This window comes from Tenrec ecaudatus, chromosome 16 (genome assembly GCF_050624435.1).
Source record: "Tenrec ecaudatus isolate mTenEca1 chromosome 16, mTenEca1.hap1, whole genome shotgun sequence".
In the NCBI taxonomy this organism is placed as follows: Eukaryota; Metazoa; Chordata; class Mammalia; order Afrosoricida; family Tenrecidae; genus Tenrec; species Tenrec ecaudatus.
The window spans coordinates 57136625-57208713 of record NC_134545.1 but is presented as its reverse complement, the minus strand read 5'-3'; the positions used below and the strand labels follow the sequence as shown (position 1 = coordinate 57208713).

At 38.9% G+C, this 72089-nt stretch overlaps 1 pseudogene; it reads right to left on the bottom strand.

The window, feature by feature from the left end:
- Positions 1 to 30836: 30836 nt before the first annotated feature.
- Positions 30837 to 57731, bottom strand: LOC142428608 (small ribosomal subunit protein uS2 pseudogene; annotated as a pseudogene).
- Positions 57732 to 72089: the final 14358 nt, after the last annotated feature.

The following is a 72089-nucleotide window of genomic DNA, read 5'->3' as shown; positions in this document are numbered from 1 at the left end:
TGGGAAACCTGGCACTCCCCCATTTTAGGTCCCTGATCTTGTCCCTGCAGATTTCTTTTCATTCCCCAAACTCAGAGAACATTTAAAAGAACACAGTTTGAATCCCTCAACACTATAAAAATTGTCATTTTGATGTGATATAAATGGAAGAGCACAGAAATCTTTGGGGTAGAATTTGCAAAATGATACCACTTTCAAAAGTGTATAGACCTAAATGGAGAATGTAGTGAGAAAAAAATGTCTTCGTGTTTTGATATTCTTGTTTAATAATGGTCTCTATGATTGTATAGGGATTGTGCAGGGACTTACTCTTGCATAATAACTCAAACATATATAAAAGTATATGTTGGTAAGGTTTGAAATAGGTATATTTTTATTTGGTGTTCCAAAATTCAAATAAACTCACTACCATCAAGTCAGGTTTAACTCATTGTGATCTTATAGGACAGGGTAAAGATGAAACTCTAGGTTTCTGAGACTGAGCTTTTTATGGGAGTAGAAAGCCTCATTTTTCTCCCCCGTAGTAGCTGGTGGTTTCCAACTGCTGATGCAGTTAGCAGCCCAACCCCATAACAACTATCCTTCCAGGGATCCTTAGGTGCTGTCAAGTCAGACTCTTAGAACCCCTACGTACAGCATCAAGAAATATTAGTTGACCTATGGTATCCTCATAATTGTTGCTGTCCTTGAGCATATTGTCAAAGTCAGTGTGTTAACTCCTGTTACTGAGGGTTTGTTTGTTTGTTTTTGGCGATCCTCTACTTTTCCAGGTATGATATCCTTCTCCAGGAACTGGTCCCTTCTAATAGCATATCCAGAATATGTGAGAAGAAGTCTTACCATTCTTGATTTTAAGAAACATGATGTTTCTGTATGTAAAATCCAGGATAGATTAATCTCTAGAGATAGTCACTGGGTTGGTAATTGCCTAGGGGCATGGCAATGGAAAATGGAAGGAAATAGGGAGCTAACAATGAATAGGAGAAGAAAATGTTCTGAATTGATTCTGGTGATGATGGCACAAACCTTCTTAATATGATTGAATGACTAAGTTGTACAATATGGAAAGAATATGCCAATAAAACTTTTGTTTAAAGAGACATTCTGACTATACTTATTCTAACACAGATTTGTTGATTGTTCTGTCAGTCCATGTGGTTCTGATTACATAGTAGGTTACACATTGGGCTGATAACTGCAAGGTCAGGAGTTCAAAACTACTAGCTGCTCCAAGGGAGAAAGATGAGACTTTTCCCCATTGATGGTTTGTGAGAGGGGGGAATGGGGGGCAGCGGAAAGGAAGTGGTGTTAAACTCAGGGACAAGGGACAACAAGTGATCTAGGATCTGTGGCAAGGAGGGTGTAAGAGGCCTGGTAGGGCTTGATCTAGGACAATGTAACTGAGAGGAATTACTGAAACCCAAATGAAGGTTGAACATGATAGTGTGACAAGAGGAAAGTAAAAGGAAACAGAGGAAAGAACTAGGAGGCAAAGGGCATGTATAGAGGTCTAAATACAGCCATGTACATATGTAAATATATTTATATATGATGATGGGGAAATAGATCTATGTGCATATATTTATAGGTTTAGTATTAAGGTAGCAGATGGCCATTGGGCCTCTACTCAAGTAGTCTCTCAATTCAAGACCACTTTGTTCTACTAACTGGCATTCCATGATGCTCCTCTTCCCAACATGATTGCTGAAGACAAAGTGGGTGCATAAGCAAATGTGGTGAAGAAAGTTGATGGTGCCCAGGTATCAAAAGATATAACATCTGGGCTCTTAAAGGCTTGAAGATAAACAAGCAGCCATCTAGCTGAGAAGAAACAAAACCTACATGGAAGAAGCACACCAGCCTGTGCAATCACGAGGTATTGATGAGATCAGATATCAGGCATCAAAAAGTCATATCATTGTGAATGAGGTAGAGTGAGGAGTGGGAACCCAAAATCCATCTGTTGGCAACTGGACATCCCCTTACAGAAGGGTCACGGGGAGGAGACGAACCAGTCAGGGTGCAGTGTAGCAACAATGAAACATACAACTTTCCTCTAGTTCTTAAATGCTTCCCTCCCCAACTCCCCACTGTCATGATCCCAATTATACCTTACAAATCCAGCTACACAAGAGGATGTACACTGCTACAGATAAGACCTGGAAACACAGGGAATCCAGGACAGATATACCCTTCAGGACCAGGGGTGAGAGTGGAGATACTGGGAGGGTAGAGGGAAGGTGGGGCAGAAAGGAGGAATCGATTGCAAGAATCTACATATAATTTCCTCCCTGGGAGATGGACAACAGAAAAGTGGGTGAAGGGAGACGTCAGACAGTGTAAGATATGACAAAATATTAATAATTAATAAATTATCAAGGGTTCACAGGGGAAGGAGGCGGGGGGGGAATAAGGAGCTGATACCAAGGGCACAAGTAGAAGACAAATGTTTTGAGAATGATGATGGCAACAAATGTAAAAACATGCCTGACACAATGGATGGATGTATGAATTGTGATAAGAGTTATACGAGCCCCCAATAAAATGATTTTTAAAAAAAGAATTACCCCCTCAAAAACTCATGGGGCAGTTCTACCCTGTCCTATAGAGTTACTTTGAGTTATAATTGACTCAATGACAGTGAGGGTTTTTTTCAATTAAAAAAATCTGCAATCCATAGTATAGTCAATATTTTTCAACACCAACACAATACAATTGTATTGCTTCTTCTTTGGTGTTTCTTTTTCATTGCCTATATGCAACTTTGGCTCACATATGAGGTGACTGGAAATGCCATGGCTTGGGAAAATGCACTTAAGTCAGAAAAATGATCTTTTTACATTGATTTTTTTGTCTGCTATTTCTGTGGGCATGGACTTTTGAGCTAAGTAAAATGAATCTTTGGCAACTTCAATATTTTCCCCATTTATCATATTGTTGCTTACTGACTGAGTTATAAGGCTTTTTTCATTTATTGAGTTGTAAACACATCTGAAACCATCACTACTTCTTAACCCTCACTCCTAATCTCTACCATAGGCTTTATGCAATAATACATTAAAAACTCAGAGTATCACAAAGTATTAAATATTAGTTATTTCTCAGTTTATCAACACTCAACATCTGTAAGGTTTATCTTTAATTCCACTAGATGTAATCTTTCAAATGCTATCAGCGAACACTTTTGATCATAACACCAAAGTGACGTTTGTTCTCATTCTACTGGAAATGTCTATTGTATTTGTTATTGTTATAAAGCATTCACCATGGGATTAATATTCTGAATAACTAACATTTTGGAAGCAAAGCTCTGACCAATCACTGTGACTTTAAAAATGTCACAAAAATACCAAGAAAACTAGTATTACTAAGGAATACTAATCAAACCAGTAATAAATTCATTATTTAACAATGTTAGCATCTGTGATGTGTGCTAGAGCCTGGGGGCCAGTAAAACTAGTCTGCTAGGAACTGTGGACAACAGATTTGAAAATGCATTAAAAGAAATATTGATACAGTGAGACAAATTAAAAATTATATATATATAGATAAATGACAAAATAATTCTAAGTGGATTTCTACACCTTAGAGATTTAGGAAAGACTTCTAAGAATATTTGATATTCAAATAATTTTTTTAGTCATGGATAGAGATGCATCAGGTGAATGAAACGTCAGTAAATTTAATGAGTAGAAACATAACAAGCAAAGATATAAGTATATTGAACTACCATTGTGTTAGGCAGTGCCGAGCAAAAAATCTAGTGATGCTCATATATGTGTAAGAGAGAGCTTTATATCAAGAAGTAATTACATATTGAGCAAACATGCCATCCAAGTCCAGATCAAGTCCATAGGTCCACTAGTCCATAAATCCCTCTTCAGACTCATGCAGCCATATGCAAGGATGCAGAATGCAAGAAGATCACAGGCCCAACGATGAAACATACAACTTTCCTCTGGTTCCTAAATGCTTCCTCCTCACCCAGTATCATAATCCCAATTCTACCTTACAAATCTGGCTAGACAAGAGGATGTTCACTGATACAGATAGGAACTGGAAACACAGGGAATCCAGGGCAGGTGAGCCCTTCAGGACTAGTGGTGAGAGTGGCGATACTGGGAGGGTGGAGAGAGAGTGGGATAGAGAGGGGGAACTGATTACAAGGATCTACATATAACCTCCTCCCTGGGAGATGGACAGCAGAAAAGTGGGTGAAGGGAAACTTCGGACAGTGTAAGATATGACAAAATAATAATTTATAAATTATCAAGAGTTCATGAAGGAGGGTGAGCGGGGAGGGAGGGGAAAAATGAGGAGCTGATGCCAGGGGCTTGGGTGGAGAGCAGATGTTTTGAGAATGATGAGAGCAATGAATGTCCAAATATGCTTTATACAATTGTTGCATGTATGGATTGTGATAAGAGTTGTATGAGCCCCCAATAAAATGATTTAAAAGAAAAAAAAGAAGAATCACAACAATTAGAGAAAAAAAAGAAGATCACAGGCCAGTGGGTGCAAAGTCTTATGGATCCAATGGCAGTGCACACATTCTAGAGCTTGCATAGATGTCAGCGTGGGTCCACAACAGCAAGGTAAGGGCAAAAAAAGAGAGGAATTTCCCAGGATCCTCCTATGAGAAGGCTATGCCCTTCAGTCGGTACCATCGAATGTCACCTATGTGACAGACTAGACTCTGCCCATATCGTCTTATGGGTACCATGTTGGCACACGCAAAAAAACCTAACTATCACACGTATAGACAGATTAAGTGCATTTTAAAGATCAGGCTATGTGAAGGAATAAAACACGGCTATGACATTAAACGGTGTGGTTATGGGCATAATTTGATGTCCATGTAGACCAAGTAAAGACTTTAGAGTTCTATTCTATAAGTAGTAGAAGACTCTGAAGTCGGGCATGACTTAAGAAGTTTTGTCATTTGAAAAATATACTACTGATACTAGGAGAGTGATACAGAAGCAGTGGTGGCAGCAAGCCCAATTAGGCTACTATTATGGTTAGTTGCTCAGTCATGAGCTAGAATAACAGTTATTTACTACAGCGAGCAGGTCATAAGGGTAACAGTGTATCAAGATAAGAGTTAATAAGATTTGAAGAGAAGCTATGGGATTGATGGGATGGGAGGGGATGAGATGATTCATGAATCATCTCTCTAGGGAACTTGCATTGATGTTGATCTTATTCACAAAAATATGGAGTTCAGAGACAATGGTTAATCAGCATAAGTAGATAACTAATTTTATCATAAAATAGTCATATTTTTATAAACCATATTACGTATTTGAAGAAGTATCTGTAAAATTAAGATTTATTTACCTATTTTTGCTGCAAAATTTAAGAATGCAATAGAAATGGATTAGCTATATCGTAGAATATCGCCTTTCATATTTTTGAGAGAGAACTTTCAGTGGAAAACAATTTGCATTATCTTGAATTATTTTCAAAATGAGGAATCACCAAAACTAAAACACTGTCCCTAATGGTCATAACTTTACAGTCAGTCTATTGTCAAGGTCCACCTTGTACAAATACTGTAATATTCCAACTCCCCTCTGGACTCGCAATATTTCGGATTCATACCTCCATGCTTCTGGGTCAGTTTTGTCAAGTCAGCCTGTTCAGGTAGTGGTGGGACTCCACATGGATGTTGCTGCACTGCTTCTACATGATGCTTTTAACCGATGACACCAATGACGGAGGGTTTTTCAATGGAGCATTTCCTGCATTGGAAAGAACCTGGGCTTCTGCTCTTGGTTGTCATAAATTTAACACTTGACCCTGAAGAAATCATTTTAATTGCCTGAGTTTTGTATTTATCATCCGTAAAATAAGACCTCTGTTTTCTCAGAATCCTGATTCTCTGACAGTACGGGGTAAATTGAATTCTTGTTTGTTTTATTTCTATTCCTAGATAAGTGCTCTTTAAAATTTCTCAGCTAACAATAAGATTCTTAAGTTATAATGAGTAATTTGATTCAGAAAACTTTTTGAAAGGAATTGCTAAAATTTAATACTTTTAGAAATTCTGGTAAAAATAAGACTTTTCCATGTGAAGATGAAGATTCATTATAAGCCCAGGCAGCTGCATAAAGGGCAACTAGAAGCTAAGCAATAACAACCATGTCATTTTGATAGTGTCCAATTAGGCGAAAGCTGTAGAGCTCATCGGAGGCTAATTTGAAGCAGATGCTAGCATTAAGACACAGATGTGGGACATTTTTCAATGGCAATGGGACGTGTGTGGGATACAATAGTTGATGGCTTCATCATAATTTATCTTGCTATAGGGTTAACAATGGTAAAATGCACTGACATTCAGCTGTTTTTAAGCTGTTGGGTCACTCCCAAGAGCAGGCTGTCCTCCAGGAAGACATATCTTCAGGTTTGAAGTCACACATTTATATTTATTCGATCCTCATGCCCTTTTCGCAATCTGATATCTCACATCCCAGATGTGGAGTCATCATAAATTTCTGGACATAACACTCAAAGTCTTAACACATGAACCAGAAACAGGTGGGCAATTTGATGACCTAAGATTCGTCTTCAGAAGAATGGTGCTCTCTCTCTCGTTGCTGTTACCAAGAGTTTAAGTTGATCATTTCTGAGTCTCAAATGTTAATACTTCTTCTTAAAGCTGTGTTGAGTAAACCCAACTCTTCTTTCACGTTTGCTTTCTGCTTTTCGTTTTCTTCCGATTGCACAGCAAATGGGAACTTCACAGTGTCTTCTCTACCCATAGTGTACTTCTCCTTGTATTTCGAACTGTTGGGAGGATATTTCTACATCATTTCTATGTTTGTCCCTAACTCTCTGGGACAACAAAGCAGAATTTATGATTCACACAATTGTGAAGAGAGGGCAGGTTAGTGTCGGCAAAAGTAAAGTAAACATGAAGGTGTATATAAAATAATTGAAGAAAAATTTAAAAATAGGATATAATCTATTTAAATTTCCTTAAGGAGCTCTGATGACACACCGAGCTACTAACTGCAAGATCAGCAGATTAAACTAAGCAGCTGCTCCTCGGGAGAAAGACGAGGCTTTCTACTTTTGTAAAGATTTAAAGTCTCAGAAACCCAAAGGGGCAGTTTTACTTTACCTGATAGGGTTGCTGAGAGCCAGATTTTTTGTTTGTGGCAGCTGGTTTGGTTTTAAGTTTAATTTTTTTTAAGTCAAATCCTGGCAGAGAGGATTGGATAAGTTGGCAGAATAAGAAGTATTTTCTATATAAGTTACATTGCAGCATATTCCCCAAATTGATCAGATTCAACATAATTTGTAGGAAAGTTCAGAATTCAAAGTAGGCCGGTTATAATGAATAATGACTTGTATAGGTGCTCACTTGGTAAAGCGATTGCTTTACTGAACTGAAAGAAATCAGAATACATAGGAGATGCCCCCCTGAGTTAATGGAGGCCGTTGGAAATCAGGCAGAGGAATATGTACTTACTTGAACTAGTTGCCATGGAGGTGTCTCTGATTCATGGCGAGCTAAAGAGTGTTAGAGAACTAGGCTCTATAGGATTTTAATGCCTGTGTTTTCAAAACCAGAGCACCGGAATTTTCTTCCATAGCACCTCTAGGTAGACTCTTATGTCCGATCTTTGGGTTAGCTCCGAAGCATGCTAACTATTTGCATCACCCTGCATGGGTATATTGAAGATACAATAGAGAGGTTAAGGATACCATTTTCAGATTTAAGAGGCCATTTTCATTGCTTAAAAATCACACACAACTCCCCTCTAAGCCAGACTTTCCATATCTGTAAAATGGATACAGTATCAACCAGTGGCTGCAGGAGCTTGTGAGAATTAAGTGTGACAAGGCTCTGAAGTACGTGGCAGCGTCTGGTCCACAGTAAGCACTAATGCATGCTGCCAGTACTCTTATTGTCATCTGGCCGACAGAGGCTGATTGGATTGAACTGGGCAGAATGACCTTCTTTCTAAGCGCTTTCAAGGTTTTCCAAATTAAATGGGCTCTGATTCATTTCGTGATGTTTATTGCCTTTTCCTTAAACTTTAAGGTGTTCTTTCTCTATTGAGAGGACTCCAATTACAGGATCAAGGTGATTCCTAAAGCTGCTGAGGGTACTTCTCCTCCTTTGTTGTATGTGTCTGGCTACAGTGATCCATTATGTTCTTCCTCCTGGGAAGGCAATTGGCTATTTAGCCACAGCAACTCAAAGCCAGCTCCTATACAAGTTATTATTCACTATGCCCAGAATATTTTTTAACATTCTTTATTTCCAAAGGGAGGATGAATTTTGTATCTCAGCTGCTTATGTTCTTCCCCCGGGTAAATTATCCTACAATACCTTGTTAAGTCTCATCTCATGATATCTGTCAGTCTCCCCAAGCTTGCTACTCAGCAATTCAGTCATCTCTCCTGATTATTTCTCTCCTGTTTAGAATTATGTGCACGTTTGATTTATGTTGGATTTAAATCATGTGCTATTTCAAAGGGATAGTTTATGTGGAACCCATTTCTCCACCATTCCTTAGGCCTTGTCAGTAAATGATACTGACAATTCATCAAACGTTGTTTAAACGAAAGCAGGCTTTCCCATACAGGGCATGCTTTACAAATAAAGCATCTAAATAATTTTAAACAAAATCTACTCATTCATCCTTTATATATTGCTCATTAAGAGGCAGACAAGCCCTGATGACCTAGTTCCTCCCCCCAAATACTAACATTTTAGTGAGGGAGCAAATCTATAAACAAGTCATTATAATACAGTACGGCAATTACTACAAAAGAGACATGAAAAATTGCTGTGCAAATCCCAATAAAACCAAACCAATCTCATTGTCATCAAGCCATTTCTGACTCCTAGCGACCCCACGTGGTGACTATGTACAGGCACAGAAAGCACAGTCTGTCTCCTATGGAGCTGCTGGTGGTTTTGAACTGCCTACCCTGCTGATCGCTGCCCAAAGTGTAACCACAACACCACCCGGACTCCTCTGTGCAAATCCAGGATGGTAAAAATTAAGCTTTGTGTTAGACTTTGAATTTGTCTTTAATGGACAAAAGAGAAGAGGGGGCATGTTTTCACGGCAGGAACTCTGGTAGTATAGTCCTTATGTAGCGGGCTGGAACCTGAAGGCCAGCAGTCTGAAACCACCAGCTGCTCTGAGGAAGAAAGCCAAGGCTCTCTCCACCAATGAACAATTGCAGTCTTGGAAACCCACCAGGGCAGTTTTACCCTGCCCTGTAGGGTTCCTCTGAGTTGGAATTGACTCTGACCGTGCTTGGTTCAGATATCTAATATTATATATTTTCAGGAACCCTGGTTTTGCAACGGTTAAGCCCTCAGCTACCAACCTAGAAGGTTAGTGGCTTAAACATACCCAGCCATTTCATGGATGAAAGATAAGGGAATTTGCTTTCATGGAGAAAAGGGACACCTACAGACCAGTTCTGCTCTTACATAGGGTTGCTCTGAGTTGGAAACAACTTGACAGTATCCAGCAACAATTTAATATTGGCAATATAAAATCACTTCTGAATACTTCCCAATACATATCCAAAGTAGTTCTTTTAAGCTGTGTGCATGTACAGAGGAATTGAGGTTGAGTGAATTTTCTTTCCTTGGCATACTAAAACTTTTACACAGGCTTGTTTCAGGATGTTTGATTATAGAAGTTGACAAGTTATACAACCAAAACTAGTCCCTTGTAAAAAAAGTTTTAATGAGATATACTCACATATCAAACAATCCAATTGTTGTCATTGTTGTTAGACGCCATCAAAAAGGGTTCTGACCCATAGCGAACCTATCAACAACAGAACGAAGTACTGCCCAGTTCTGAGCCAGCTTAGCAATTGTTTCTGTGCTTGAGTCCTGTGATGCCACCATGTGTGAATCCATCCTCTTGAAGGCCTTCCTCTTTATCTGCTGCTCCTCTTCCAAGCACAGTGTCCTTCTCTAGGACTGGTCTCTCCTGACAACATGTCTAAAGTGTGTAAGATGAAGTCTCGCCATCCTTCCCTCTGAGGAGCACCCCAGCCGTACCTTCTCCAAGACAGATTTGTTTATCCTTCTTGCAGTCTGTGGTACTTTCAGCAACCCCACAATTCAAATGCATTGGCTCTTCTTTGGTCTTCCTTATTCCATGTCCAAATTTCACAGGCAAATGGGGCAGTAGAAAATGCCATTACATGGAGCAGAAGCACCTTAGTCCTCAAAGTAACCTCCATGCTTTTCAATACTCTAAAGCGGTCTGGTGCTGCAAATTAGCCAAATATTATGGATCATTTGATCTGTTTGTTGCTTCCATGACCATTAATTGCAGATCTAAAACATTATGAAATCCTTGACAACTTCAATATTTTCTCTGATTATCATGATGTTACCTATTGAGGCTTGTGGTCTTCTGCACGTTGGATTGTAATCTGCACTAAAGACTGCAATCTTCAATTTTCATTAGCTCAATGAAATAGTTCAATCACATTAAGAGTCAAGTAATCATCACCACAATCAACTTTAGAACAGTTTCTTCTTTTTGTAACTTGTTGTTAACTCCCTGTTCCTGCTGAGCTTCCCCTTTCATGACCCAAAGAAATTATTAATCTAGTTACTGTTTCTATAGATTTACCTATCTTGGATTATCTATGCATAATAACATAGAAACAATGACAGAAACAAAACAAAAAAAAGATTGAACAACATTAGCCAAGTAAAGCAGGGAAAAATGATAGTGTAACCTCATTTGAGGGGAGCAAACAAGAGAATTGTATGTAAATGCATATATTGGATAGTGTAAAATGCAGCAATAATAAATATATAAACAAAAACAAAAGAGTCCCTGCGGGATTGGGTATGGGGGCAAAATCAGTGGGAGGGAGGGGAGAAAGGGGAGCTGATATTAAGGAGTTCAAGAAGAAAGAAAATGTTTCGAAACTGACTGTGATAGCAATTGTATAATACTGCTTGATGTGATTGAACTATACTGTGTTATGATAGCTGTAAGAGCTCCCAATAAAATGATAGAAAAAAGAGAACAGAAAATATTTAAAAAAAACTAGAACAAATTTTAAAATTGTTCAAGAGGGAGATCAAATGATAGCTGTTACATTTTAGCCTAACTACATCTACTAAAATCCAGTTTACAATGTTTTCTGTTGGATATTAAGGCTATTTACGTCCATGGCTTATGGCCAAAGGGAATTCACTGGAGACATAGTCCACTTAGAGACTCTGATCATGGATTTTGGGCTTCTGTTATATGTAGAACATGGTATTCTGAAAAGTTGGTGTTCGGCATTTAAGCTCTAATACTGTTCCATCCTCCAGATTTGGATTAATTGCTTACAATTCTTGGATCATACAAGCTGGTGTGCTTCTTCTCTGTAGACTTTGCTGGTACTTCACTTAGATGGCTGGTTGCTTGTTTTCAGACAAACTTTTAAGACCAATGAAGCTATTCTCTCTGAGAAGCAGAAATCTTCTGATTTCCTCACCACACTTAGCTTCAGCACCTACCTCTCAGTATTCTCTTCAAGAGGACAAGTACGCAGGGTGTATCATAAGAACAAATTTTTCTTAGATTAGGGTTACTGTTTAATGCCAATTCAAAATCCATTCATATAACTATAATTTATATAAATATATCCCTGTTGCATTTTAGAAACAGCATTTTCATTTCATAGGAATACATTATAAATCATTCCCATAAGGAATAGGGTTGATCAGTTTATTTAGTCAATGACATAGAATTTAAAACTCTTTTGAGAAAATGTACAGGGTAATTTTATTTATCACAATGCATGAACTGTTATCTTGTTCAGATTCAGAAATGAAGAGACTGGACACTAGTTAAATAATTAATGAGTGTTGGAGATTGGGAAAACTTTCATAAACACTCATTTACAAAGACAGAACTGTTAGGTAGTTTAGCTTAGGGACTGGGGCGTCCATTGCGCATGCTCAGAGGTTCAAGCTACTGGCCCATGAAAGAGTGGTACAATGTGCATGCTCAAAGGCTCAGGTTTCCAGCTAGGAAGGGGAGGTACACCTGGGTAGGCGCTGCACTTGGATTGACCCACCTAGTCCAGGTGAATTCAATTCAGCCAATGGGGTCGACCAAGGTCGTCCACCATGCTCCCGTGGAATAATTGAAAAAGGCAAGAGACCGAGCTGACTGCGTGACTTTCCAAGCAGCTTCCAGGCAGGTTGCACGGGGTGAGGAGCCTTGCAGGTGCCTGTGTAAACCTGAAACTTCTTCTAACTCTCAGAACACTCACTTGGATCACAAACCAGGTTTCAGCATGAAATCTTTCTTGTGGGCAGCCAAGGACTGAGGTATATCTCTCCTTCGAGAGATCTAACAGAACCATGCCTGATAGGCTAATATATTCCCCAACCTTGAGATAGTAGTTATCTGCCTCTGTCACTAGGGCATTTCAACAAGTGCAAGGGGGGGATCACTTTAGTTTCTTAAATCTGCTACAGATAAATTTAAAGTCATGTTGGCTTAGTGGGGTTTCAAAATTTGGATCCTTCTGGTGTGGCCTCTGAAGGATGTTGTCCACCTCAAAAAGACAGAGTCTAAAGTCCCACTTGTCTATAGCATACATGCTAGTTAGAAACTAGGTGAAATGTGACTGATTAGGAACATAATACAGGAAGAATTCTGTCCTTGAAATCTTTATGAGTAATGTTAAATGTTTTCCCCAATGGCAGGTTGCGCCTCCGCGTTTACTGTTCAGAAGTGTTATCACCTTCTACAACACAGATGTGCCTTCCTCTTCCAATTTGAATCCAAAATGATGATCACTCATTACTTTTGTAGGAGTGTGTTGATTTGGGATCACCATAGAACATTTTTATATAGCTGAAACCTTTTCCAACATTTATTATTCTGCTTTTCTGAATTATGCTATCCTGATGGGTATAAGTGGTATCTCATCCTTGTTTGATTTATTGATGGCAGTGATCTTAACCATTTCTTCTTGTGGCCATTAGTCATTCGAGTCCATCCCTAGTGAATTCTCTGGTCATGTATTTTACCAACCTTTGAATTGAATTCTTTATTTTTTTTTCTTTATTGAAGTCTTATGGAATTCTATAAATTTAGTGATTAGTCCCTGGTCCATTGAGTCTTTGCAATATATATATATATATATATATATATATATATATATATATATATATATATATATATATATATATATATATATATATATATTTACCTATCCTTAGGTTCTTATTTTATTCATTGAGGAAATCTTTTGAGCTGCCTAAGTGTCATATTTTTAGTAGGACCCTGTCATTGATTTTTTTCTTCTACTGTGTATGTTTCTTTTAATTTGTTTGGTAGTATGGGTATTCCCTTGCAATAAGAACCTTAAGTTTGTACCAATATTATCCCTTCTGATCTTTATTGTTCTAGGGTTTGTATTTAGGTCTCTAATCCACCTGTTCTTTCTATTGTTGATTTCCATTTGTGATCTGAGAAAATAGGTCATAGGATCTCAATGTTTCTGAATTTGTTAAGGCTTGTTTTTTGGTCTAACATGTGATCTGTTCTGCAGTGTGTTAGCATGTGCACTGGAGAAGGATGCATACTGTGCTGTTGTTGCATAGAGTTCTCCATATATATCTGGAGCGTTAAACTAGTTGTGTTTTGTAGTGCTTCTCTTTCTTTATTGACTTTCTTTCCTATTGAGCTGTCTTCTTTGAAAGTAGTGTGTTGAAGTCTCTTACTATTATTGTTTAGCTGTTTTATTTCTTTCTTTAATTCTGAGATTTGATCGATGAATTTCTAGGATCTTTCTTTGTTGGTATACATGCTATTATGGTTGTGTTCTTGGCCTATTATTCCTTTATTTATTATGTAGTGACTATTCTGTCTCTCATAATGTTGTTTGACTTGAAGTCTGTTTGGTCAGAGATTAGTATTCCTCGACTTGTCCTTTTATGATTGCCATTAGTTTGGTAGATTTTTGCCATCTTCTGATTTTAAACCTATTTTTGTCTGTTTTTAGAATGTGTCTCTTGAATGTAGCATATAAGTGGGTCTGTTTTCTAATCCTGTTTGATACTTTCCAAATTTTGATTTGTCCATTTAGTTCACTGATATTTAGGGTAATCATTGGTATATTTTATTGTCATTTTGCTTTGTGTTTGGCATCTCCTCACCTCTTTTGTTTGTGCATTTATTAATCTCTTTGTTCCTCTAGCTCTGTGTTGGTCTGAGTGCTGCTTTCACTGTATTAGTTTTTGGGTGGTGTTGACCTGCATGATGCTTTTAGGATTGTGCGCTGCTGTTGTTGATTCTCTCTTATAATGATCCTATTGACATTTTTGGTAATGCTGGTATTGTTATATGAATTTCTATAGATGTTCCTTCTTTGAAATTTTCTTCATATAAAAGTGGTAATATTGCTGCATATAGGGTTCTTACTTAGAAGGGGTTTTTCCCGTTCAAAATTTGATATATGTCTCTTGCCTGAATAGCTTTGGAAGAGAAGTCCCAGTTATCTTTGTCAGTGTTCCTTTGTAAGTGAGTGTTCCTTTCCCCTTACATGCCATGGGGCTTCTCTCTCTTTTATTTTGAAGTTGAAGAGTTCATCTACTATATAGCTTGATGTTTTTCTTCTGGGGTCTATTCAATCTGGGGTTCTCTCAGCTACTTGAGGAGTTATTTTCTTCAGCTTTGTGATGTTGAGGAATTTCTTCCACTAATTCTCATACTATTTTCTATTTAGATGTATTAGATACTTCTTGCTCCAGTAGCTTGATGAGACAAAAGATGTTTCTCTTGATAGTCTCCCACACTATTTCCAGGTTATCTTTGGATTTCATTGTTTTGTTTTGGGGTTGATTGTCAGCTGTAGCAGATTTACTGTCTTCTAGTTCACTAACTTGATTTTCCTTTTCTCCCATTCTATTCCTTGGGTCTCTTACCATGTTATCTAATCCTGCTATCTCATTGTTTAGGTTGCGGGATTCTGTTTGGTGTAGGATTTTAAATGTTTTATTTTACATCCATTGTTCTCATGAGTATTTCTAACAGCTCTTGAAGGGACATAAACAGCGGCCTTTAGAATTCTATTTTTGGTAGCTCTAGGGCCTCTTTTAGAGTAGTCCATGGGGTTTAGGTGGTTTTCAGTTATTTGGTTTTTTGTTTCTTCCCTGAATGTTTCTGAGGGTGTACTGTGGTTAACTGCTGTTTCTGTGGAATTATGATGCAGCTACTAGTGATTGGGTGAACTACCGGATTTATGTAGTGGTAGTGCCTCTTTTGAGAAACAAGGGGGAGATTAACAGGATCCAGACATCATATTGGGGAGGGGGATGAAGAAAAAGTGAGAGATATAGGTAAGGTGGAAATGTTGGTGTTATGGAGGAAGGAAAGAGAGAGTAAGCTATAAATTATAGTAGTAATAATAATAGGCTGTCTTGATAGATCAGAGTTATTCTAAAAATATTGGAAGCTTGTGTTTTAAGAGGTGTAATAAGACTTAATAGGTAATGTGAAAGCATATTTCACTTAGAAATAGAAGAAGCAGAATGAGATCATGGGTGTGGCAGGATCAAATTATAAACCAAGAAATCATGGTTATGTATATAGGAGCATATTTAGAATAAGAAATAGAATTTAAGCATACAAGTGTAAAAGAGAGAAGGAGGTACAAAATGAGAAGAGGAGGAAGACCAGAAAATTTTAAAAAGGGGTGAGAGTGGAAAAGGGTAAAAACATAGATGAGGGATTGGCTTGGGTGTGGATATGCAGTTCTTTTACTGTGGCAGCATGAATGTATGCAGTTCTGTATGCTCGGAAGCCAGAGTTTGTTTGTGTCTTACCCAGAGTGTTGTGTGCTTACCCAGAGTGGAACAGGGTCATACAGAAACAGGATGTGAGAGTCAAAAATAAATATAGCTTAAGTTAAATAAAGCATAGAATGTGAAAACTGAAAAGTAAACCTTCAATTTGGGTGGTGATTCCTGCTGCATGAGTAGGGATGGCAAGTGTGTGTTTCCACCACGTGGGGGAGGGATGTGTGCATGAGGCTAGGGGTGCTGAAGGAGAGGAGGTAAAGAAAAACAAAGAGAAATGAACAAAATGACAAAAAGCCTTGTTTTGGCTGACAGGATATCTGTGTCAGGATACCCACACGGTCCATTCTCCATGCTGGACCAACAAGTTGAGGGGCTTGGCCAGGTGAGTTTGGGCTGGGCTTGTGAGGGATTGACTTTTGCAAGGGGAGAGAAGCGCTCTGAGGCAGCTCAGTGCACTGATGAGTGGGTAAGGACCATCAGAAACACTGTGATTATTGCTAACCTCCAACTTAAAGGGGGGAAAATGAGAAATCTGGTTTTGGTGGATATCATTTGCCAGACTCTTCCTGGGAGGCACATGTAGCAGTGGAGAGAGGATATAAACACTAAAAATAAGTATAGAGTAAATAAAAATAAAATGAGAATGCCAAAGCCAAAAAGTTAAAAACAATACAGGAACAGCAGTTCAGATTGGGAGTTCTGCACCTTTGGTGGCATGGATGTGTGCATGAGTCTGCCAGGTGAGAGAGGGAGTAGTATGGGGGGGAGGGTGTGCAAGAGGTCTGCTCTCCCTTCAGGGCTTCCAGAGGCTAGCAGGGCAGGAGGCCTGGCTGGATAGGCTTGCATGGGATCCGAGACAGATTATCTCTTGCAGAAAAGGAGCACTCTGCATAGGCCTGGGCTGTTAGTCAATGGTGAAGGGAAGTCAGAAAAACTCAGCTTGTATTGCTGATTTTAAGCTTAAAAACAAACAAAACACAACTTGGTGTACTTAGCTTTTAAGTTGTCCTCTGGCTTCCAAGGAGCACAGGACCTGCTCCTGGGGAACCCTTCCTGGCACTGGCCAAGGTATTCCTTCTGTTGTTCTTCGGAGTCCACATTCCCCTTGCTTAAGAACCGTCGTCGTTCTTATCCACAATTCACACTATGTCTACATTTGTAACCTACCCACATCAAGTTCGCATTGTATTTATATAGACACAAGAAGCAAGTCTATTATCATCAAGTCAATTTCAATTCATATTATATAGCAGCTTCACTGCTCAGCACAAGCCTAGGTGTTTCCTGAACTTTCACTTGTGCCATTTCCGCTCAGTTGCTTTTTTTGGTCTCCTCTAAGCTTCCCAAGGGATTCTTAAGCTTTCTGTTGCCAACTCAGAGTTCAATAGTTTTAACCCATCAGTTGTTTCACAAGGAAAAGATGTGGGATTCTGTTTCCATAAGTATTGTAGCCTAGAATCTCTATGGGGTTGTTCTATTCAGCCATAAGTGTCCATTCAGAGTCAAAATCTACTTTATGAAAACAGGTTTTTATATTCACTGCTCTGCTCAAAATCTTCAGAGTTCCTTAGTACTTGAACACACAATGTAAGCACTGTTGGTATTAAAAATCAATATAGTCTTATATAGCATACATTTACATTCTTAGATCTTCTAAGACATTCTGTTTTATTTAACTTGAACTATATATTAAACTATATTTACTTGAACTATATTCAACTTTAACTATATTTATCCTCTAAGAAATTCTATGTTTTATTTAACTTGAACTATATTTAACTGTGATATATCATTGTTCCAACCAGTCTTGGCTAATTAAATCTCATGAAATAAAAATAAATCCATTGCCATCAAGTATTTTCTGACCATGATACCTCATGCTGTGAACTCATAATGTTGTCAATGGCTGGTTTTTTAGAAACGGGTTGCCAGATCTTTCTTACAAGTCACCTTGAGATGACCCAAAACATCCACCTAGAAATTAGCAACTGAACATGCAACCACTTGAACTACACTGGAACAAGTCCCATAGTAAGTCAAACGAACTCACAGCCCTCAAGTCAATTCTAACATTTGGTGACCTTAAAGGCAGCGTAGAGCTGCACCTGTGGGTTTCCAAGACAGTAATTCCTTGGGGGGAGTAAAAGCCTCATCTTTCTCTCATGGAGCAGCTGCTAGTTTCCCTGTTAACCTTTCAGCTAGAAGCCCAGCATGCACCCTACTGTGCTGCCAGGGCGATGCTTTTTCAAACTTAATAAATTTCTCTCCCTGGTGCACCCTTTCCAAAGTTCTCCCAAAGTCTAAATGCTGTCCATCTGTTAACATAGCTACTTGAATCTCAGACTGTGAGGCATCAAGAAAGCATCAATTATTGGATGCTCTGTAGTAGTAATTTTGAATCCGCGACAGCCCTATAGGATAGAGTAGAGCTGCCACACAGGGTTTCCAAGGCCAATTTTTGTAGAATCAGATCCCAACATCTTCCTCCATCAAGCTCTTGGTAAATTCAACCTTTGGGTTAATCACCTAGGACATAACCACTGAACCGGCAGGTCTCCTAGAGGCTACATGTTGTTTTTAGGTGTCATTGAGTCAGCTCCTAGTCCTTATTGCCCTGTGCCCAATAGAGTGAAACACTGCCGGTTCCTGCACCATCCTCACAATTGCTGCTGTGTTTGAGCCTGTTGTTGCAACTACTGTGTCATACAACTCATCGAGGGTCTTTCTCTCTTTTGCTGACACTGCACTAAGTCTAATATATTTTTCCATGGACTATCTAGTCTAGCCTTATTATTGTGGAGATTCAAACTTATAAAAGAAAAGAGATCCCCCACCCCAACTCCCCCCTCCCCGCCCCTGCTCTGTGGACTTTCCCCTCATTTCTCTTATCAAAATAATTTGTTAACATTTTAACTATACTTCTCCTTTAATAGCTATCATATTTTGAAGATATGTTAGTACACATTCTATTTCACATATTGAGATGCTAAGTTTTCTGAGAGCACAGTCTAGTATCTGAAGAGTGTATGTATACTCTCAAAAATGCTGGTGGAGGAAAGTAAAGGAAAATGTGACAAAAGTGAAAAGTCAATATTAATCAGTGTTAGTGCAAAATATTAATTGGTGTAAAGTTTAGAAAAGCTAACTAACGACATTACTTTGGTCAGTGACTGCCCTTAAAGGTTGGCAAGTTATAGAAGCCTGATTTTATGAAAATTTATTGAGGACCAAATTATATATTGTTCTCTTATGTGGCAGTAAGGTACTCATTGAAAAATTGGATCACCTTTCAATGACATTAAAAGATTTTCTTAAATTATAGGCATAACAAAATTTCTGACCTATCCACAGACATTTTAAAGTCTTAGAGATAGGGTTGATAAAACTTGTTGTTGAATATAATGGGGAGTGTGTGAAAAAAAGAAATAATCAGTGCCAACCCCTAAATTTTTGAGTTGGGCAATTGGGTGATGGGTAGCAACATTAGCAAAGATGGTACAAATGGAGTATGGATTTAGATGAAGGAAAATATGGAATCAAGGACAATGCTTCAGATATGCTTATTTGAGATCCAAATAAACATTCAAGAAATGGTGTAAGAACGCTCTCATTTTCTCTCATCATTCCTTGCTGTTTGTGTTAGGCACCAGTGAATCAACTCCAATTTGTTGTTACCCTGTGCACAATAGGATGAAACAGTACCTCATCCTGAATCATCCTCACATCCTCATGTCCTTATTGCTAAGTTTGAGCTCACAGTTCAAACCATTGTGTCGATCTGTCTTGTTGAGCGTCTTCCTCTTTTTGGATGACCAATGATTTCTTAATATAACATTCTAGAAAGGATATTAAATCCTTAGATTAAATTGGGATTTGCAGACCTTGATCTGTGTGGTTGAGAACATGTTAGTTACCCACTCAGAATCCTGGTTTATTTAAATGTAAAATAGGAATAATGGATTCTGCATAAGAATATTTGATAATCGATAATTAGACATAATTGATTATCTCATGAACTAAACCTCATAAGATGCCTTTGCCATTGTTGTTAGGTGCCATTGAATCAGTTTGGTTCATAGTGTCTCTATGTTCAACAGAATGATACACTACCCAGTTCAGCACCATACTCACAATTTTTCTTATGTGTGAGACTCACAGCTACTGTGTCCATCCATGACATTGGATGTTTCACTCTTTTTGCTGACTTTTACCAAGTATCATATTTGAGGTAATTAGTTTATTGTGCCAACCTGGCCGATAAACATAAGTGGGATTAATTCAAGTGCAGGGAGATAATTGGCTCGGTGAGCTTCACCTTTTGAGTTCTTGGGTCCCATGCTTTGTGATGGTTGGAACAGGGTGCAGATTCCTTAGCCAGTTCCCTGCTTCAGCTGGCAAAGCTTACTTCCTGCAAGATATCCCTGAGGAGAAGCCGCATGGACCTACCCCGATGCAGCCTTGGATGCTGGAGCAGCCATTTTTAGACCTCTCCCAGCACTGAGGTGCTTACACATTCACTGACTCGGCTTTCCTCCTGCAGTTGGCGTCACAGTGTGTGTTCTGTGAGATGGAGGAGGACTTTGTGGATTGGTGTCGGACATAGGGGTTAATGTTGGACTTGTGGGCTTGGGAGGCCCTGGGTTGGGATGTTTCCTTGATGAGCACTTAACCTTTATATAAAACTCTCTTATACATGAGTTTCTGTGGATTTGTTTCTCTAAAGCACCTACACTAATACAATGTTCTTCTCCAAGGACAGATCCTTTCTGATAATATGTTGAAAATGTAAGATATGAAAATAATAAACCAGAACTTATCAAGAGGGAGAGAAGGAAGGGAGGGGAGGGGAAATGAGGAGCTGATAGCAAGGGCTCAAGTAGAAAGAAAATGCTCTGAAAATGATGATGGCAGCATATGTACAGATGTGCTTGACAGAGTGGATGAATGTATGGATTGTGATAGTAGATGTAAGAGGCTCCAATAAAAGTATTTAAATAAAAAGAGAATATGTAGGGAAAAAGTCCTTATGTTCTCCTCACTTTCAGCAAGCAAGGTTGTGTCATCCGCATGCATATTAAAAGTTGTTAGTAAGTCTTCCTCCTATCTTGATGCTGAATTCTTCATATACACCATTTGATTTCTTGATTGTACCATTTATTAAAATACTATTTATTGATTGGTCCAGGTTTAAGGATTTTTGTTTTCTGTACATTGAATTATAATTTATACTGAAAGCCATGTTCTTTTATCTTCATGAATAAGTATGTTACATCTTTTTTTTAAATTTTAAGTAAGTAAAGTTGTATCATCTGTGTATCTCAGGTTGATAATGAGTCTTTCTGAAATCCTGATGATGTTTTTTATATAGCTCATCTCAGATTATTTGCTCAGCATGCAGATTAAATGTACATGGTGAAAATAACAATCCTTATCCACACTTTTCCTAATTTTAAACCATATAGTATCCATTGTCCTGTTCAAATGACTGTCTTTTGTAATATGTACAAGTACCCCATGCGTATAATGAAAAATTCCCATTTTTCTCAATGTTATTTATAATTTGTTATGTTTTATACAGTTGAGTGTCTTTGCACAGTTTTCGCAGGTAAACATATTTCTGATTTTCTGTGCTGTTAGCCAAGATCCACCTGATATCAGCAATGATATCTTTGTTTCATGCTATCTTTTATATCTAGCTTGAATTTTTGGCCATTTGTTACTGCTTTCTAATTTATTTTTTTGCAAAACCTATTTGAATGTGGTATTGCTGATATTTGATAACTTCCACATTTTATCGGATCCCTTTGTGGGGGGGGCAGTGAGGAATGGCACAAGTATACATCTTTTCCAATTGGCTAGTTAGGCAGTTGTCTTCTAACTTTTAGGCATTGACAAGTGTGATACTTAAAGTTTTGTGTCAATGTGCCCAGGACAGGCTTCTTAGTGGTTTGGTAGTATGACCTAGCAATTCCTCATGATAAGGTATCCTTTAAGATCTGGCTTGCTTCCCATATAAATATATGTTTCGGGAAAGCTTGATTGCTTTTCGCTAGCTCTAGATATGTATCTGACTCATCTATCCCCAGATTCTGGATCTGAGCCAATGCCTTGCATTGTTGCCTGTTGAAACTAGGAGTTGTCAATAGCCCGCCAAACTTGGATTCCTTCATTTCTGTAACCACAAGCCTGTTGTCTTCCAGATGATCTTAGTTGTATCAGCACTCAAAGCTATTTAAGTTGGGGGAGAACTTCAGCATCTGACACACAGACTTGGTCATTGCCCACTTCAACCACTATGAGTCACTTTTCCCTCTTTCTTTTTCTTTTTTTTAAAAACATTTTATTAGGGGCTCATACAACTCTTATCACAATATATATATACGTCAATTGTGTAAAGCACATCTGTACATTTATTGCCCTAATTATTTTCAAGGCATTTGCTCTCCACTTAAGCCCTTTGCATCAGGTCCTTTTTCCCCCTCCCTCCCTGTTCCTCCCTCCCCCAATCCCCCCTCCCTCATGAGCTCTTGATAATTTATAAATTATTACCTTGTCATATCTTGCCCTGTCCAACGTCTCCCTTTACCCCCTTTTCTGTTGTCCGTCCCCCAGGGAGGAGGTCACATGTAGATCCTTGTAATCGGTTCCCTCTTTCCAACCCACTCACCCTCTACCCTCTCAGTGTCACCCCTCACACCCCTGGTCCTGAAGGTAACATCGCCCTGGATTCCCTGTGCCTCCAGCTCCTATCTGCACCAATGTACATCCTCTGCTCTATCCAGACTTGCAAGGTAGAAGTCGGATCATGATAGTTGGCAGGGGTGGGGGGGGGGGGGAGGAGGAAGCATTTAGGAACTGGAGGGAAACTGTATTCTGTATGAGTCAAACTGACTGTATGAGTCATTTTTTGATACAAACCCTTCTATGTACACATGTATCAGCTTCACTGGTGTTGCTTCTCTAGAGAATGTTAGACAACAAGGAAACACTTTTAAGGGTGCATCCATTTGTTGAACCATCTCAACTGTTTTGCACCAATTTCTGGATCCTTGTATCATGTCAATGCTTTCAGTGCAGCTTGCACTTCTTTCTTCAGTACTATCCGTACTTGATCATATACTACCTCCTGAAAGGAATCCATGGTGACTATTTGCACAGTGATTGTATATTCTTCCCACCCCCTTTTGAAGAATTATGCATTATTCAACATTTTGCCTACTTCTGTAAACAGTTATATAAAATGGAGGGTTTACCATTAAAAATATAAGCAAAAAATTAAATAATAATTGCCTGATGATGGGGAAGAAAGCCCTCCAGATTCCTTACCCCTCATATCTAAATATTGTTCTGTGTGGTTAATAAAGGAGGAAGAGTAAAATGGAAGGGCCCTTGGAGTCTTCAATGACATACAAGTTCATTTCAAATATAAAAAATGAATGAAGTAATTATGTGTCAAGAAGACATCCTAGCCCAGTCCAATTCATGTCCTTCAGTCCAACGTTAGTTTATAAGTTCCTCTTTAGATTCATGCAGCTGCAGGCCAGTGACACAAAATGCTGAACCAAGAAGCAGGAAGATGTGTGGGTTTATAGGGTGAGAGCCATGTGGATTCCAAAACCGTGGAGACCTGGAGGAAACTGACAGCTCTCAGAGTCGGCAGCAGAGTCCCGGCAAGCAGGAAGACTAAGGCACACAGAGATAGGAAAGTTATCAGGTTCCTTGCTTTTAAAAAGGCCACCCTTCCACAGAGACATCATTAGGCTGTGACCTGATTGACAGGTTGGACTCCTACGCTTTCAGAAAATCTCAAATTGACATAAAATCATTTATGTTAATATATAGTCACAGAGACTGCATTCAAGAGCAAGTTTTAGAGTCTCTTCTGATATACATTTTGTGCTGCTTTTTATCTTTTCTGTCCTTTTAATAACCTTTGCTATTTTATGTACAATACCTTGATATTATCTCACAGTTTGTCTGGTCATCTGCAGTCAGTCATTAGTGTTCAGAGTCAAGCTACTCTTGAAATGACTTCTAAATTCAAGGTCATACTTTGGTGCATGCGTTTCCGTTTTCTTTAGCTTCAACTTGAGCTTGCATATGAGTAATTGATGGTATGTTCAACAGTAGGATCCTGACCTTGGTCTAACTCGTGATATTGGAACTTTCCATTATCCTTTCCAAATAGGTGTTGATTTTATTCCTGTGTATTTTATCCTGTGATATATGCAAATATAGGTCATTTAACCAAGTTCAGATCAAACTTGAGAGGCTGGTTAAGATCTGTAGTACTTTCATCTTTGCATTAGTGGTTGGTGCAGATATTTGAATAATAGGCTCATTAATTGGTCTTTCTGATAGGCATATGAATATTAACCTATCACTGCCATTGTAGTATTTCAGGATAGACCTTATGTTCTTGGTGAGTATAAACAGCATTTCTCTTCAATTTTTCATACCTGAATTTGTACACCACGGTTATCTGACTTAAAATAATGATTGATTATCAGCCCATTTGGATTCTCTATTGTCTAGGAAATCAATCTTAAAATTTCCATTTAATTTTTCTCAACTTCTAGTTTTCTTTGATTTATATCTGGTGCATTCATCATTTTGATTAATGAATGCTGTTTACCATGGTTTTCTTTTGGTTTTGTCTTGCACCATTCAGAAAATGAAGTTCCTTTAAGTTTTAGTTCAACTACTTTAATCATTACAGCTGACTCCACTTTGAGATGCTAACTCTTCCCACTTATACTTTGAGTGACCTCTAATTTGAAGGACTCACCTGGCAACACTGCATCAGAAAATGTCCCACTGCCATCCAGGTGGTTTTCAATGCCAAGGAGTAGCTTTCTAGGACGTTCTTCACAGTCTTAGTCCAAAAACTCTTCTGAAACTGGCACTTCATAGATGACCTTGCTGTCATTTAGAAGACTGATGACATAGCTTCTAAAATAACAGCAGCATGCCAACCACTACAGTTTGACAGACACGTACAAATGGTGGGAAAAATACCCCTCTCACTACAATTGAGTAGATTCCTATTCATAGAAACTTGTAGCACAGAGAATTCCCCATATGGGTTTCTGAGCCTCTAACTTTTTATAGGAATAGACAACTTGCTCACTCTCCCAAGCTTCTAAACTTTATAGTTAGCAGCCCATCATGTAGCCCACATACTATACCACCTGGACTTCCTTACAAAACACCTAGTCCATAGTACAATTTTAATATGACTGCCAGTCTGACCACCCGCTACCTCCTCCATTCACATTTTGCATAAAGACAAAATACATGGAATCTGAACAGGCATTCTGTAATGATTTTGCAATGCAAGACTAGTTTTAGGAATATACCAGTTTAGAAGAAGAAATTAATGCTTTTGACACTGTATTGCAGTGATATTTTTGAAAATTAGGAAATATCATAGTTTTACATATTAGAGACATTATTTTAAAATAAATCGTATAATTTCTTCCTAAATAAGCATGGTTACTTAGAGAATTAGGTCACGTAATTCCTTCAAAATTTTAAAAGAAGATAAGCGTCTAGGTTGAGCAAATAATGAAAAAAATACAGTAATTTGTGGTCTTGAAATAAGTATTTATGTTGGAAAAAGAGATTCAAGAATTATAAGCAACTGAGGGGAAATAAAAATATTGAATCAAAATATGTTCTAAAAGGATAAAAATGGGATAATATTTAATTTCATTGCATCATAACCCCAGATTTTATGAAGTAAAAACTGGATTGTAATTAATGGGTGAGCTGATTTACAGGATTAATTTATTAAAAATATATAAAATGCCAGGTTTTATAATATAGTTATAGTAAATTTGGCACACAAAAAAACATATATATGGTAACAAATGTACATGTGTGCTTGACACAATGGATGTATGTATGGATTGTGATAAGAATTGTATGAGCCACCAATAAAATTATTTTTAAAATACATATATATCCAAAAAATAAATTTGAATCATTAAAAAATTAACATGTTAGTATATTTCTTTCAGAAAAACGTACTTCAACTTGCATGAACATTAAAAATGTATGATGTTATGCATATTATTTGCTTAATTTTGCAAACAAGTGCATTAGAAAACATTTTATACAATGGTAAATCATATTATATGAATCATTTAATACCTTATTTTAAAGTAATGCATCATTGGTGTAATGGTTAGAGATCATATCAAAGTTTGGCTAAGAGTAGGGTTGGAGCGCAACCTATGAGTAGGGCTGCAGCTTGCTAACGCCTTTTTGAAGATGTGACTTTTGGTATATGAGGGAGAACAAAGACAGCCAGTTTCTCTTTGGCCCAGTCCTATCTGCTGGGCTGGACCAAGTGTTTGGTTTGTCAATTCCCTGTGTGTCTCTTGGTTGCTGATCCCAGGAGCCCTCCATCTACTGAGGGTGGATTCGCCCAGCTGACCTGTATTTACCTCTGCATCCCCCAGCCTGTGGCAACTGCTTCATCATCCTGCTTCTTGTTCTCAGCTCTCACAGCTTCATGAGCTAAGAGAAGTCTCACTTGAACCAGGTTGAACTTCTACAACTATGAAAACCATTTCTTGACATACTCTTTTTTGATATGCAAGCACATACAAGCATCACAGCTTTTGCTTCTCGAGAAAACCCAATCTAACACATTTGTCACTTCATTTACTAAATATTCCTGAAATACATTTTTAAATTACATATTGTATGATATGCATGCTCCATAATATAGTCAATTATTTGGTATCAAAAATCAAAGCCTTTTATAGAAATAATCATGTGCAAAATCTCGCTTTTCAGAAATGATTCTGGGAGGTAGGAAACAGCAAAGGTAATCACTTACACAAAGTTTGAAAAATGAAAATGTTCAGAGCATATTTAATAAATAAACAGTAGACTTGTTTGTGTGTCAAATAGATTTGTGTAAGCAGTTGTACAAATTACTGCTACAAGGTTAGGGTAGATCCAATTGAGCTTTAAAGGTTAGAATTGGGAGTTTCAAGCACGGAAGACACCACAGGGCTATGCATTGCATTGAGACATAATCAGAGCAAGTCTTCCAGAGTGTGTGGGAGAAGATTGGAACACGAAAATAGTGAGGGGGAAGAGGCAAGATAGCAGGTTATTTTAATAGTGAAATGCAAGTGATAATGAGGGATGGAACATAGGTGATGGCTGTGGAGAGGGAAAGGAAAGAAATTGGAGAGAGAGATTTCCAGCATTTGCTATAGTGTTCTTGGCTTAATGCAAATTAAATACATTTTGGGGATACTTAGCATGGATATTACCAGCCATTTTCTTACTGAGTGCTGCTAAAACTAGTAAGTGCAATATAATGACATTGCTAAAATAAAACTTTTTTCCTCTTTAATAATACTGCAGTCTCATTGTACAAATCAAGTCTATGTAGACTCACAACTATAATACTCGAAATGAACTGCTAAAGATTTCTTTTTTCCTACACACACACACACAAAAAAAACACTTCAGAGGCTGTTTTGATAGACTAATATTTTTGTTTGTTTGGTTTGATTTTTAAAATATTTCTCTATTGTTGTTGCTTACATATAAATAATAGATAAATTGTTTGCAGTTGGCATTTTGCTAGAGCTGTTTTCCTGTCTAATGACTGCCTGATTATTTCAGGCATGTGGTGATTTGAATTGTTTATTAGGATGGTTTGAATGATTTTCTGTTTGTTTTGATAATCACACATACCAAGCAACTGTTTATAGAAAACAATCTTTCTACAGACACAAAACAAAACACAAAAGAACACCCCAAACTATTGTTGCCTTCAATTTTATTCTGACATGTAGTGACCCTATAGGGAAGATACAGTGTAACCAATGCTATAATCCTATGAGAAGCATGGCCTTTAGCTGGTTCATTCTAATTGTACCATTTCAGTTGAAATTTAAATGCTCAGCAAGGTGTCTGTGTTAGATGAGTTTCTCTAGCAAAATTTATATCAAGAAAATGTTTTACACAACTCTAAAAACAAGTGAATCCGGTCTGTTTGAAAGCCTGCAGGTCAGATATTAAGCTAGAGACTTCCCTCCGAGTCGCATATTTTCAGAAGCTGATGAACTTAGGATCGCCAGGAACACAACAAGGTGCAGAGGTGGGTGAATCCCAGGTCAGCAGACTAGATAGCAAGTCAGATGGCAGCTCTAATGGCTCCCAGAGCTGACAGACAATATGACAAGATGTTGGCGCAAGTCCAAAGAACTGGAAGTCTACAAGCCTGATGCAGGATCTAGATCTAACAAAAAGGAAGCAAGATTTCCACAACAATCATTTTTATAGGATGTAGGCTACATCCTCAAGTAAACCTCTTTCCAATTGTATCAGGGCTGTGACTTGGGGGCACTTCACCCTAATCTTCAAACTACTTGATTGCTCATAGCAGTTCCCATCATGGAGTTGAATACATTTATGTTAGATCACATCATGGGGGATCAGTAGGCTCAACTGCCAAGCGACTCAGCATTCTAGCACATCCAAGTTGACATAAAACCCAACAACTAATGTCCACAGCTGGTCAATTTGGCACCTGTACATATTTCCGGAACCCTACTTTCCAAACAAAAAGTATGTTGAAATCATAATTGCACCTAACATGATACAACTAAGATGCATACAACAACAAAAAATGCACTATTCCATTTACATCTTATATTTTACAAGTGAACAACATAAAATATTTGATGCATACATACAAGGGGTAAATATAATTAGTCCTTGTTTAAACAACTGATGATGTGGCTGTAGCTATACTTAGAATTGCCATTTGCCACTACACATTCAATATTTTCTTTGGCCTCATCATGCGTCTCAGCTGGTTGTGGTTCTTTGCCTGGGGAATGAGGGGATGTTGATCCAAATCTTCACTTCTTGGCTGTTAGGAGTCATGTCAAAATTGGAGCAAGGTATTTTACCATAGACTTTAATCACAGAGCATGGAAGTATTAAAATATATCTTAAAGATTCTCCTGGATTCTAGATATATTCTTCTTTACTCCTACTATGTAATAGCTATCCAGTTTTCACTTGGTAATGAGGATCAATGACACCACTCAATAAATACAGTAACAATCTTTGTTAGAAGAGCCCAAATAACCAGGAGGCAGTCTTAATTACCATTCATGAAATTGGTGATATGTCTTGAGGTGGAGATATTCTTCCCTTTGGAACTAAGGCCTTCATACCTGAAGAGCAAAGGGCCATGGTGACAGAAAGCAAAAATATTGCAAATAGATATCCAGGAGTAATAGTGAGTAAGGCAACTCCTATTTCCACACCTTTGTCCCTGAACTTGTAAATACTGAGTATTAGAGAAACAGTCTTTGGCAGACCTCTATTAATGAGCTTCAGTGCAGACCCTTAGGATTTTGGTGAAAAACTCTGCCATGCTCTGCAGATCTATTACCCTTGTCTTGAGAAAAAACGTTTAGCTTATTACTAGGCCTTAATTGAGACTGAGGCAAATTATACAACCAGATATACTGCTCTAAGTTCTGCCTATTGAGAGGCTTTCTTGTCACCATCATCCTTTAGGGAAATTCCAGAAAAGGGTTGAGTACATCTTGAGGAACCTTGCCCTCTCCTTGGTTCAAGTCACTGTCATGGTTATTTTTTATTGTCAGCTGTTATGTCCAGTCTATCAGTCAGGTCGCAGCCTTCTGATACCTCCTTGGAAGTGTGACCTTTTCATGATAGAGACACTGAGAACCTCTCTCTCTCTTGTACCATTCAGCCTTCTTGCTTTTCAGGAGTATATGCCTGGCTCTGGGTTAGCCACCCATGTGGCCTGCCAACTCTGGGAACTGTAACCCACGGCTTTATTACTGCCAATCGTTGGTCCATGCAACTTTGCATCTAATAACCAGTGATCTCCCAGGTTCCCACTTTGCCTTCTTGCTTCATCTGCTGGCGGCTGCAGGAGTCTGCCAGTCTCCAGCTAGCATCTGACCCATGCAGTTAAGTTGGACTGGGCAAGGCCAACTTTTGGTATAAAAGTCTTTCTTGACATAAAGTTCATTTTTTGTACATAGATGAATCCCTTTTGCTTATCTAGGAAACTCAGTCTAATATAGTCACCATTCAGACTGAGCTGCCCATCATGAACTGAATGTTGTCTGACCCAAAGAGTCATAAAGCTATATGTGAACAGAAGCACTGATGGTTAAATGGAAGTGGCATGTATGAGATCAGGCTGATCAGGACCTGTGGGCACAAGTAAACTGCATAAAGAAGTGGCCCAAATGCACACAGCCTGCACCCTTGTCATAGGAAAATTGTTCTCCCAGTCTGCACCTGTGGCCTCACTAGGGATTCTGCATGGTCAATTGACTAGAATAGATAAATCTTCTTAATTTACAGGTGGTTCTGGAAGATATGCAATCACCACTAGAAAGTGTGGAATAGCAGCACTTCAGCCCTTTCTAGAACTTCTCTAAAAGATGATGGTGACGGGAAATTCCTACTTTGATTGGAAGGAGAAATAGCCAAATGTATGAATGTGTTTATTAATAAGCTGTGGCCAATGGTTTAGCTGGATGGTCAGGCACTTAGAAAGAGCATTATTGAAAAATTGATGACAAGGGAGTATGGGAAAATATATGTTGACAGACCTTTTTAAATATGCAAAAAATGAGGAAATGGTCGTGTTTCACCAAAGGGTTACCACTGCACTACATAGGGTGGCACGATCTGTGGAAAACAGTCAGGCTCATTCGCCAGCCTCTCCTGTAATTCCCTGCGGACTCATCAACAAGGCGACGATGGTGGCAGGGTAGGCGCTATTGCATGGGCTCTGCAACATTGATTTCCTCTCACCAAAGTCAACGTGATCACTACCACTGCTGAGTGCCCAACCTGCCAGCAGCAGAGAATAACGCTGGGTCTCCCATAAGGGACCATTCCTCGGGTTGAACAACCAACAACTTGAGAGCAGATCGGTGACACAGAACTCTTTCTTTTTGTTTTTAGAAATTTTCCATCAAGCTTACTTCCGTGCCCATGTTAAAGACCAATCAGTGGTTGTTCCTACCCACCCAGTGGTCTGAGCAGTAAGGGCTGCAGACCAGTCTTCAGTTGCAGGCTGAGCACTCCGGTCTTCAGTGGGGAGCTCACACTGAGGGAACCTGCCAGCCTCAGACCAGCTGGTGACCCCGGGCTGAGCAGCAGTAAACTCAGGAGCCGGAGCAGACCATTCACCTGAAACTCTTCCTTGGTCATAACCTTTGCAGCAGCGTCCTGATGTTCCTTGTCAAACTGTTCTGGGTCTCTGTAGGAGCAGAGGTCGGGCCTGGCCTCCCATGGGTGCTCCCGGGTGATGGCACCCTGCATGTGAAGAACATCTCGGCACAGCCTCCACCACATCAGGCTCACCTAGTGAGCTCCCTTGTTGTTACCTGGGGTGGCAACATCCATGTAGCACAGAGGAGAAGCTGTGTGGTGGTCAGTCCTGGGGTCAGTAACAACCAGAAGCCAGCGTTCCTGAAAGGTGAAGCACCCAGCAATTGAAGTAGCTCCCATGGGCGACAGCAAACTTCAGCAAGGGTGCTGGTCCGTATGCTTGGAAGATATGACATTGACTTCAGCAGCACTTTCCGTGGCAACAATGGCATGAGCTGCCAACAGAAGCTTGTCCCAGGGCTTCTTCTGGTTTATGATATAGATGCCATCCCTTTTCCTTTTGTACATAAACTGTTCCACCTGGAAGTCAAGGTTGGTACCACCTAAATGGGCTCCTGTGTCGAGGAATTTAAGAACCTCCTCTGTCTGCATCTGCAAGATATCAAGGGCTCTGGGCTTAGTGAACGTTTCCCCTTTAAGTTATGATGACAATGGGATAATGCTTTATGGACCCTTTCCTGGGTAGCACCGAAAGGTACATAGAACTCTTACTATCATGGAAGGTCATTCTGGATATGGGTTTCCCTTCCTTGAACACAATGCTTCTGCAAAAACTAACATGGTAGATTTACAGAATGCCTAATCCACCTGCCTGGTATCCCCCACAGCACCACCTCAGATAAAGAGATTCACTTCACAGCAAATGAAGAGTGGACATGAGCCCGTATTCATGGAATCCTTTGGCCTTAGCATATTCCCCATCATCCTGAAGCAGCTGGTTTGCTAGAGTGACGAAATGGCATCATTTCAAGGGTGGAAATAGGAGTTGCACCTCTCACTATTACTCCTAGTGACCCATTTGTCATATTTTTGCTTCCTGTCCCCTTCTGGCCCTTTGATCCTCAGATATGAAGGCCTTAGTTCCAAAGGGAGGAATATCCCCTCCTGGAGATATAGCACTAATCCCACTGAATGGCAATTGAGACTGCTTCCTGGTCTGTATCTGCCATTGCCATTTCAAGCACCATTGAGTCAGCTGGGTCATGCGGTTCAAGGGGGTAGAGATCAGCCTGTACTTGTTTGAGAGCATCCTCTTCTTCTGGGACCCACTCACAACTAGCAGATTTTTTAGTTACTTGATAAATAAGGCCAGAATTGTGTATCCAAATGGGAATATGCTGTCTCCAAATTCCAAAGAAGCTCACCAGGCGCTGTGCCACCTTTGCAGCTGCGAAAGGTGTGAGGTCCAATAACTCATCATTCATTGAAGCATGGCTATTTAAACTTGCTCCACACCACTGGACTTCTGCAAATTTCATTGAGGCGGAAGACTGCTAAATTTTTGTCTGGTATTGACCCATCCTCTAGGTCACCGTGAGTCAGAAACAATTTAATGGTAGTGAGTTTGATTTTTTGTTGGAAGAAGATAGATATTTTACTAATACTAGTGTTATGAATACTTATACTTTACTAGATTCAATCAAATTAATGTTGTCAGTGTAATGTACCAGCATGACTTTTTGTGGTACAAAAAGGCAATTAATTAAATTTTTCATAGTAACACAGAATTACTAGTAATCTGAGAGAGGACAATGAAAGTGTATTGTTGCCCTTGCCAGTTGAAAGAAAACTACTTTTGTTAATCTTTCAAAAGCTGGAATTGAAGGGGGAAAAAAGAGGCTCCAGGAACCAGGGAAAGTATAAATTTGCTCAAGTCATGAAGCAACACATATGACAGCCACTGCATTTGGAGTTACTACCTGGTTAGGTTTATGATGATCCAATGTAATTCTCCATGAACCATCTATTTTCTTACACAGGCCAAAAAGACAAATTAAATGAGATGTGTTAAGAATCACAAACCTAGCATCCTTCAAGTCCTTTATAGTTGTCTTAATCTTGGCTATTTCTCTAGAAATTCAATATTCCTTTCTGTTTATTATGTTCATAGGTAGAGATAGTTCTAATGACATTTACTTAGCTTTTCCTACCATCGTACCCTTTATTCCACATATCAAGAATTCAACCATGGGGGTTCTGCCATTTGCTGAGTATATCTATTCCAATTACTCATTCTGGAACTGGAGACATATCTATAGGATGGGTTTTGGGTCCAATGGAACCACTGTGAGATGCATCACTGTGGTAGCTAAAAGTCCATTAATAACTTGACCTCCAATTTGCAAAATTCTATCATGTGATCTCCAGCTTGGTTTCTATCGCTAAGACCATATTTTGAACTACTGTTCCTTCCTCTTTGTTTCCAACTTTCACATTACAATGGCTATTAATTATCAGTGTATCTTGATCGCAGGTTTGATTAATTTCAGACTGCAGACATGTGTAGAAAATTTCGATTTCTGCATTACTACCTTTAGTGGTAGGTGCATATACTAGCATGATAGTTTTATTAATTGGATTTGCTTGTGTGAGGATAGACCTTATCATCACAGACAGCATTGTACTGCAAGACAGACCTTGAAATGTCCTTTTTGACAACAAATGCATTGCCATTCTTCTTGATTGTGTCATTCCAGGCAGGATATGCATATTTATGCATTTCATTTCATTTTTAATAGCTTCCAATTTTCCTAGATTCATACTGCATGCAATACAAAGTTCTGATTATTAACTGATGTTCGTAGCTGTTTCTTCACATTTTGATTCATGTCCCTTACGCAAATGAAGGTCACAAAGGCTTTACTCCTGCAAGCTTTACTCCATCCCCATCAGTCTTGGCACCTTTTTTCTCAATCATATATTGAGTACCTTCTGACCTGAAGGACTTATCACCTGGAACCATCTCTGACAATGTTCTACTTCTGTTCATGAGGTGTTCAGTATCTGACAGTGTTTTGATGCTGTCTGTTATAGCTTGTTTTCAGTGGCCAATTCTGAAGCAGATAGCCTTGTCCTTCTTCAGAGTCTCTTCTTACCCTGTAAGTTTTGCTGAAGCCCGTTCACTTTAGGTGATTCTGCTGGTATTTGAAATGCAAGTGACATAATGTACAGGATCACAGTAACCCACGAACTACCACGGTATGATACACTGGCAGACAAGTGGTAGACAACGAACTGTAAAGCACACCTTGGATGGTCATGAAAATTTGGATTTTTATTAGTATTGATAATCCTACAGATTGTGTATTCAAGTCCATCCTGTGGTGCTATGTTAATGTAGTCCCCTGCACCTCCCAATCCCTGCCATGGAATCACTTCCTGTTCATTAATTACAGGGCAGAGTGGAATTGATCCATATGATTTCTGAGACTATACATTTTGGAGGAATATACAGTTTCACTTTTCTTCAATAGCCCCTTAGATATTCCTGAAGGCAGGCATTATATTTATCCTGACTTATACCCTATCATTTATATACAAATATATGTGGATCAATATTTGATAAATGAATAACATAATAATGAATATCAGAACTTATATTGGAAGTGGTCATTTTATTGAATTGTTTTCTTAAACTTAAATGATTTTGTTGTTAAGCTCTTGTTAATGAAAATGAAGCTAAAATTTATTCAAATTGTTTATTATGCATTTATAGAATGAGCTTTAAATAATATTAAGCAAATTTATATGCACACAATTGACAAAAATTCTAGCTTCTGATTTTTAAATCAGTTTTAATACCTAAACACATCTGTAGATGTAGCTGTGGGGATATTTTTATGATATAAGGGAATTTTTGCTGTAAAATTAAACGTGCTTTTAGAGAAGAATTTTTCTGATTATAATAATACATGCAATTTCATAACTTGGGTGACATTTGAATAACTACCTTTGCACAATAAAACAAAATAAACAACTTCCCAAGATTAAGGACCAAAAATAGAATGTGAACAGTAAGAAAATCCACCAATATCTTTTTACTTTCTTGGTTTTCTTGTCCTGAATTTTTTAATTCTTTTTAAAGTATAATAATTGATTTATTAAAATTAACCTTTTATTCACTGATAATTTATTTCTCTCTGGTGTAGAATACAATTGAATTTTATTCTTGGTATAATCCATTGTTGCTTTAATAAATGTATTCTGTGCACACTGAATCATGTAGCCAGAGTACCAATAAAACGATATCTGAATATGAAATGAAAGGCAAAATTGAGGAAATCTTTTTGATACTTAGAGTTATAAGAAACCTTGAGAAATTGTATTGGAACAATCTAGATTTCTAAAGCAAAAATCTTGCCTGCCTGACATATTCAATAGGCCATTACTGAGATAATTTCAGGGGAAACTACTGCTGTTTCAGGTTTTTAAATATCTATACATCTAGAGAGGTTTCAAAAAGGTAGTGGAAAAATGAAATTAAAGATAATGGGTTATTTTCCATGATCATTTGAAAGCCCCCTAATCTGTCTGTCCAATAAATGATGAATTATAGTCTATTGGAAACTTTAAGTCTCAAAGATATCTTCCATTGTTGTCTTAAATTGAACTTTTTGTCTAAATGAATTGTTACCTCTTTTTCCTTCTGATTAGAGTTTAGCTGAGACTACAGGTGCATCACTTTTTCACAAAGGCTGCCCACTTCTCTGTGAAACATGGTGGGAATAACTCCAGGTAAACAGAGGTTGGCCCTGTTCCCCAAAAGGAAATAGGAACTGACTTGTATGCTGTGATATGGTTAGGTTTGCTCTTGTCAGCTTTTTGTTACGTAATGTTTGCTTTCTTTAGCTGTTTATTTTTTTCTGATGGGTAACAGCATCTATGTCAAAGGTGATATTTTTTTTTCCTCACAAAAGAAAATGTGCTAGACTCTACAGTTCATCTCAGCTGGACTCATTGAGAGACTTAAGCTGCAAAGCCATTTGAACTTTTAAAAAATCCTTTTTCAAGGAGAGTAGATTGATTTTCTTGTTGTGTATGTACGCACAATCAATCATGCCAGCCTGACCAGTTACACATTTTTGTTCTCTGAACCTCCCATCCATCCTTCGCATTTTTTTTAAGACAATGAAATGTAGCAGCCTTTCAGGGGAAGATTAGCCAAAATGCCACGGACAGGGAGAAGAAATAATTGGAAATGAAATTTGTAAACGTGTCAGAAGAAGAAGCATGTAGATCAGGGTGTTATCTCACTTATTTTTAAGCAAGTTATTTAAAACATTCTGTCAAACCACTTGTCTGTCAGTTTGTCTTACTGTGCTGATTTGTGTGTTGCTGTGATACTGAAAGCTATGTCACTTGTATGTCACCAGTACGGTCACCTAAAGCACTTAGATTTCAGCAGAACGTCCAGACTAAGAACAGACTATTTAGAAGGAATAGGCTGTCCACCTCACAAGAATTATCCACCGAAAACCCTATGGGTAGCATCAAAACATTGTCAGGTACTGAAAATCTAATGAACAGAAGCAGGCTATTGTCAGAAATAGTGGAAGATGATCCCCCTCAGGACAGAACAAAACCCCCAAATCATTGCCATCGAGTCAATGCTGACTCATCACGACATCCTGTGGATTTCTGAGAATGTAACTATTTATGGAAGTACAAAGCCCAGTCTTTCTTCCCTGGAGCGGCTGGTGGCTTTGAACTGCCAATCATGCAGATCTCAGCCAATGTGCAACCACTACACCACAAGAGTTCAGAAGACACTCAAATATGACGTCGGAAGAGCTGCTTTCTCAATGTAGAGTCTACCAGAATGATGCAGATGAAGTAAAATCTGCAGAAATAAAGCCTTCCAGGACTTCATTTGCTGATAGGGTTTGAATCATAATGAAAAGAAATTGCTGCAAATATCAGTTAATAGTCAGAGCATAAAAAGTACAAAGTATGAGGCTAGGAAAATTGGAAATTGTCAACAATGACATACAGACGAAATGACATACAGAGCTGAAACAGACTGGTATGGGTGATTTTTAATTAGAAAATTATATAGCTTATTATGCCTAGAATGACACAATTAAAAGGAATGCCATTGGATTCATGGTCAAAAGAAACTTCATGATCTACCTTGCAGTACAGTGTTAGCTATGATAGGATAATGTCAATCTTCAAACAATTAAATAAAATTATTATTTTTTAAACCATTATATTTGGGGTACATACGACTCTTATCACAATCCATACATACATCCATTTTGTCAAGCACATTTGTACACTTGTTGTCCTCATCATTCTGAAATCATTTGCTTTCTACTTGAGCCCTTGGTATTAGCTCCTCAATTTTTCCCCAACCTCTCCACCACCCCACCCCTCATGAACCCTTGGTAATTTATAAAATATTATTTCCCTTCACCCACTATTCTGTTGCCTGTCCCCCAGGGAGAGGGTTATATATAGATCCTTATAACAGGTTCCCCCTTTCTACCCTATCTTCCCTCCACCCTTCCGGTATTGCCACTCTCACCACTGGTCCTGAGGGGTTCATCTGTCCTGGGTTCCCTGTGTTTTCAGTTCCTATCTTTACCAGTGTACATCCTCTGGTCTAGCCAGATTTGTAAGGTAGAATTGGGATCATGATAGTGTGTGCGTGGGGTGGGGGCAGGGAGGGGAATCATTAAAGAACTAGAGGAAAGTTGTATGTTTCATCGTTGCTACCCTGCACCCTGAATGGCTTATCTTTTCCCCGTGACACTTCTGTAAAGGGATTTCAAGTTGTAGACAGATGGGATTTGGGTCCCCATTCCACACTCCCCTTCATTCACAATGATATGATTTTTTTTCCCTTTGATGCCTGATATCTGATACCTTCCATACCTCATTATCACACAGGCTGGTGTGCTTCTTCCATGTGGGCTTTGTTGCTTCTCAGCTAGATGGCCGCTTATTTACCTTCAGGCCTTTAAGACCCCAGATGCTATATCTTTTGATAGCCGGGCACCATCAGCTTTCTTCACCACATTTCCTTATGCACCCGCTTTGTCGTGTTGGGAAGGTGAGCATCATGGAATGCCAGTTTAATAGAGCAAAGTGTTCTTGCATTGAGAGAGTCCTTGAGTGGAGGCTCAATGTCCATCTGAGACCTTAATACTAAAGCTATAAATATAAGCATATAGATCTATTTCCCCATCATCATATAAAAATATATTTATTTTCATATGTCCTTCCCTGTATTTAGACCTCTATAAATGCCCTTTGACTCCTAGTTCTTTCCTCTATTTCCTTTTACTTTCCTCTTATCCTACTATCATGTTCAGCCTTCATTTGGGTTTCAGGAATTCCTCTCATTTACATTGCCCTTGATCAATCCCTACCAGGCCTCTTATACCCTCCTCACCACTGATTTTGAATCACTTGTTCCCTTGTCCCTGGGTTTGTTAACAGCACTTCCTTTCCCCCATGTCCCCCTCTCCAATGTCCCCCCAAAACCATTGTTCCTTGTTTTCTCCTCCAAATTGTCCTGCCTATCTTATCTAGAGAGACCTGCAGATATAATAATGTGCACAAAAAACAAGACTGAGCAAAACAAAGCAACAACAACAACAAAAACAATGACAAAAAAAGGAGAAAAGCCTAAATAGTTCCAGGTCTGTTTCTTGACCTTTAGAAGTGTTTTCCAATCACGTTTGAAGGAGTGCCATGCCCTGGCCCCAAAGTCTAGTTTTGGTACTCCCTTGGGACTTCCTTGCTCTTCTCCCTTTGCTGTTCTTTTTCACACCCTTAGTGTTTTCCTCGGTGTGGAATAGTCAGATCAGGTGCAATTCCCACACTGTGTCTCCAGTGTTGTCCTCTGTAAGTCTATGGGTCAGCGAGGGATGTCATGTATCATATTGGGGGCGGCCATATGGTCCTTTCTGTGCATTGGCTGCTCTGAGTGGTAACATCGTCCTCAAGGCTTAATGGACCAGGATGTGCTCCACTCTCTCTTCCTCCCCCTTCATTTGCTCCCGTGTTCTCTGATCAGACATGTCCCTCTCCCTGAGCTGTAGCTTCAGTGCTGTCCTCTGAAGTAAATTATTCTGGGGGAGGAGCGACTGTCCATGTAGGTGGGATTAGGTCAGGACCCTTAACCTCTCTATTGGTTCCTTGCTTCATGCTGGTATGTTGAATTCACATCTTGGAGCACTGGGTTGAAGTCTGGTCTCTCCCTGTGGAGATATACACAATACCCTCCCCTTGAGTAGTGCTCTGTTCCCCCACTACCCATTTCTTTCTTTTTATTGCTCCTCCCCCTCCTTTTTAGTTGACTACCATATGTATCCCTGGACTTGGTCTGGCCCTGACAATACTACCTGGACCTTACCCCAGGAATGTTTGTAAATAAGCTTTTTTCCCTATGCCCTCTTGCATTTGTTAATCCCTTATTATTCAAATTTATTCATCATCCACTAAAGTTCAAAATACAGAAATTGAAGAAGTCTACCAGTATCTTCAGTCTGATATTGATCAAACATACAATCAAGAAGTATTGAAAATTATTGGTGATTGGAATGTAATTTAGAAACATAAAGGAGGAAATCAGAGCTGGAAAATATGGGATGGGGATAGAAGCAAAGCTGGACATTGTAGGATAGAATTTTGCAAAACCAAAGGCTTTTTCATAGCAACATGCTTTTCAACAACACACAAGGTGACTATACTCATGGATTTCTCCAACAGGATTCAGAAGAGGAGATGGAACAAAGGAATCATTGCTGATGTCAGATAAAGGCTGGCTGAAAGCAGTGATTACCAGAAAAACATTTACTTGTGGCTTATTGAATATGCTAAGGCAAAAACAATATATATGCCAAGGCATTCAACTGTGTGGATCATAACAAACTATGGATAGTCTTGAGAAGAACTGGATTTCCAGACGACTTCATTGTGGCCTTGCAAAACCTCTACATGGACTAAGAGGAAGTTATTCAAACAGAGCAATGGGACACTGCATGGTTTAGAATCAGGAAAGGAGTGTGTCAAGGTCTATCCCTCTATCAATACTTACTCAATTGTTATGTTGAGAAAATCATCAGAGAAGCTGGATTATATGGAGAAGAATGTGGTATCAGGATTGGAGGAAGGCTTATTAACAACTTGCTAAATGCAGAGGACCCAAGTTTGCTTGCTGAAAGGAAGAGGGTTTGAAGCACTTGCTGAAGAAGATCAAGGATTGCAGCCTTCAGTATGGATTAGAACTCAATGTAAAAAAGACCCAAATCCTCACAGCTGAACAATAGATGAAATCAAGATAAACACCAAAAAAAATGGAAGGTGTCAAGGATTTGCTTGAATTCACAATGTTCATGGAAGTGAAGAGATCAAAGGACACCTTGCAGTGGGCAAATTTGCTGCACAAGAGCTCTTTAGAGTATGGAAAAGCAGGGATGCTTGAGGACTGAGTTGCACCTGACCAAAGCTATTGTATTTTAAACTTTCTCATATTTCTGTGCAAGTTGGAATCCGTGTATGGAAGATTAAGAAAAATGAATGCATTTGAATTATGGTGCTGGTGAAAAATTATTGAAATTACCTTGGGCTGCCAAAAGAGCAAACAGATGTATTTTTTGAAAAGTGCACCTAGAATGCACCTTAGAGGCAAGAATAGTGACACTTCGTCTCATACGTTGAGCATGTTTTCAGGAGAAGTCAGTCCCTGGAGAAGGACATCACTCTCTGTAAAGGGGAGGGGCAACAAAAAAGAGAACCGGCCTTGATGAGATGGATTGACACAGCGGCACACATAACAGAATAGGCCCAAAAGTGGTTCAAACATGTCCCAAATTGTCATGATTGTGCAGGACAGGGCAATGTTTTATTGTACACTTTGGGTGACCTGCCTAACAGATCTTAATTCATCCCTTTTATTTCCTTCTTGTTAAATTATAGCTGCAACTGATACATGAATTGTTCCTTTTTATTTTCTGCATCTATAAGTAGGCTTCAAAAAGTTCATGGAAAATATAATGAAAAGATAATGAAAATTTTCCATGAACTTGACTTCTATCATATTTCATACTGATCTATCACTTGCTTTCTACACTTATTGGCATTTTACTAGATATTTTCCTTTTGCTTTCCCAGATCAATGATCCAACATTTGCTACTCATCAGTGTACTCCATAAAAGAGCCATTATGGACTATATCAATGTGATCCCCTTCTTCCAGATAGATTTGGACATGGGAAGCTAGAATAAAGGATAGAAAGGGAGAAAAGTCTGGATATTTGTTCATGTGCCTCCCTCTTTGCTAATTCAAGTCTTGGGTGCACCTGTTTTTCTTTTTTGAAGATTATATAAAGTGGCCTATATCATGTGCACTTCTTCATATGACCTCTATAGATACAACTACCTGCTGACTCTCTTTACATCTTGTGGTAGTTAGATAATCTGTTGTCAATTTGAGAGACTTAATAGTGAAGGGGTGGAGTTTAGCCTGTTAATCAGGTGGCAGCTTGATGACCTCATTTGGAGGCCCTAAGAGATAAATAGCTCGCTTGAGTTGGGACACCGTCTCACTCCTTTGGAGACTCTCTACTGACAAGGCAGACTCCCTGAGAGATACCCCTGTGGATAAGACACATGGAGAGAGGCTGATGGAGCCAGATCACTGGAGCCGGAGAAGCTGCGAGGAGACCCTGCCAGTGATGAGATGCTTACACTGCCACTCGATCCACAAGACTTCCAACCCACTGGCCTGTGATATTCCTACATTTGCCATCATTGCATGTGTTTCATGAGTCAGAAGAGAATTTTATAGATTGCTATCAGACATATGGGCTAGTATCAGACTTATAGAATTGATCTAGACTTGGCTGGGGTGTTTTCTCAATATTCAATTGCTATTGTATATAAAACTCTTTCTTATACACATATGCCTGTCTATGAATTTGTTTCTCTAGTCTACCCAGAGTAATGCACATCTTTATAGAAGAATTTGAGAAGAATTGACAAAGTTAAAATAGCAGAAGAATAATTAGGTGGAAATAGGAAAATGAAATGGAATGCCTAAAGATTGATATCCTAGGCACTATTGACATGAAATTACCAGGTATTGGGCATTTTGAATCATACAACCATAAGGTTTCCTAAGTGGGGTATGACAAGTTCAAGAGCAGTAACATAACATTTATCATAAAAAGAACATTTAAAGATCTAATTTGAACTATAATGTTGTCAGTGACAGAATACTTATCTTCATGCCTACAAGGAAGTTCAGTTATTATAAATATTATTCAAATATTTTTCATAGCTACTAAAGCCAGTGATGAATGAATTGAAGAATTCTCCAACTTCTCAGGGTGAAATTGATTAAACGTGTAATCAAGGTGCATTAGTGGTTATTTGTGATTTGAAACCAAGATTTGGAAACAATGAGGAGGGAGCAATATTTGGAAATAAAGAGGAAAGAACAATAGTTTGAAAATACATCCTTGGTGATAGAAATGAAGCTCGAGATCACGGTATGATTTGGCAAGACCTACAATTTCTTTATTGTAAACACTTTTGTCAACAACATAAACTATATACATGTGGATCTTGCCTGATGTAGTCTGCAGGAGACAAATTGATAATGTCTTTGGAAAGAGGTAATGGAGACACTCAATATCATGCACCAATACAAAATGAGATGACAACTGTGGACCATACAATCAAGTGTTCGTATTTAAGTTCAGGATGAAGCTGAAGAAAATGAAAACAAGTCCACCAGAGCCAAATACAGTCTTGAGCAAATTCCACCTGAATTTAGAATGTCTTAAGAATATCTGACACATTGAACACTAATACGATAAGACAGCTGTAGGATGGCATCAAGAACATCATACATTAGAAACTAAAAGGACACCAGACAGAAAGAAATATTAAAGTGCATATAAGAAGAGACTCCTGCATATGTAGCAATTAAAGCAAATAGAAGAAATGATTAAGTAAAAGAGCTGTCCATCAGATTTCAAAGGACAGCTCAAAACTACAAAGGAGAACTGCAATGAAATGAGCAAACACTTCAGCTGAGAAGCCAAAAAGGAAGAACAGGTTCTGCATGGCCTAACCTGGACGAACTGAACAACAGCGACAACAGAAATCAAACCTCAAGTTACCATATGGAGTACCTCTATTGGCAAAATATTGAATGCTGCAGGCACTATCACACACACTCATTACTTTGTATTAAATATAAGGAATACATAGTCATCACACCAAAAATTGTCAGGCAATATTCAATCATTTCAAGAGGTAGTGTAAGATCAAGAACCAATGATACTGGAGGCATAAGGCCAAGCTTCACTGAAGATATAAGAGAAAATCCATGCTCCAGGAATTGACAGAATACCCACTGAAATATTTCATGAAGCTGATGAAGCACTGGAAGCACTAAGTGGTCTATGCCAAGACATTCAGAAAACAGTTACCTGGCCAACCAAATGAAAGAGATTTATGTTTGTGCCCATTCCAAAGAAAAATGACTCAACAGCATGTGAAATGAGTGAATAATATTATTAATATCACATACAAATATTTGCTGAAGGTAATTAAAAAATAATTGCAGCCATATATCTACAAAGATTCAAGCTAGCTAGCTAAAGAGAGTTATCATTGCTGATGCCAGGCAGAGTTTCACTGAAAGAACATCAGAGTGTGACACTTTGGGTCTATGTCAATGTGGGTGGGCCAGGATCTTCCCATATTATGTATGATCAACCTAATCACAGTAAAACCCATGATGGGGTCGTTTGTGAAGCAAACAAGCAGGTGCTGGGAGAATTGTATCTGTTATATGCCATCCTATTGGTTCCCACTCTTAGCATCCCTAGGTACAACAGAAGGAAACATTGCTAGTTCCTGAACCATCTTCACTCTTGTTCGTATTCTTGAGCTCACTGGGTGTCAAACTGTCTTGAGGCCGTCCTCTTTTTCACTGTCCCTCCATTTTACTGAACATGATACCGTACTCCAAGGACTGGTCTCTCCTGACAATATGGCTGAATTATGAAAGACAAAGACTTGCCATCCTTTCCTCTAGGGAGCGCTCTGATTTCCTCCAAGAGAGATCCATTTGTCCAGTCCTGTCCAGTCTTCCTTATTCAATGTCCAATTTTCTTTTCAATTGTATCTGATATATCCTACATGAACAAAGGAAAGATACTCAATAAGCACAAATAAAGAAAATACACTGACAATTACAAACCCCGCTTTTGCAACTGATCATGTGGTTGTAAATGATAGGTAGAACTACCTTCTTCTCCTACCCATTCAGCATTACCTTTGCCCTTGGGTAGCCAATTTCTATACTGCCCACTTACATCAACCCAGTGCTCTGAGGGGACAATCATATTTTTAAAAAACATTTTATTAGGGGCTCATACAACTCTTATCACAATCCATGCATATACATACATCAATTGTATAAAGCACATCTGTACATTCTTTGCCCTAGTCATTTTCAAAGCATTTGCTCTCCACTTAAGCCCTTTGCATCAGGTCCTCTTTTTTCCCCCTCCCTCCCCCCCAATGTCCCATTTTCACATGAATGCAAGATCAATGAAAATATCACAGCTTCAGTCAGGAGCACCTTCGTCCTCAAACCAACATCTTTGCTTTTAAATGCTCCAAAGAGGCCCTGTGGAGCAGATTTACCCAATGCAGCTCATCTCTTAGTCTTCGGACTGCTGCTTCCATGAGAATTGATTGTGGATCCAAGCCAGACCATAGCCTCAGCAACTTAGATCTTTTCTCCCTTTATCACAATGTCACCGATTGGTCCAGTTTTGAGGATTTGGGCTGTACAATAGACTTCCTTAATCTTTCACAGCCCTGATAAGACTGAGGGAGATAAAATTCAGGGTGTGGCCTACTCTTCATATAACTTGACAGTATCTAGAAGCTAGCTCACTCCTACAGCTAGATTTGAATCCTCCATCTGATTTGTGGACCTCCCATTATACAGTTTTTTTTGATCCCCGTAACTATCAGCAGACTTATGAGCTTGGATTCATTCAGCTAACCTTAGATTCATTCAGCCCTGCATTCACCAGCCTGTCATCTTCCTGTTTCATCTTTCTCAGCTCTGCAACTTCAGGAGTAAAGAGAAACCTCCAGCTTACATCTGACCCACAGCTCAAAGTAGACTGGACTAACCCACTTAGATAACTATTTCTTGATATAAATCTCTTTCTATGTACTTACAAGTGTCATTGGTTTTACTTCTTTGAAGAATCCAGCCTACATCCCCGGGGCAAAGTTTACTTGGTTTTATTGACTATGCAAAATCATGTGAGTGGGTAGAGACTAATAAATTATGGATAGCATTGAGAAGAATGGGAATTCTAGAACATTTCATTGTGTTCTGGTGGAAATTTTTCTTTTCTTTTTTTTTTAAACAATTTATTAGGGGCTCATACAACTCTTATCACAGTCCATACATATACATGCATCAATTGTGTAAAGCATATCTGTACATTCTTTGCCCTAATCATTTTCCTTTTTTTACATTTTATTAGGGATTCATGCAACTCTTATCACAATCCATACATATACATACATCAATTGTATAAAGCACAAAATTTTTCATAGACCAAGAGGCAGTGTGGAAAACTAACACTGTGGGAAATATGACAAGGACTATATTCCCTAACTTATAACAGAGGAAATCTGGAAAGCTAGTATTCCATGGTAGGAAAGCCTCCACTTTGGTAAATTATAGATAAAGTCCAAGTACATTATCCTGCTCTAAATATTGTTCCTACAAATCCCCCCCCCCCCCGATAGCTATACTGCCTTAAAGTGAGCACAGGGTTGATTTTGTACCCTTACAGAAGCAGACATCCTGTTGCTATCTCTCCCCACTCTGTCACCCGGCCCCCGTCATACCTTTCCCCAATGCAGGTTATGTGTTTTCTCTCCTGTGAGCTCAGGGACCTTATTATAGACTCCATCCATCTTGTGACATATGTAACTACTAAATATGCATGTTCTATTGCTATCTGAAAATATCTCAAGATAGTAAAGACATTCTTCTCCTACCTCCACGTGGACCACCAAGAGGGCCTGAATTGATCATGCTACCATAAAATGTGTCTGGCTCCTTCATTTCACTCTCTCCTATCTTTCCTATTCTCTATGACTTTACTATAATCTTTATATGTTATAACCGTACAATTGTGCCTACTGAACCTTCGGTTGTTAGAGCTGGTTTCCTCTGACAAGGCAGTTATGTGAACAAGACCAGGGAATACTGCATGGTTTAAAATCAGGAGAGGTATACTTCAAGGTTGTATCTTTGCATAATAATGATTAATTCCAAGAAATAGGCTACATGAAGAAGAACATGACAGCAAGAATAGAGGAAGGCTTATTAACAGGCTTCAATGTGCAGATGACAAAACCTTGCTTGCTGAAGTTAAAATGGCCTTAAAGTACTTGCTGAATGACATCAAAGACTCATCCTTCATTACGGATTGCCACTCAAGGTTTAAGAAAGATTTTCACAAATAGGCCAAGAGAGAACACCATGATAAATAGAAGACTGAAGTCAAGAATTTAATTTTGCTTTGAGCAGGCTTCAAGAAATCAAATTATGTGGTGCATTGGGAACGTATGCTGCACAAGACTTCTCTAAAGGGTTGAAGAGCAAAAATGTCACGTTGAGAACTAAAGTGTACCCATGCCAAGCCATGGTTCTTCAAATGACCAATTGATGAGAGTGGGCCTGAGTGACGTGCATGTGGAAGTTGGACAGTGCATAAGGAAGACTGCTGAAGAATTAATGAAATTGTAATACGGTGCTGATGAAATTTTATGGGATGTTAGAAGAACTAACAAATCTGTCTTGGAAGAAGCATAGGGAAAATGCTTCTTCGTAACTAATATGGCAAATTTTCACATCAAGTACTTAGGACATTCTATCAGGAGAGACCAGTCACTGGAAAGGGACATTATGCTTGGTGAAGTAGAGGGTCAGTGCACAAGAGGAAGGTCATCCAGGAAATGAATTGACACAAAGGTTGCAACATTGGGCTCAAACAGAACAATTGTGAAATGGTGCAAGCCTGGGGAGTGTTTTATTCTGTTGTACACAGAGTGTTTGTGAGTTAGAACTGACTTGACACACCTAAGATGAACAACAAGAACATCAACATTACCCTGTCATTCCTGGTATTAATCAACACTTCTCCCCTTAGTGTATTACCTCACATCCCAGGATTCTGCAATTCACTGTATATCTTACAGAACTCACAAACCATTAAGGGAATAGCTAACATAGGTGTGGGTGCTGGAAAATCCCAAAACTGAGGTTCAGATGATCTGTCTGGAGAAACATGATTAGGTCTAACTCAATTCCAATGAACCAGAAGTCAGGAAGAGGCAAGACAGATGCAGGATCCAGAGTAAGAAGAAAATAACGGAAAGTGAGAGCAGGACTGGCTTGCTTCTGCAGATGTTTAGTCAGGGGTCAGAGGTCACAGAATGTGACTTTGGTACAGTTGTGGATTTTCCCTTATGCAGATTGTACTCCCAAGAAAACAAAGGATGTTGCTTGGATTATATCCTCTTAGTAAAATCCCCAAAATACACCCCACTTTAATCCTGTTTCATTAGTATAACATATAATTCCTTCTAACCACAAGAACAGAGTTTAGATTTCCAATATCTTACACAAGAGAAAATAATGGCTAGAAGGGTGTGTTAAAATGGGTCGACTACAGAAAGAAATCCAGGCACATTCATATGTGTGTAAGAGAGAGCTTTATATCAAAGAGTAATTGTATATTAAGAAAACATCCCAGCCCAGTCTAGATCAAGTCCATCGATCCAATATTATCCCATATGTTCTATATTACTAAAAAAAAAATTCCTCTTTAGACTCACACAGCCATGCAAAGATGCTGGATACAGGAAGATCCCAGGCCAGTGTGTGGGAAATTTTGTAGATCCAGTGGCAGTGGAAGCATCTCAGTGCTGGCATGGGTCTCCACGTGGCTCCTCCAGCTCCAGGACTCTGACTACCATTGGCTGGCTCCTTATGGCAGGCTAGACTCCACCCCTTCGCTCACATTGACAGATTATGTAACTGCAACACAGGGCTATATTAAATAATAACTGTATCAAATGAACATGGATGTAATACAATATTTTTATTATTACTGTGAACATGGGTTCTGACATTGATTGAGTGTGTAAAACAGTTAGATGGTGTTAAGAAGGAAGTAGTTAGTGGTCTGGAACATTTGGGGAAGGCCTTACAACATCCTGTGTTCATTTCTCAGAGACTGGTTGGTATTTGATAGAAAAAAAAAAAGAAAGAAAGTCCTGGTAAAGCAATAAAGCAGAAGGAATGCATTACAAGGATGGATTATACTTGTTAGATTTGTTTATGGGGCCATGCAGAAATTGCTGTATGGAAATGGAGTAGGTGTATATGGTATATACGGAAAAATATAATATACATTATGGTTTCTTTTTCTGGGTTGAACATTAAAAACCTGGGAAGTTTTTAACAAATAATGATTTTCCATCCCCCGCAAAGTCTTGTTCAGTTGAGTCCTGGAATTTAGTGTTTTCTTAAAATCTCTCACATCATTACAATATGTAGACAGGATCTAGAAAATGTAAAATCTTCATGCCGAGGATTACCTTCCATTAAGTGTCAATTAATATAGTCCTTCTAGCTATATCATATGTGAAGTATTATAATTCTGATTCTATAATCCCATTTGGAAGGCATTTTTACTATACTAATGGTTTAGGATTAGGGTGCAATTAGCACTCACCTCTAAAAGATGTTGTCATTGTTGGGTGCCAGGTATTCAGTTCCAAATCAAAGTAACACTTCTTTCTAAGCAAGGAAGAATGTGCTCTGTCTCTCCTCTCTCAGCCATCAGTGCCACTCAAGGCTCCTTTCGGAAGAAAATCATTTGTGGATAGATGCCTGATGGGCTCATTTAACCCCTTTCTAGGTATCTTTCCTAGTTGTGGGTGTTGTTTTTAGGTTCCACTGAGTGAGGCCTGACATATCTGTCCTAAGCACAACAGAGCAAAATGCCCCCCCAGTTCTTCACGATACTCAAAATTGTCATTTGGTTTAAGAGCAAGTTTCAGAGTTTCCACTGACATCCACTTTCATCTTTTCTTCCCCTACTGTCTTCTCAATGACCTTTTGCTTTCTTCATATGTGACGTTCTTGGCATAATCCCACAGCTCATCAGGTCTTCTGTCATTTGTGTTTAATGCATCAAATGTGTTTTTCAGGTGTTCTCAAGATTCAGGTGGAATACACTCAATGTTGGAATTTGGCGCTCATGGACTGGTCTTAATTTTCTTCATTCTAATTACCAATAATTTTCCGTGTATCTTCATTACAAGAGTGATCATGCTTCAATTTCTGGATCACTGGATTTGGTGATTGGTATGTAAATTTGAATAATAATTGTATAGAATGTGTTTCCTTAAAGGTAGATAAATATAATAGTCACAGATAACATAGATCTTGACATATTCTCATTGACAATGAATGTAATGCCATTCCTCATGAATAATCATACCTGGCATACTAAATCACATGATTTTCTAATTCATAATGGCCAATACCAGTCCATTTCATCTCACTAAAATCTAGGTTATCAATCTTAAGGTGTTCCATTTTTTTTATGACTTTCACTTCTCCTAGATTCATACTTTGTATATTCCAAACTCTGATTACTCATAGATTTTTGCATCTGTATTTTCTAATTTTGAGTCATACTCCATTAACATATAAAGACCCTGAGTGCTTTATTCCCACATGGTTTACTCTATTCATGCCAGTAGGGTTGATTTTGCTTTGAGATGGCAACTCGAGGGGCTAATTTTCTGGCACTATTTGACAGAGTTTTGCTTTTATTCATTAGACCTTCAGTATCTGATGAGGTTTTGATACTATGCATGAAGTTCAGTGGCTACTTCCTCTGAAATTCTTTTATTATAGCCTGTTCTTAGTCAGGAGGCGGGGGTCCCCTGGAGCCTCTTAACTTCGAGTTATGTTGTTGTTCTTTGAAACACCAGTGACATAAGTTCCATCTTTACAGCAGCACACAAACCACCACAGCTTGAGAAACTGACAAAGAAGTGGTATTGAACTTTAATAGATGTGGACCACGTCACATCTTTATCCTCAGGGATATTTTTAGACTTTATCTTAATAGATGGTGTGAACCAAGACAACTCTTTTGTTTTCTTGGGGACATTTTATGCTCTACTTTATTTAGTAGAGGGTGTGAATCAAGCCATGCCCTTTCCTTCACAGTTGGTGCTATGTTTAAGTAATTGTTACAGCCATTGTGTCAATGTATCTCATAGAGTAGCTTCTTCTTCCTCTTCCTAGGCCCCCCCTCTATTTTACTAAGCAAGATGTCCTTCACCAGGGACTAGTCTCTCCTGACAACAGGTTCGAAGTACATGAGACAAAGTCTTGCCATTCTAGCCTCTAAGGAGCATTCTGGGTATATTTCTTTCAAGACAAAATTGTTTATTCTTCTGGAATCCCATGATACTTTGATAGCACCATAAGTCTAATGCATTGATTGTACTTAGGTTTTCTTTACTCATTGTACAACCTTTACATGTATATGAGGCAAGTGAAAATGCCATGACTTGGTTCAGGCACAACAAAAGCCTTAAAATAACATCCTTTCTTTGCAACCTTTTAAGGAACCCAGGCACAGTAGTTTTACCCAATGCATTGTGCTATTTATTCCTTGACAATGATTCTCTGAGCATTGTGTGTGCATCCAAGTAAGAAGAAATCCTTGACAACCTTGTGGCTCTCTGGTGTTAATTATTGTAAAAGAAATTATTACCAAAAGCTTTGTCTCTTAACTGTGGTGTTAGCCAAAAAGATGTCACAAAAGTAGTAGCATTGTCACAGTGTTAAGTTTCTCATCTAAATCTCAAATGATTTATTATTACTATTTTATAGACAGAATAACTATTGCTCAAATTTTATAGGGTTAAATAACTAACACATTAAAATGAGCACAATTAAAATATAAACATATGCCTAATTGATGACATGTTTTAGTTCATTATCTTTGTGCTCTGGGTTTATTAAGATGACAAAATTCATATTTTAAAAGAGTGAATGTACCGATGATATGGACAATGAATTAAAGGTGAATGATGCTTGGTGGCAAGATGGGTGAATTGGTCTTTTTGTCATTTTGCATTTGATCTACAAGCAATCACTCAAACCACTGAACTGTAGATTTGATCTGTAGCTTAGCAATCAGTCAAGAAAAACAAAAAAAAAAAAAAACCGATTAGATTTGTTGAATAAAATAAGCATTTGGCTTTTACATATTCATGTTTGACAGTGCAGGTGTGGCCACATGTTCTAAATTAACTAAGTCAATATGTTCTGTGTAAAATGGTAGTACATAGGCCTTTTCAATTAAAAATATGCATATGTGCATGATAGGCAAAAATGTGACAAAAATTCTAATCAAATTTATGACTGATGCTACTTCTCAATTTTACATAGACAAGACTTTTTTAAGTATAGCTTTCCGTAAGTTAAGGCTTATAGCAATTTGCAAGTGTATTTGAGTTCCTTGCATATGTTTTCTCTTTTCATCCCTTGCCTACACCTGGATGGGTTCGTACCATTAATGCCTGAAAGTATTTGTTCATAATTCTTCAGTGTTGTGTGCCTGGGTAGAACTTTTAGAGAAACAAGTCTAATACTATAAATGAATACAGAAACATTGCAGCATTTTGAAATTCTTTTTTTTTTTTCTGAATATACACTACATTATCTGCCTTTAGTGACTAATACTGTTAGGCTTGTGTATAGAATTGATTAAATGTCTGATGTTTATTTTACATACATTTTAATCAAATAGTTTTATTGCTGTATTATAAATGTGTACTAACATGAAAAACAGAATTTTATTTAGTGTTAATGTGCAAAAATAAATGAGTAAAATTAAACAGAAAGTATACATCAAAACTCACTAATACTTAAACATGGAGAACATGTGGCTCAAAGGACTAATGTCAATACCTACTTGCCTTATATCTGTCCTTTTTTACAGTCAGCCAGTTGTCTCCTTTCCCGGAGACTCCACATAAAACATCTGTATTAGAGGCAGTGATATTCAGTCAACACAATGATGCCATCAGTCTGATCAACTGCCTGGTTAATGTGTCCAGTGTCTGTGGTCTCCAAAGCAGGGCTTTCTTTTGACTTCACACATTAAAGATCAAGCAGCACACAAGGAAGGCTGGACAAACGGATTCCTAGAGAAGCAATATTACCCATGTTGCCATAGTGGTTCCCAGTTGGGCTGCTATCCACAAGACCCACAGTTTGAAACCACCAGTCGCTTCACTAGAGAGACTGGGCTTTCTTCTGCTGTAATCACTACCGTTTCAGAAACTCACAAGGGGCAGTTCTTCTATATCCTATGCAGTTGCTATGAGCTGACATCTACTCCGATGGCCGTGAGTGAGAAAGTAGTGAAAGGGTTCTGAATATCATCAATTTTCTTTGCATTATTAGAGGTCCATTTTGAACAACTGCTTCAATGACCAACCACAGAGATTGGCTAATAAGTAAATGGTTATCAGAAATGAAAACCAACTCCCGTCATCAACTCGATGCCGATTCATAGAGAGCAGACAGGGCCGTGTAGAACTGCCTCTGCATGTCTCCAACTCTGCAACTCTTCAGAGGAATAGAAAGCCTCCCCTTTCTCCTGTGGAGCAGCTGGTGACTTCACACTGTGGAAGGTGCAGTTAGCAGCCCAACTATTCTAAATGCCTGTTACATGTAAGCCTGTGTTTACCTTGCTTACTGGGTAATCTGATATGGGTCAGCTATTATTAAAGATTGCTGCCATAGAACCACTGTTAATTCCAGATATTAAGTTATCTATCACATGTATGGGCACTATTGGCAATACACATTGCTTGGATATTTTACTCTTTGCAAATGCATCATCTCATAATTTTCTAGAATCTGAATTACTATGACACATTTTGCTATTATGGACATGGCAATTAATAATGTCAGAAGAATATAATCAGTGTCAACATTTCTATGTGGTGGCAGAAACAGAGTCCAGAACACTCTGTTCACTGCCCTGGATCCTTTTAGTTCTTTAATTAGATTGAGTCTGCTTCCAGACCTTTCTCAGTCTCTGAGGGATTATGGGTGCGGAGTAATAATGTATCATTAACATGCTGTGGATCGCTTACTTGATGCATTGCTTTAAAGATTCAGGAAAAGAAGCCCCCTAAGTATACTGAGTTTAATTATTAGAGAGAAAGGTACACAAGTGCCAACGTGTTCCTATTAGCACTAACATTTCTTTCTTTCCAAAATCCTAATTTGCTTCCTTAAATTTGAGTCTTTTATTCAGTTTAGCAGTTGGTCATGTCCCTGCTATTCTCATGTATTATTTTGGGGGAAATCATATATTCATCATCCTACATCTGTTTCCTTAAACTTCCATTCTCCCTTGACATTATCCTTCCATTGTACAACAAATCCAGTGTGAGTGCTGCCCATCTTTGGAAACCATCTGCCCCTCGGAAGCCAGAGCTCTTTATGCTACAGGATTGAGGTACAATATATAGCAAAAACAAAAAGACGATTTTTGTAATCATTCCTTATAAAGTGTTTGTGATGATGCAATTTGTTCATATTTTAGAATCAATGTTCACAGGAAAAATATTGCTTTACCTGTACTGATTTCATGTGAATATAGAACTAAAGAAATGATTGCTTAAATGAAATTATAGAAAAATTAGAATTGGTGAGATTATTAAACAAGTAAATCTCTTCCATATTGAATGACTGTAACAGTAAAATAAAAACCTTGAAATTACTCAATTCTGATAATATTTTTATTGATCATCCTCATACTTAATCCCTCCATTGCAATGTTTGTATTTAAGCAGTTTATATGGCATTGCATTGATATATATTTGCAAACATACTCAGGCAAGGGAAAAGAGAGCCAGAGAAAGCCTAGGTGGGGATTTTCTCTTTCCTACATGCTTTTGCAAAAGGCTGAATGGATAATTTCCCCATCAATATCTGAAATTATTGTCTGGAAGACACCGAGGACAGCTTGCAACTTGGAAGAAAGACTCCATTTGTTATTGTCACAACGAGAACCTAGACATGGCTAAATTACAGGAATGTTATTTTAGCACCTTTTCCTCAAACATTTTAGCCAGGAAGTTATTAGTCAACATACTTGGAAGGTAAGGTGTAATATAAATGGAGGATTGAAAAAAGAGAGAATATTTTATTTTCTTAATGTGTAGGTATTATTTTGTTCTTCATGCAAATGCTAATGAGTTGTTTTATATTTTATGGGATAAACTCAGCATCTCTTTGTGTTATTTAAAATGACATCTTCATGGGAATTTTAGAAATGCTTAATTATAGGGTAGTCAGTAGAGTGCTTGCTATGCCAGTAGAACATTGTTTATTGCAAGGAAACAAAATATATGTCATGCGAAAGAATTTCTGAACTAGAAAATAATCCTCAGCTTTACTTCTGGCAGGTGAGAGGGTTTGTGTTTTAGCATCCCATCCACCTCCCCTCCCCACTCATCACAGCGTTATTTTTAGCCCCTTCTAAATTGTTCAATACTGATAGTTGGGCAAGAAATCAAATGTCATCCTTTCCCTTTTATTCCTTTAATTCCTTTTAAAATAATAACTTTAAATAAAGACTTATAAAAATAATATTTAGAGGGCTGAGGAAAATGGTGACTGTGGGCTCGGGAAAACGGTGACTAGTTAGGAATCACTTGTCAGGAACTCTTGCTGCCAGACCAGAAAATTGGGAGGTAAGGTGAAGGAAACTGGGTGGTAGAGTCCTGAAATTAGAATTAGGTGTTAGGGTCTCTCCTGAATCCCTTTTATTTGTGACTTTCACTCACAAAGTGAACCAAGAACACGCTAAATCGCTCTAGGTTTGAGCTGGACTTGTGGACTCCCAGTGAAAAACTACTCCACCCTTTTGCAGGGAGTAGCAATTTCTCCAGGCTGAAGCCCTAAAGGGGACATAATCCCAGAGGTGAGGAGGATCCCATGACAAAGATCTCCATATTGTTAGCTGCCTTGAGCTCATAGCCTGGGGAGTGGGGGTGGCGGGTAGCAATAATTTGGAGTAGAAGAAAAAGCAGAAATGTATCTAAGGCAGACCGCTGTGTAGGAGAAAAATAGGCAGATAGTCATAGTCCAGGGGGGAAATTCAATTTCAATTGGCTGAGAAGGAAACAACCCCCCTGATAAGCTGGATCTGCCCCTCTCAAGGTCAGCGTGACAGCCCCAAATCAGGGCACCTCACAAGCATAATATAAAAGAGTGAGACTATATATTCTTGGTAAAAACTGCAAATCCCAAGCCCATTGCTCATCTCCAAGAAACATATAGAAGGGGTCACTTAATATAAATCAGCATAAGAAGAAGCTCAAACTAAGGAATGCCAGAATTTAGCAACAGGGCCTGGAGAGTTTTTACATAACAAAGACCCGCTGAAGCACATCTAAGCTTCTAAGGGAGCACAGAGCTAGAGCCCAGAGCCAGGGAGACCATTTAATTTAATTCTATTCTAGCTGGCCAGGGGAAATTAAAAAAATATATATCCTCTGCTCTAGTAGGGAACCAGCAATCTAGATAGGACAATAAGCCCAGCTTCCCTCTCAGCAATTCTACACACAGATAGTGAAGTCCTGCCTGTCCTGGGGCTGTAGGATCACCACCCCGCCCCCCTGCTGTAGTGCTACATACAACACATGGCAGGTATACCAGTGAACTCCAGCACTCAATACCGCGGTGGTAATTGATGCCTGACTGCTGGTGCAATCTTGCCTTTGAGAGTAATACCACCCTGCATCTGTGGAATGCTACATCAAGTGGGCACACCGCCCCTTTCCCTTGAGGAAGAGTTGGAACTCCTCCAGCCCCACAGAGAGGTGATTACGTCTCAGTTGTCTCCTTACTTACCACTCTATGTCTTCTTACTTTGTTCTCTCGCCCTTCATTGCAGTTGGTCTCAATGGACTCAGGTTTGTTTTTTATTTTATTTCTCTTTCTTCTTTTCCCCTCTTATTCCTCTCTCTCCCTCTCTTTTCTATCATACACCACTACTGGCTTCCAGATCACTAGCCTATGCCATACAAGAGACAAGGAGGGGCACTGTGTAATACTCAAGGGACCAGTAAACCAAGAACGAGTGCGCATAATAAATATATACACGTCCAATTAGAAACCTGCAAAATTTATAAATCAAACACTTCAAAAGATAAAAAAAAGAAATCACAGGCTCAACAATTATAGTTGGTGACTTTAATACACCACTCTCTGAAAAAGACAAATTGTAAGGTCTCTCTCTCCGGCCCAAATTTGAGACTCAGTCCTTGGCTCCCTGCGAGAAAGATTTCACGCCGAAGCCGGGCTCGTGATCCAAGTGAATTTAATGAGAGTTAAAAGAAGTTTCAGGTTTTATGCGGCACCTATTAGGATTCCTTTGACCATGTGGCCTGGCAGAGACTGCCCCAGGTCATGCAAGGATCTCTCTCCTCCCACAAAGACGACCAGACCACCCAAGCAAGACAAGCCCCTCTCCCTTCCAGTCCCTCCCTTTTCAAGGGTTCCCAGGGGAGGCGTGGTGAAAGACCCCAGGTTGATCCCATTGGCTGAATTGCAGTCACCTGGCCCAGATGGACTGCTCCAGGTGTAACGCCCATCCAACAGCTTTGTCCTATGCTGGCTCTCCTGGGCATGCGTAAATGGACTTCCCAATTCCCTAAGCTAAGCTGCCTAACAAAATCACTGGGAAAGAAACTCAACAAGAGGCTACAGATCAAACAGCACCATTGACAACTTGATTTGATAGATATTTTCAGAGCTTACCACCACATGAAAAAAAATTCACATTTTTTCAAGGCCACATTGCACATATTCGAAAAATCAACCACATGCTGGGACACAAGTTGAACTTGAGTAAATTCAATCACATAGATATTGTACAGACATCTCTCTCTGATTACCGTGCCATAAGGCTGGAAATTAACAGAAGGACGGTGAAGAAAACAAGGACAAACAAATGGAGGATGAATACTGACAATGGATTAAAAACTGTGGTACATACATACAGTGGATGAAGCACATCGCCGTATGGAGGTAATTATGCTAAGTGAAGTAAGCCCAGTGCAAAAGTATAAGTACAACATGAGTCAAGTTTATTTATTTATTATTATTATTATTATTATTTTAGATATCAAAGTTTATTAGTGGTTACTTGGGTCAGTATACAGAAAGTGGGGATGGAAAAACCACATGGATCATGGAATGGTACTCTTGCAAACATATTCTTTTAATTACTGTCAATAGGCTTAAACCTGTAAATAATTGAATGGGCAAGAGTTGTGTGAAAGGGGGCTTCAAAAAGTCTCCCCAAAACTTCCATTATTTAAAGATTTATTGCAGTCATCACTGGGGCTATATCTTGCGGATTTGTTTGCTGGCTTGCTCTTCCACCTGCATGGCCTGGCGCAGCGCATTCCTGAAACCTTGGAAGGCTGCCAGGTACTTCATAAAGTTGGTGAGGGTGGATTCTGCTTTGTTCTCAATGGTCTCCAGGTCATAGTCAAGCTTCTTGGTCATCGTGGAAGAGCTTATGTCAGGTTGGCCCTTGCTTTGGGCTGAAGAGGTGCAAGGAGTCTTGGGCAGAAGACACATCTGGGAGCGCAGGCTATGAAGTGTTCGGGCTGCTGGTTTTTCTCGGGCACCAGGCTCCCAGTGCACAGGAAGCAGAATACCAGTTTATTTATTTTTTAATGAAAAGAGGCACAGGGAAAAAAGTACTGTATACAAACATTCCAGGGATGAAGTCCAGGTAGTATGGCAGGGGCCAGACCAAATCCAGGGTTACATATGGTAGCCAACTAAAAAAGCAGGGGGGAGGGGAGTGGAGGAAAGGAAAAAAATGGATAGACATGTGTAGCCGGCGAATAGGGCACTAACACACCCATGGTAAAGCTATTGTTTATATCTACACAGAGAAAGAGGGACCAGACTTAAATCCAGTGTTCCAGGATATGAATGCAGCATGCCAGCAGGGAGAGGGGAGCCAGTGGTGAGGTTTGAGGGCCCGACACCAATCCCAACTACATGGACAATTGTCTTTCCCCCCAGAAGAATTTGCTTTAGAGGACAGCACTGAAGCTGCAGCTCAGGGAGAGGGACATGTCTGATCAGGGCACACAGGAGCAAATGAAGGGGGAGGAAGAGAGAATAGTGCACATGCTGGCCCACCAGGCCTTGAGGACGATATCCCCACTACGAACAGCCAGTGCACAGAGTGGACCAAATGGTTGATAGCATGGCCCTATGGTGGATAACACTGGAGACTCAGGGTTGGGATTGGCCCAGTCTGACCCCACTACACTGAGGCAAAACACTAAGGGCTTGTGGCAGAGCAGCATGGGGAGCAGAGCAGGGAGCTCCTGAGGGAGTGCAAAGAATAGCCTTTGGGGCCAGCGTGTGGCACCCCATCAGACTCGACTGGAGGACAGTCCTAGAGGTCAGAAAACAGATCTTGATCTAGTTACAGGGTTTAAAAAAACAATTATTTTATTTATTTATTTTGGGGTCATTGGTTTTCTTTGTTATTGTTGTTATTGTGTTCTCGTTTGTCATTTTGTCTTGCTATGCCTTGTTTTTTTGGTGCATATTATTATCTCTGTAGATTTATCTAGATAAGATAGGCTGGATGAACAGTCTGGAGGAGAAAACAACAGGACTGATGCTTCCGGGGGGACATGGGAGAGGGGGAGGTGGGGAAAGGGGTGGTGTTGACTAACCCATGGACAAGGGAACAACAAGTGATCCAAAATTAGTGGCAAGGAGGGTGGGAGAGGGCCAGTAGGGATTCAGCAAGAGAAATGTAACAGAGAAATTACTGAAACCCAAATGAAGGCTGAGCATTATAGTGGGACAAGAGGAAAGTAAAAGAAAATAGAGGAAAGAACTAGGAGGCAAAGGGTATTTATAGAGGTCTAAATACAGGCCTCTTCATACATAAATATATTTATATAGGATGGTGGGGAAATAGATCTATATGCATATATTTATAGGTTTAGTATTAAGACAGCATATGGACAGTATACCTCCACTTGAGTACTTATTCAGTGCAAGAACACTTTTTTCTATTAAATTGGCATTACATGATGCACACCTTTCCAATACAATTGCTGAAGAGAAATGTGTGCATAAGCAGAAGTGGTGAAGACAGCAGATGGTGCCCAGCTATCAGAAGATACAGCATCTGGGGTCCTAAAGTCTTGAAGATAAATAAGTGGTCAGCTAGCTGAGAAGGAATAAAGCCCACATGGAAGAAGCACACCAGTCTGTGTGACCACGAGGTGTCAGAGGGATCAGGTATTAGGCATCAAAGAACAAACAAACATATCATTGCAAATGAGGGCGAATGCAGAGTGGAGACCCAAAACCCATCTGTAGGTCAAGGGACACACCCTTACAGAAGGGTGGTGGGGAGTAGATGAGCCAGTCAAGGTGCAGTGTAGCAACAGTGAAACATACAATTTTCCTCTAATTCTTAAATACTTCCTCCTCCCACTATCATGATCCCAATTCTACCTTACAAATCTGGCTAGACCAGAGGATGTACATTGGTACATATAGGAACCAGAAACACAAGGAATCCAGGACAGATGATCCCTTCAGGACCAATGGTGAGAGTGGTGATACCGGGAGGGTGGAGGGAAGGTGGGGTAGAAAGGGGAAACCAATTATAAGGATCTACATATAACTTCCTCCCTAGGAGACGGGCAACAGAAAAGTGGGTGAAGGGAGACGTCGGACAGTGTAAGACATGACAAAATAATAATAATTTATAAATTATCAAGAGTTAATGAGGTAGGGGGAGTGTGGAGGGAATGGGAAAATGAAAAGCTGATACTAAGGGCTTAAGTGGAAAGCAAATATTTTGAAAATGATGAGGGCAATGAATATAAAATGTGCTTGACACAATTGATGTATATATGGATTGTGATAAGAGTTGTATGAGCCCCCACTAAAATGATTAGAAATATATTTTAAAAGGGGAATGGAAAAGTGTTTATAAGAGTGTATTACCAAAAAAGAGTGTATTACATAGGGACAGAAATTATCTTAATATATGTTTTCTCTAGAACCACTACAGCTCTTTGGTGTGTTTCCAAAGGATTCCTACTGAACCTTCCTTTGCAAGATAAGAAACAGGTATTGTAATCAAGAAGAGTCACAGTGATGGAAGTAAAAAGGTCTCCACGAACTTAAGAAGACTGCCTCTCTGACTCTGGCCAAGTAGTAGAAGTAATTAACCAAGGCGCACCTCACGGTTTTTTCAAGGTAAGCTAGGTACCTGAACCAGTCAACCAAGGGGAGAATGCTGGCCACCCAGGGAAACAAACTTTTCTCTATTTCCTGAAGAGATTGTTAGAAGAGCTCTCCTTTTTGCCAGGTTCTTCCTTGAGCAAGCAGGCAGTAGTGTTTGGATGACTGTTTTAATAGTCCCAGTGAGAATCTTTGAACAGCTGACGTTGATCTATTCAGAACATGCCAACTCTTTCGGGTGTTTTGGTAAGCTTCAGGCCATGTTTCACTGGTTTCATGATTGCCTAGCGGAGGCCATCGCACCTCTCTAGTCCTCAGTGGTGTAGCACTCAATCCTCCTGGGGCTCACGCAGTTTTCCATGTTCTGTGTGAGATCCATTTACTCTCTCCCCTTCCTCTGTGCAGCTAGTGAATCCAAGCGCGTGATGTTTTTCATAAACATTCTTCCTCCTCATTTCAGTCTCTCTTTGATTCCCTTTCTTGCTCCTACACTTGTTGTTCCTGTACCTGGGTGCACTATAATCGACAGCTCTATGCCACTATTTGAATTTTCTTGGAGTTTTTCCGGGTCTAATTTTAAGCTTTTTGAGTCCACATCTCTGTCATCACCTCAGTTGTGAGTGTGATTTTGTTTCCTTTCCCCCCGCATCTAGATCAGTGTTCAGCTTACAGGAATTCTTTCAGGAAATCCATGGTCTTATGGAGCCCAGGGAAACCTGGCGAGGCGTCGTGGGTTACACGCTGCGCCAACTGCGCTGCAGGAGAAAGATGAGGCTTTCCACTCTCGTTAACAGTTTGAGGACATGTCAGCAAAGAGGACAAAGGCCGCTCGACCTTGCCCTCACAGAGCAGTTATGAGTTGGAATCATTGGATGACAGTGAGTGTGTTTAGAAACCAGAGACCTGGGTGGGGCTATTAATAAGCGATCCTGGGAATGGAGGCAAGTATGACACTTAAACTTTTACAGGAGCCAAAGATGCTGGCAGTAGGTTCCATAAACAACAACAATAAACAAACTCTTTGCCATCGAGTCAAAACTGACTTCTGTTGAACCCTTCCTGAAAGTTCTTCTATATGGTCCTGCTGAATTTCCTCTCCCCTCACCTGTCCAAACCCAGCCATTTTAAACCAACTTAACTAATGTCCCTGAGCATACTTTCCTCTCTATAGCCAGCTTTTTTACTACTTCATAAAGAAATGCAGACTCAGAGAAAAGTCCTCTCTTTTTCTATCCCAACTATGTGTCTCCATCCTAACATAGTTTACATGTATAGTCTATGATGGAATCTATATATGTATAACACAAGATGTAGTCTATGGATTGAACTTGAACTCCCACTTTAAGGCTTGTGGCCTAACTAAAAGGCAAGTAGTTCTTACAATGTGGTCCTGTTCTATACTCACCCTGGTGAGAAAATCACTGTTGATTGGATGCTACAGTTTAACAAGATGAAGGAATCAGATAGTAACAAGCTATCAAAACGTTAGCATCTGATATCTTACTTCAAACAAGTACAAACTAAAATTTAAAAAGCTAGGCTTATTGCTTTCAATCAATATTTACAGAAGAAAACACACTAACCATGTATATCAGATCAGAAACATCTGCCCCCACTCCCCTCCAGTCCTGCCCATCCTCAGAATTGTTCTTACGTTTGAGCCCTTTGTTGCCCCCAATGTGTCGATCTAACTTTGTAGCTAGCAGTCAAATACTTACTCAGCAGCTCCCATCAAATAGGGATCAGTTGAATAGAGTATAAAAGAGAGGGAGACACCATCAACACATTTGGCTTGGATAATAAATAAGAATGATCTCTACCTGAAAGGGGAAGAACAGTGTAGTAGGAGGAGATAGAATTAATTCTATTTTTATATGCTCAGTGAGATGTTTTTGAGCTATACAAATAGAGCTTTACAAGAATTATGAACTTTGTGACCCTAAAATTGAGAGAATAAACATATTATATATTTGTAATTAACAGTATCATATTTTATTTTAAATGTCAGAGGGACAGTGTCCAAAAATCTCAGAAAATAAAACTATTAGTTTAAGCAATCTATGTGAAAATACAGCAATAGACTGGGAGGAAATTTTTTTTCATTCAGAAAACTTATTATACCAGTATAAAATAGCCTCAAAAGCATTAAAAATTTGAACGCAATCCAATGATTTTAAAGTCTATTTTCTTGGACAAGCTGTTCTCTGCTTTGACCCACTAAGACATTTCAATTTTAGGTACAAATGATTACTTTAGTTCCATCTATGTCAAATGTATCTGCATGCAGATGAAGGAGAGTTTATTTTATTTTACTAGGGTTCTAGCCAGTTTTTTTTTCTAAATCCTTTTTTGGGGGGAGCTCATATAACTCTTATCAAAATCTGTCCATCCATCCATTGTGTCAAGCACATTTGTACACTTGTTGTTATCATTCTCAAAACTATTTCTTTCTAATTGAAGCCTTGGTATCAGCTCCTCATTTTCCATCCCCTTCCTCCCCCTTTCTCCTTGTGGTATTGCTACTCTTATTATTGGTCCTGAGGGGATCATCTGTCCTGGATTCCTGATGTTTCCAGCTCTTTTCTGTACCAGTGTACATGCTCTGGTCTAGCCGGATTTGTAAGGTAGAATTGTGATCTTTTTTGCTTTGTTTTCTTTTCTCTTCTCTTTGTATTAAATCTGTTGTTTTCTTTTTGTTTGGTCTCCACAATTGTTGGTTTGCCTACTTATATAAGAGAGGCATGGGAAACAAGCTTGAAGAGAAAACAACAGGACTAATGTTTCCAGAGCGAGTTGGAGAGGGGAAGAAAGTGAGGGAAGGCTGTGGTGAACCAACAACAACATAGACAGGGTAACAATTAGGGGATTCAAATCAACAATGAAGAGGATGACAAGATCCTAGGGATGTTGGAGCAACAGCAATCTAGAGGAATCACTAAGAGACAGAAGAAGGGGGACCGTGATGGTGGGGGAAGAGGAAGGTAAAAGAAGAGAGAGGAAAGAGCTAGGAAGCAAAGCTATGGATAGAAGTGTAAACATAGTTGTTGAGGTAGTTAGTTTATTGTGCCAACCTGGCCGATAAACACACGTGGGGCTAATTGAAGGGCAGAGGAATGCATGGCTTGGTGAGCCTCGCCTTTTCTCTGGTCTCTTGCTTTGTGATGGTCAGACCAGAATGTAGCTGCCTTAGCCAGTTCCCTGCTTCTGCTGGCAAAGTTCACTTCCTGCAAGACATCCCAAGGAGAAGCCGCATGGACCTACCCCAATGCAGTCCTGGGTACTGGAGCAGCCATGTGGAGATCCCTGCCAGCACTGAGATGTTTACACGTTCACTGATTTGACTTTCCTCCTGAAGTCGACATCATAGTGTGTGTTTTGTGAGATGGAGGAGGACTGTGTGGTTTGGTGTCAGACATAGGGGTTAATGTTGGACTTATGGGTTTGGGAAGCACTGAGTTGGGATGTTTTCTTGAGGTGCACTTAATCTTTATATAAAACTCTTTTATACATGAGTTTCTGTTGACTAGTTTCTCTAAAGTACCCAGATTCACACAGTTGTGTACATTATATACATACTGGTATACATTAATTCATAAAAATAGAGGTATTTGCCTATGTACACATCTTTATATGGTAATGCACTAAGGGAGTGGACAGAGTTCAGGCCTCTGCTCATGCTCTCCCACAATTCAAGAACACTTTGTTCTCAACCTGGCATTCTGTGATGCTCACCCTCCTGGCACAATCGCTGAAGACAAAATGGATGGATAAGCAGATGTGGTGAAGAAAGCAGATGGTACCAGCTAACAAAAGATATTGTGTCTGGGGTCTTAAAGGCTTGAAGTTAAACAAGTGACCATCTAGCAGAGAAGCAACAACCCCCCATATAAGAAGCACATCAGCCTCTGCGCTCATGAGGTGTCAACAGGATTCAGTGATAGGCATCAGAAGACACAAAACAAACAAACAAACAAATGCCATATTGTTGAGAATGAGGGTGGTTGGAGCAGACACCCAAAACCCATCAGTAGGCAATGGTACATCCCCTCACAGAAGGGTCATAAGGAAGTAATGAGTCAAGTACAGGCAGTAAAGCACTGATGAAACACAATATCCTCTGGTTCCTTGAGGCTTCCTCACTCCCTACTAACATGACATCAGTCTCCCCTTTCACTGCAGACTAGACTAGAGCATGTGCACAGGTGCAGATAAGAGATAATAGCTCATGACATGGAATCCAGAAGCAGGAATGGAAGTAGCGATAGCAGGAGGGTAGGGGAAGGTGGGAGAGGAGGCGAGGAAGAGGGAAACTATAGGAATAATGCACACCTATGCCACCACCCCCAGCTGGGAGATAAATAACAGAAATGTATAATTTATCAAGGGGACATAGGGGGGGTGAGAGCTGATACTAAGTGCTCAATAGAAAATAAATGTTTAGAAAATAATGACTGCAACATATGTACAAATAAGCTTGATACAATTGATATATGGATTGTTATAAGAACTGTAAGAGCCACTAATAAAAATGATCTTTAAAATAAACAAACAAATAAATAAGATGAACAGCCTTGGAAACCCAAAGGGACTGTTCTACTGTGCCCTACAGGGTTGCTAGGAGTTAGAATTGCCTTGATGGTAGAGACTTGATTCATATATTTATGATTTGGTTCGGAAAATGAACCGACCTGTCTACAAGAAGTGCAGCCAGAAGACTCCTTACAAATGAGGATGGAGAAATTTTATCTTATGTGCTTTGGACAAATTATCAGCAGAAATGTCCCTGAGAAAGATCATGCTTGGTAGAGAGTAAGCAGAAAAGAGGAAGGTCTTCAAATATGGTTTTCCATATTTGACGGCAATGGGCTCAAACACAGCAATAATTATGAAGATTTTGCAGGAGTAGCCAGTGTTTTGTTCTGTTGTAAATAGTGTCATTACGAGTCAGAGCCAATTCTACAGTACCTAATAATAAAACATACTAAAATAACTGATTTCCTAATTATAAAAGTTTAACCAGCAGCCTGATATGATTTTTGTATCTTCACTTGTAATAGAGTGTCAATTTTTTCTCTTTGAAAAGAATGCAAATTTTTCTCATGTAATTTTCATTTGCTACGTCTCTAACATTATCTGAAGCATGCTTTTATTGACCGGTATTTTTGAGTACAGTAATTTTTCCTATGGTACTTGTTTTGAAAACACATTTGTTCTAATGTCATTGATATATCAATGGGTGATTTAAGCATATCAGAAATTTTGCTTTTGCTTATGTATGATTTCTCAGGTGAATGCAGAAAAATTGCACCCGGTTTAGTCAGCAGCATAGGAACACGTGAAACACAAACACCTGGCCCTCAGTGACCTACCAGATACCTGAGTCCTCCATGTCTGCCCTGAGCCACTGAAAACACCAACATCTTATTACTACTTTCTATCTGATTGCAAATAAATGTGCTTTTACCATTCAAAATTACTCTCCAATTACAAGCCCATTCATGTCCTTTTCCATAAGAAACTCTCTTTTTCTGGTCACTGACCTTTTCGCTGTACTTTTCTCTGATTTTCAGCTATTAAGTAGGTATAAACTGCGATGCAATCTCTATTAGTTACTTATTTAATTTTAATTTTTCAATGTCACTGAAAGAGGTTTTGTACTTTGCATGGCCACATGTTCCCCTAAGAATTATGAAATTTTGACCAACTCACTGCCATTGAGTCAATACTGACCCATAGGGACCCTTCAGACAGGCTAGAACAGCTCCTGTGAGTTTCCAAGACTGTAATTTCTTATGGGAGTAGAAAGCCCTGTCTTTCTCCTGAGGAGTGACTGGTGGTTTGAACTGCCAGCCTTGCAGATCACAGCTCAACTCTCAACTGGTATGCCACCGGAGTTCCCTGGCATTTGGGATAGCATGTTTTTTTTTAAGTAATCATGTACTTTCTTCGAGCTCAATTGGCTGAAGCATAGTTGCTATGTCTCCTGCACAGTATTTGTTGCATTCTCTGGAAGCAGAATAGGGATGGATTTGAGTACACTATGTTTTAGTTACTAGATACTTGGGGAATTAAAAGAAAGGAAGGGAAAACAAAAATTAACCAAGGAGGAAGACAGATTGAGGTAGAATTTCACAAAGTTCTAGCAGAGATTTCTGGAAGGAACATTGCTTGCTTCAGTGTACTGCCTGAAGAAACAGTGACTTCTGTTGAACAAAAAGGTCCAGGCCTTTGTATCTTTCTGTAAGAATGCCATGGAGGCAGCAACTAGCCTCCTCTGGCTTCACAAGGGGAAAGAATCCTCAAACGCATCGTCCCAACGCCTAACTCTCTGAGGTTGAGGTCAGACTTGCCTCTAGCCTCCAAGTTCCTTAGCAATTCTGAAACAAGCTGTCCTTCCAAAAGTACTCTCAACTTGGCTGAGTTCAGTGGCTCATTGCAGCGGACATACAGAACTCTCAGAATATACCCACAATTGGTTTATTAATTAACAAGATAAAAATGCTCAGGATACAGAAGACTCTCTTTTCAGCCATGCTAACAGGCACCTTTCTCTTTGGTCCAGGCTCTTGACCTCTGCTCTGCTCAGGAAATGTTATAAAGCTCGTGTTGTGCTGCCAATAAATATGCAAAGGGAAAGCCATTACACCATAAGCTTCAGTCTGTAGGCACTGAGCTATTTAAGTTTTTATAATCACAAAGAACTGTTAATGGGCATACACGATTGTATTCTATAATTCTAAGAGCATCTTTCCTGACTCTATCTTATCCAGACCCACTCTGCATGACCCTACCCAGTTGTTTGGTGGGAGTTACAGAGAAGATGTATATCAAATCAATCACTGCACCACTCTATGCTTTAGTCTTGCGAAGGCTGTGGCCATTTTCAAGAAACTGCAGCTGAGGCACATCCTGAATGTGGTGGCCGCTAAGGACTTTCTCCTGACCTTGGTTCCTACAGTTTATCACGAAGATTGTCCTGGAAGGGGAATGTTCTTTGAAACTACAAGATGGATATTTCACTTTAATTTTAAAATCTTTTAACTTTGAAATAATTTCAAATACAAAAGATTGCAAAAAAAATAATAGAGAGATGCCAGGAACCCGTCAATCACCTTTCCCCAGTGTTAGTAGTATACCTTATTCACCCCAATAGCAATGATCTCAACCAGGCGATTAACACTGGTGCGATACTGTTAACTAATTCATGGGCTTTATTAAGACTTCACCAGTGCCACTAATACCCTTTTCCTGGACAGAATACAATTCAGGATTCTATGTTGCATTTACTCATCTTGGTTTATTCTTTATTTTTCACCTAGTTGCCCATCTGTGTCACCTCTTTAAAGGACAGACATCATATAGAAAGCACTAAATATCTTGAATATCATCTGATACATATAGTTATTGAATAAATAATTTTATAATGAATAAGCCCTAAACCTTTTCAAGAGCACGTTCTTATTTAACCTTAATTCCTAGTGTTATGTTCATAATTGATATTCAATTTGCCTTTTTACTAATTTGTTTCACATTCAATGAAATTAAAATGTGTAAATTGGGCATCTCTCATAGAATAGATTATACTAATCAGATATAAAAGGAAATAAGTTGTTTTTAATTACTTCCAAAATATTTTATATTTGAACTGGTGGGAGAATATAAACATAAAAGAAGATAAAGCAAAGCATTAGAAATACATTAGGGAGATGCTTTCAATCTCATTTCAAATCGATGATTGGCATGGGCTAATAAAGAAAAGAAGGTGATTTTTTTTCAGTGATGTATACAGCGGAGAAACACAAGCATGTCACATCGGTATGAAAGATGATAGCTCCCAGAGCACGATAGTTCTTTTGTTTTTGAAATCAACAGGCAGAGAAAATTTATTAAACTTCTTCACTCATCTCTAATAGGTACTAAGTAAATAGGTTTAGGGTGAATTTGGATAGCTAAGAGCCCATAATCAGAGAACTCATTCCTTACTTGAGGAAAGGGAACCAGCTTTTGAATTAATCATTCAAAGTGGAATACACAATTTTTTGTCATGCAGTCTCTATAGGAAAATATACATGGGCTTTATTTGTACTATGTTCCTCATTTAATACAAAATATATATTATATACTTTAAGTTAGCACTGAAGCACAGAACAAGGAAGCACTGCCTTCAACAAAGCAAGATAAACTCGATAAATATATCTATTAGATACTATTGCTAGTCAAAGGATTGGGAGGGAAGAAGGCAACTAGAGAATGCGAGCATCAGTTCTGCTAACCTGTTCCATGCAAAGCAAGGACTCTGCCCTTGAGTGAATTCCCTCTGCATCTAGTAATCTATTGTTCCAAGCACAATTAATTTTCTTAACTATGTAAAAGAACTGTGTCAATTGCATTTTCCAGCTATTGATTTATAGGTGATACTTGTGATGTTGTTATTTTATCTTTAGGTCACAATTTTAATTACTGTCGCTTTCTTTTGCAATATGCATAGTGATATTCTGATTTAGATGCTGAAATGCACAATTTGTGCCCCAACTAGGTGCACACTTTTCTGATACTTCTCAATAGTTTGAATTTTATTTCTAATTGTACGGAAGATCTGCTTCTTAAAGAGTGTGATGGATCTAATGGAGTAAGAGATTTAATTTCAGCTTGATGTAATTTTGGGTAAAGGGGATTAACTCACAGTGCAGAAAGGAGCTATATACTTAATACATCTTTAATTCTCTTTCAAATGATCAGTCTCAAAGATTAAAGGGAATAATGATCTGTGGGTTTTTCAATCTACCTTTGAAAACCAATAACCTAGTTAGTAAAAATAGCCACATATTTATGGAAACTATATTGCATTTAAAATATTAGCTCAAATTTCATCATCTCTAAATAGACCATTTTGGGTCTATTTAGGGACCAGAAGACATCTTGAAAATTAAATATTGTAGGAAATTTTAGATACATACATGTCATTGCTTTCATGACTTATAAAATAATTGACAGATGGGCTGAATTAGGGAAGAGCTATTCTGAATCACAAACATTTTTACCTCACTTCCATGCTTGGTCTGCTGACACCTTAAAAGATCGAAAACCAAATCCCCCTTTAGCTTTTCCAACACACTCTCTCTTTCTGCATTCCTTGCTCGTGATAATGGAATCTTAATATGCATATTTTCTCAGCTTAAACCCACAATGTTAGTTTTCACTGTCTTGGGTGACAGAAGACAATTTGTATATTATCTTTTTTCAAAAGAAAGAAAGAAAGCAAAAGAGAGTCTTTCCAGCAGAAAAGCCATGTGACCCTGAATGCCTGACCTTAGATCACTGCCCGGCATACAATAGACACTAAACATCTAAGGGATAAGAGCAAAAATAAATGGATGTTTTCTTTTTCTTTCTCAGTCCAATTAATCTCTAAATTCTATGGATCTTACTTTTGAAATACTTTCGTATCTAAAATAATCTCTTCATTCTTTTGTCACAAAGCTAACTTCTATTTACATAAGCAATTACTTGGATAAGATCATGAACCTTATTACATTTTCCCTTCCTCTCACATTGCTCCTTTATTGTATTGCTCACATATTGGCAAAAATTTCATCTTGAGAGATTTTCCTGTCATTGGCACTTTCTTGCTTGAATACCTTCCTTAGGGCTAATTCTATGCTGGAGAAATTATCAGCAGATTATCCAAGGTCTTTCCTGACCTTATCTCAAAATAGTGAACCTTCTTTTGTGTGTTATTTCTGCTCATGCACATGATAGTCAATAAGAAATTATTATTGTTATTACTTCTTTATTGTAACCTTGCTATTTTGGTACCCAGAATATTCTTTCTACTTATCACAAGACAATGTGGCCTAAATCAACAGTCACTTGTATGAAAATTCTGTAGGTTTTTTTGTCTTAGAGGAAGTACACGGTGCCTCTCCACTGTTACCTCACAGGACCTTGTCCCTAATTATCTTTTTACATTTTTCCTTGTATTGTAATTATTTTAACTGTTTTATTGGTATATATTCCATGTACCATAAATTCCAGTGATTTAAGTTATTAAGAAGAGTTCCACAATCAATTTTAGAAGATTTTCTTCAATTGTTAAAATCTATTTTATTTTAAAAATTTATTTATTTATTGTAAACCTCATTTTATTGGGACCTCTTTATTTTATTAAATGCTTTTATTGGGGGCTCTTATATCTCATCACAATCCATACATCTATCCATTGTGCCAAGCACATTTGTACATATGTTGTCATCATCCTTTTTGAAGCATTTACTTTCCACTTGAGCCCTTGATATCAACTCTTTATTTCCCCCTCCTTCCCCTACCCTCCCTCCCTCATGAGCCCTTGATAATTTATAGATAATTATTTTCATATCTTACATAATCCTCTGTCACCCTTGATCCACTTTTCAATTGTTAATCCCCCTGGGAGGTGGTTATAAGTCAATCCTTGTGATCGATTCTCCCTTTCTCCCACCACCTTCCCTTATCCTCCTGGTAGCCTCCTGTTGTCCCTGAGGGAGTTATCTATACGAGATTCCCTGTGTTTCAGGCTCTTATGTGTAGCAAGGTACATGTTCTTGTAAGGTAGAATTGAAGTCCAACTTGTAAGGTACAATTGAGGTCATGATAGTTGGGGAGTGGGGGGTGGAGGAAGCACCAAAGAACTAGAGGAAATTTGTGTTTCATCAGTGCTATACTACACCCTGACTGACTCATCTCTTCCCTGTGACCCTTCTATAAGGGGATGTCCAGTTGTCTACAGATGGGCTTTGGGTCTCCACTCCATGTCCCCACCCCTTTCACATTGGTATGTTTTTGTTTGGGGTCTTAGATGCCTGATATCTGATTCCATCAATACCTCATGATCACACAGGCTGGCGTGCTTCTTCCCTGTGGGCTTTGTTCCTTCTCAGCTAGATGGGTGCTTATTTACCTTCAAGCGTTTAAGACCCCGGATGCTATATCTTTTGATAGCTGTGCACCATCAACTTTTTCACCACATTTGCTTATGTACCCATTTTGTCTTCAACAATGGTGTCAGGAAATTGAACATCACAGAATGCCAGATTATTAGAACAAAGTGTTCTTGTGTTGAGGGAGTACTTGAGTCAAGGCCCAATGCCCATCTGCTACTTTAATATACAGATATAAACACATAGATCTATTTCCCTAAAGTTATATATAAATATATTTACATATGTACATGCCTGTATTTAGACCTCTATAAATGTCCTTTGCTTCCTGTTTCTTTCCTTTATTTTCTTTAACATTCCTCTTGTCCCACCTTCATGTTTGGCCTTCATTCGGGTTTAGTAATCCTTGCTGTTACATTGCCCTTTATTAAGCCCCATTTGAAATCCTACACCCTTCTCTCCATTGATTTTAGTTCACTTGTTATTCCCTTGTCCCTGGCTTGGTTGACCACCACCCCCCTTTCCTTTCTTCTATCTCCTTTTCTCCCTTGTTCCCCCTGCCACTGAACAATTGGTCCCATTGTTTTAATCTCTGAATTGTTTATCCCGTCTATCTTATCTAGATAGACATGCAGATACATTAACAAGCACAAAAACCAGGCAAAGCCAAACAAAAATAACAAAGGAAGAAAAACCAATAAAATAACAA